Source organism: Watersipora subatra, chromosome 7, assembly GCF_963576615.1.
Source record: "Watersipora subatra chromosome 7, tzWatSuba1.1, whole genome shotgun sequence".
Taxonomy (NCBI): Eukaryota; Metazoa; Bryozoa; class Gymnolaemata; order Cheilostomatida; family Watersiporidae; genus Watersipora; species Watersipora subatra.
The window spans coordinates 8,189,975-8,262,063 of NC_088714.1; the positions used below are offsets into that span (position 1 = coordinate 8,189,975).

The following is a 72,089-nucleotide window of genomic DNA, read 5'->3' on the forward strand; positions in this document are numbered from 1 at the left end:
GGAATGATCCAATCATGCAGAAATTTCAACAAAACCTATTGAAATATAGTAATTTGATTATAATATACTGAATTATTTATAAAAACTTTCTAAATCCTATTACTAAAACTCCAACTTGCCAAAGTTAGATATCAGCATGATATTGTATGCAGGTACTTGTGAGCAGTTTCTAAATGAGCGGTTGTTATACCTACAAGTCAACACATGCAAAACTGTGACTATAAACATTGGCAGTAAAAGCTATGATGAAAATAAAAATTTCTTACAGGATCAATGATTACCCACTTCAGCTTTAATAAATAACCTATTTATTGACCAGAAGGTTTTCAATCATAAATTCATTATTAAGTACCCAGTTGTACAGGTTATAAGAGGTTATAGAGCTTATAGGGTTATAGTTTTAGACCAAACCTAAATAAAAATAGTTGCACAAAAAACTTACTTAAAAAAATTGTGGTCCACGATTCTTCTGATCGATTCAAAGGTAGGTAATTTGCATAGAATATTAAAATTAATTATATCTACCTATAGACTTTTGTCACCACTTAAAAACTGCCTATCGTAACAGAGAGGTATGTATGTGAATTTTTAAAATATCTATTTGACAACCTGTGTGTGCTCAGGTAAAAGTTTTATCATTTCAATAAATGCATTCACAAACTCATAATACATGCTACCTAAATACTACGTTCAGCTAATTTCTGAACACAATTTCAGAATAAAAACATTCAAATAGCCAAATAACTTGACTGATATCACTAGCATTACACATATTTTTACCATATCTCGGTTAATCAATGATAGTATGCCCACAAGTTCTATTTTGGCTTGAAAATCCTGACCGTAATTCAAATTATAGCATTATTTTATTGTTCTATACTCTCCAGTGTATAAACTATTGTGTAGTATTTTATGTTGAATCATACTCTGCAAGAGTTTGGCCATGGTACAGAGTTTGTACAAAGAAAATAATATATTTTCTTACGTAGCTTTATATGTTACTGCAATGCTTGCGTAAAATTTTGTTTATGATATGTATTGGTCGTTATTAGTAGACTCGCTAGTTTTATTACATGATTTTTTATTTTAAAATGCATAAAATGTTTAAAAGTCTTTGGTACATATTGAATATATTTATACCAGTATAATGTTTCAATATGAAAAGCAACACAACAATTCCGAATAAATATTTTCAGACTCGCTTTTTAAGGACACAGTTTTGAAAAGATCAAGGCGAGATTCCTTCAATTTTAAAAATGTTCCTCTCCATAGATTATCTTTGAACCAACAATGATAGTTTATGCATCTTTACATTGCAGCCAATAGTAAACTTTTTTTGCTGTTGGTAGGAAAGTAGAAACAATTATAACCAGAATTTGACTATCTCTAGTCCTGTCATCAGCCTTAAGCAGCAGCACCCAGCAGACCACATGGTTAAATTTTAAACTGCCTGATAGATTTGTGATATATTCAAAGGAGACGCGGAACTTCCTCGCTGATTGCTTATTCAAATACCTTTACGCGTGATGTTTTATTGTAATCCACAGCTGCCTGACTGCTATTTAATATTTGTTCACCAGTCTTTGAAATACCTCCAATATTTAAGTGCAATTTCTAAAGCTAAATTGAGTCCATTATGTAGTTCCATTAAATGCCATAATTGCACTCAATTTCTGGATAGGCTCTCACAAAGTCTTGACACAACTAACTTTATTCATCACCGGCAAGGGGCTGAATTCACTATTTGTATGCTATCCCTTGTAGCAATGATGTAATCAGCTGTTGTTGTAGGAGACCTAAAATAGCTGATCCTATCACAATTGTAGTATGGAATTATGTACTAGCTGGTCTAAATACCAGAATGTAGTAAACAAAACACACTAAATAAAACTAAAGCTCAGATCCTGAAAAAGGTTATGGTTTTTAGGTTCGCTGAGCCAAAGTGTTCACTTACCTACTTAGATAATAAAAGCTAAATCCCCTAGCTAAGGATTGATCCAATCATGCAGAAATCTCAACATTAACATATTAGAATATATTATTTTGATTATTGTATACGGAATTATTTGTAAAACAGTTCAAAATCCTGTAACAAAAACTCCAACTTGCCAAAGTTAGATATCAACATGACATTGTATGCAGGTACTTGTGAGCAGTTTTTAAATGAGCTCTTGCTATACCTGCAAGTTTAAATATACAAGGCTGCGACTATAAAAATCAGGCAGTGAAATCTATGCTAAAAGTACACATTTTTTACAGGGTTAATCATTATCTACTTCAGCTTTATTAAATAACCTATTTAATGACCGAAAGGTTTTCAATCATGAGTTCATTATTAAGTACCCAGTTATACAAGCTATAAGAGGTTTAGAAAATTAATACTTATAGGATTATAGTGATAGACCAGACCTATATAAAAATTGTTGCACAAAAATTACTCAATTTTGTAGCCAACGATTCTTTTGAACGATTCCAAGGGATGTAATGTACATAGAAAATTACCCTGAAGAAACACTTAATCCTCTCCTAGTGTTTCTCTGTATTTTTTAAAACATTTAAAATGAGTTAGCAAGACCCCTTTCATAAGGTACTATTTTTCTGATTTACAGTCTAGTGCCTTTGCTGCCTGTAACCAGTTACACTGTCGGTAGCCGTCATAAGTCTGAATACTGCTGAGTATAGTTTTTTGTTTCTATGTTGTTGCATTGAACTTGATTTACCTTTTGAGTTGAGCTATTCGAACTACATTTTCATATAATTTGGCAGGCTTCAAAAAGCAAATCACTGGTAACATCTGCTGATATATTTGCCTCTCAACACAATTTGCTGATGCCAAATAATGTGTATTAAAATTGCTTACCATAGTGGCAAGTCTCCATATCTACATGATGATGTGTAGGAACTATTATAGAAAAATTGAAGTGAAGTTTTTGATACTGAGTATCTCATAAGATTCATATATGGTAAGTGCATATTTACCAACACTGACCAGTGCCTGCTTATGAACATAATGTAAAAGCCAACAAAAAAGTTCTTGTTGTGCAAAGTATTAAGAGTAGATATTTAAAATAGACAAAATGGTTGAGTCGATTTTGGCTGACCTTCAACGTTGAGCTGGATAATATAAATCATACTAATTAAATACGTTTGTTCTTTAAGTTGTGTTACTTTCATTATTGAGCCTTTTGGGAATCTTGTAATTAATTATTTCGTCGAAACTAAGACTTTTTACAAAAAGTATGTGTAATTACTAAATTTTATATTATCATACATCATATACATGTAGTTGTTCATTATGCAATCATCTTATATTTAACTGGTGCTTTTTTTTCATATTATATCTTTTTATTATTGTTTTCTTTTTCTTACAGTGTGCGAGATTGAAAGTGGCTCCAATCATAATTCTAATTGGTTTTCTAATTGAGAGTGAATTAATGGATATAAAGTTAAATAAAGTTTCTTAAAATGTTGTTGAGCAAATTAATGAAATCCATAATTGTAGTGAAAATTACTTCGTTGAAAAAATAGCTCAATTTGTTTGCAACTCAGATGATAAGGTTTTAAATATTAAGTACAAGCAAAATGTGTGAAACAATGGAATTTTTTTTCGATATCCATTACATATTCACTTAGCGTTTAAATATCGGTTAGCGGCAACAAAGAGATGCCTCCTTCTTCCAACGTCTGATATGAAAGTTGTGGTGCTGATTAGCATCTTTGTGCAGCACCTTCGGAGCTGTGTTCAATAAGTCATGAAAGGGTTAATGTAAAATGAAAACTGTTAGCGGACGTTAGAGTTTAAATTAGGACAATAAACTGACTATCTTTCATTTATTTATAAAACAAAATACATTAAATTCAAGATATCTCTGAGAATACCCCACTAATAAAGCAGTCATAAGTATTTAACACTCATTTAGGTGCAAATTAAAAATGGTACAATTGATTTCTCTACCTTAGAATCTGCCAATCTAATGGTTGCTAGAGACTGTTGCATAGTTTCCAGTAAAGGTATCTTAGTGAACATTAAAGCTTCCCCTACTTCAATAACAGTGTAATGAGATGGTTTGGCTGGATATACAAATATAGTTTCCTGTAGTTATCAACCCTTCTCTCATCTATTGAATGAGTGTTGGCACTTTAATGTTAACTTTTTAGTTTCATGGAAAGAGCAGCTATGAACATGAGAGTTACAGCGTTGTTGAATTTTCCAGAATATCTAAACAAGCAATATATGGGTCATTATCTAAAATTAAAAGAAAAACTTTGTCTATTCCTCATAAAACTTTGGCTAGAAATTTTTTTTTATTCACAGTTTTTGAACAACACAATGGCAGAATGGGCTGCAAACGATAGTTAAAAAATTGATAAAATGATCATCATATGACTTGTCTAGCTATAAAAATGATAGTTACTGCGTTGTTGAATTTCCCAAAAAAAAACTAGACAAGCAAGATATGGGCAACAGAAGCAACCATTGATGAATACTGAAGTTCCAAAGTTAAATGACCTTAAAATAATTATGGAATATCAGGAGTAATGAGTCAGCAAGGTTTTGATTTTTTACCTTGATTTTATTTACATTCATAATTGTGAAACTTTAAATTAGGTAAATGACCATAATATGGCATTATATTAAAACAGTCAAACAGGATTAAATTAAAGTAATTTTATCTAATCAAATATGGCAAAGGTTTGCCGTATATTTTCATGGAAAAGAAATTTGAATATAATCATAAAACTTGCTAAAATTGATCTTGTACTTTGGTGTTCGCCAAATAATGCCTTTGTAGTAACACAATGTGGTATATAGCCCATATAGTATGGACTTTCAATATAACGATGGTAATTCATAGCAGAGTCGATTGGATTTTCATTGTAAATGGTATATATAGAATACAACGACCTACTAACGACTTACTTGTCAAAAAAGACACAAAAAAAGCGCTTACGAGATTCTTTATGATGGAGTATGAACAGATGTGCACAACAAACCATATGCTGAGCTAATCTTTTTTTTGAGTGAGTGAGCTATGAGGCAGCTAGCTTGCAAGCGAAGACATTTTTGAACAGGTTTTGTATTGAGAGTGAAAAGACGTTACACCAGTTTTATGTTAAAGAAAAACTAACTTTCTTTTTACTTTTACTAATGTTGGTAAAAGTAAAACGAACAAAAAACACGCTGAACAATCAGCTTATAAATGTTGAATTGTAACAGTGCAGCTTTTACAAACTTGTTCAGCCATGATATTTACATCTAGCTGTTCCAAATTTCCAGCTCATTCGTCATCTTTTTATTCTGATACTGATATAATGTTTTCAGTCTGATACTGATATAATGTTTTCAGTCTGATACTGATATAATGTTTTCAGTTTGATACTGATACAATGTTTTCATTCTGATACTGATATAATGTTTTTATTCTGATACTGATATAATGTTTTTATTCTGATACTGATATAATGTTTTCATTCTGATACTGATATAATTTTCTTGTTCTGATACTGATATAATGTTTTTATTCTGATACTGATATAATTTTCTTGTTCTGATACTGATATAATGTTTTTATTCTGATACTGATATAATTTTCTTGTTCTGATACTGATATAATGTTTTTATTCTGATACTGATATAATGTTTTCATTCTGATACTGATATAATGTTCTTGTTCTGATACTGATATACTTTTTTTCGGAGATAACTAGTTTAACTAGTTTCCGTATAGTGAAAATTCGAATCGCAAAAAGTAATAATTATCTTAGTATAAAATCAGGTAGTTTAATTTTTTTATTTTTTCATCTAATGATATTTTGCATCCACAAATATCTACATACATACATCATAGTTGAGTTTTAAACTGGCTGATAGATCTGTGATATACTAAAAAGAGATACAAAACTACATCTTCGATTGTTCATTCAAATATCCTCGAGCTCAGGGTTGTTCTTGTTTTTTTGGAAATGCAGCACACCAGATGTCCTTACTGTGTCCGTGCACTAGAGCAATAAACCTCATATTTAAACTCAAACTACCAAGCAGACTCTGGTGCCATGAGGTATACGTAATACTAAAAATGACAGGTTTCAGATGTCACCAGGCAAACATATTACTGCCAATATTCTAATCCTGTCAACAAGCTTATTTGCAGAATCAACAATACTGGCTTAGGCAATGAATGAGATTAGGCAAATATTGGATGATAGCAATAAAATTTGATGGTTGTTTTATATGCATTATCTGCTGTTCAGAAAGGCCTAGTGGTTGATCTCAGATTATTACACTCTGCAATGGTCTGCTAGAACTGCTTCTAGATCCAACCACTCTTTTGAACAATATATTTAGGGTATTTACTAGATGCTTGACATAGCTCTTGTTCAAGGACAGCTAATCTTCAAATCTTGCCTTAGTAACAAAAATTTTTGTTAAACAAACTCTTGATGAATGAAATCGAAAAATAACCATATGCTGAAACTTGCTTCAGAGAGTAATTGCGTAATTGTGGTCACCCATGTTTTAATATATTAGATGTATTTGAATCATTTAGTCATGACATTTAGAGCAAGAGCAATTGTGTTTGGATGCCCTGCCTAAATTAACTGACAATATATATGTGATTTAAACCATTGATCTACTGATCATACAGTATGATAAATCAATTACAAACACATCTGCAATCTGTAAGAACTGCCTACAAAAGACTTATCATATTGAAGAGGGTAAAAATAGCTGATTAAACAAAAAGTTACATTTAAAAAAGATGAGACATACTACCTTCTTTATTGCACTCTTGGAAATATATAACTTAGGCAAGCAGATTAGTGCGTTAGTCGCTGCAATTAAGTGAATGGTAATAAAAAGCTTTAATACAAGCCGTCAGGTTTTTAGTTTTTTGCATTCAAGATGCTAGCAACTACTGCGTCACAGCTTTTTGAAATTTAGAGAAAATTTGAGGTGCAGTTTTTTATAATGAATATTTCTGGTGGTCGAAACTGACTATTGCATGCTCATGAACACCATAAAAACATTGGAAAGGTTGTGGCTGTGCATAGTAGGATTCTTTTAAAAAATTGTCACCAGCGTTTGCCTACAGCGCACGCATGAGGTAAAACTAATTCGACAATACTAATAGACAAACAACATAGAGCAGGAGCAATTGAGTTTGGCTGCCCTGCCTAATTTCGCCGACAATGTATATGTGATTTAAACCAATGATCTACTGATCATGCAGTATGATAAATCAATTACAAACACATCTGCAATCTGCCAGAACTGCATACAAAAGACCTATCATATTAAACATAAAAAAGAGGATAAAAAAGCAAAAAGTTACATTTAAAATAGATCAGACATACTGCCTTTTTTATTGCACTCTTGGAAATATACGAAGTAAGCAAGCAGATTAGTATGTTAGTTGTTGCAACTAGATAAATGGTAAAAAAGGTTTAATACAAGCTGTCAGGTTATGAGTTTAATGCTTCCAAGATGCAAACAACTGCCGCATCAAAGCTTTTTGAACTTGAGAGAAAATTTGAGGTGCAGCTTTTATATTGGATATTTGTGGCGGTCAAAACTGACTGTTGCAGGCTCATGAAAACCATGAAAAAACAATAGAAAGGTTTTTGCTGTGGGTAGTGAGATTATTTTAAGAAAATTCTGAGCAGTGTTTGCCTACAATGCAGACATAAGGTAGAGCTAATTATAGCTGACAAACCACATTGAACTCAATGATGAAAATATTACTTTTCCAACACATTTGTTTATTGAATTGTGTTATGGTCCTCATTGACCACATTTGATACTCCAACAACTAATTATGATAGAAAAATGACAGCTGCTCAAAAACGTCATGCTATTTTTGTGTTACACACTTTTGATGATGAAACAACTCTCAGGAACAAAGTTGCTCCTACAAAAAGCCTAGAGGTTTTGCTCAGAATACATTAAAGCATGTACACCATATATAATAGTTGATTTTATTTCCAAGGCCTAATCATTATAATGATATTTTCTTTTCTGGCTTGTGAGTTTAAAAGGGGTTTATATCTTAAAGAACATTTTATATTTTAAAAATTATTTTAAGCAATTAGAACAAACATGTCATTTATGGTAATGAAGATAAAAGATTGACATGTTTTGCAAAGCCAATCTAGCTTTCATATACTTTGATCCTTATGGCAAGCAACGTATATCTCCTAATAATGAATGTAATCAGTACACAAATCGTCAAATTATAGGTTCAAAAAATTTATTGTTTATATAGAGGGGTGCAACAAATAACCCCTAACAAACAAAATCAAAGAAGCATCTTGTTGCATTTTCTTAGGTCTGAAAATATTTTTAACAGGGGCATCATAACACTTGGGCGCAAATCTAAAGTAACTAGCCTGTTCATACCCTATGCAGTATATGAGGTTTTAGACCATTACGCCTTGCATGGCTCGGTGGTCGAGTGCCTCGATTATGAAATTGTGGTAGCAATCTCAGGGAGTTCAAATAAATCACATTAAGGAATTTCAATTATAGATTTAATAGCTATGGATGGACGTACACCATGATGACTACACAGATACAGAAGACAAATTTTGAGAAATATGTATATATACAGATTACTATTGTTGAAAAGCTATTATAATAAATTACTCTAAAAGAAACTAAACACATACACAATGCTTTTTAGACACTTTATAGTTATAGTGATTTGGGTCATTTGTGTCTTTAAATTGAATCAGAACCAATTCTGATAATGTTGAGTTTAGATTGAGTGCTTCGAGATTATGTATGAATTTGTATTATGGCTACAATTTGCAAGCTTCAGTAAACATTATACAATACTTTCAGTTAATATCAAAATCTTGCCTGCATTTAAATTGCTTGTGAAAATAGTTATTGCGTATGAAAGTCTGTATACCTTTTCATAACAAAACTATTTTTGTATTGCCAAAATATAACAGTTTTTCGGAAAAAAACTGTTTTTTGAGAGCATTCATTTATTCGGCAATGGAGAAAAAGATTTTGGAAAGACAGAAAATATAAAATTGGAAGCCCAAAAAAGCGCAGATGCGAGTAAATTAGAAAGCAGCAACTAAATATTCATTGGTAGTGGCAGCCTAAATTGTATCTATGTCAAATACATATATTAAGTTTCCTCTGTTTTCATTTAACCAAGGTTTATAAACTTTGCATTTATAACTTTGTGTATTTAATTTTAGCATTTAATAGATATAGATTTTTATTTACATTTTTTATTTTCAGCTTTAGAGATCATTACTTGAAAATGGCACGATTCTCATCGTAACTGGAATAATTTTGAGGAATAGAGGCTCATGGCTCAGTTTATTTTGACCTAAAAACTCAGGTTTTGATAAAAAGTCTTGCAAACATATCAATAGGTCTAATGTTTCTTTATAAAATGTTGTTAAAGTATATTGATGAAATCAAAACATGTACTCAGAAACAGCAATTTGCAAAAATACTGATAGTTCAAATTATTTGAAATTCCAAATACATGAATTTCAAATGTTAACTGCAAGCAAAATATATTACTAAGCCAAAAAATTTGTTCAGATTTCTGATGAATTTTAATTTATTGCTCAAATATAAAATGAATAAATACAAGACAAGTCTTGCCATTTTTAATTATGTCCGATATACAAGAAATGGTGCTAAACAACATCATTTTCAGCACTTTCAGAGCTTCTTACAATCAGTCAGGAAAAGGTTGATGTTAAAATGAAATCTGTTGGTAGATGTTGAAGCTCGATATTTATTCAATAAATTGAACACGTCTAATTTACTTATAAATCGTAGACTACAGGCCCGTATACCCCGGGCGGCTGGGCAGCTGAGCTGCCCCAACCTTTTAGTGATTTTTGGTGGCTAAGTACTAAAACTGGCAGTCTAAGCTGATTTACTTGGAATTCACTGGCAACATCTAATTCACTGGCAATTAGCGTTCTTTACGTGATCTTTACTGAGCGTTCGCAGTGATTTCGCCAAATGAGTGGTCTTGGGAAACTTTTTTAAGACTTGAAAACTGAAATTTATTGCTTATAGGGGGGGGGTGTGAAGAAGACTCAAAACTTGCATTTTCTTTATCGTATATAACTTAATCAACCTAGAATCAAAACATTGATGATGAGCACTATGGAGCAGGCTCGTCTAAATAATCTCCTAATAATATGCATATGTTTATAAAGATGGTGAACTAAATACAGAATTAGTTGTGAATTGTTTCTGCCAGAAACACATTGACAGAACAGTAGCTATTAAAAAGCAATAAAAAGTAATAGCTTTTGTTACGTCAATGGCCCATACAGAAATCTGTAGTGTGGTGAACTTTATATCGTTCGTAGAATAACAAAAAGTTTTGCTTAGCCTGAACCATAAACAATATGTTTAAGTAGATTTTGATGCTTAGAATTGATTGCATTCGTGCATAGTTTGAGGTTGGTTGATGCCTAAACTTTATTGAAGGTAAATGTTAAATGTTATTAATGTTAAATGTTAACTTTCAACTAGGGAATAAAGGCCTGATAAAATAAGGGAATTGGAATTACATCTTGATCTGTATATCTTTAAAAATATCAAAGTAGCACTGCAAAAGATATACTGTATATAGTACTATTTTGATTGAAAACTAAAAATAGTGGATTTGTCAGTATTACTATAGACTTCTCTAGTCTAAGGGTTCTCATAGACAGTGTCATAGTCTTCAGTTTTGACTTCTTGTTGTACATTAGAAGACCCGACATCAATTACAGAGTAATGAGATGGCTTGGCTGGAGATAGGTTCATGTAGTCATCAGCCCGTCTCTCATCTAATGAAGGAGTGTTGATGCTTTGAGGCTTGCATTTCAGTTTCATGAAAAGAAAAACACCTGCTGCTCCAAAAGCAATTCCTGCGAGTCCAGCTCCAAGGCCTGACGCTATTGAAGTTACTGTAGAAAGTAGACAAGGTGGTTTAGAAATGTTAATAATATAGAAATTGAATTGTAACAATGTGAAATCTCGAAATTTTTTTGACACTATTATTTCAGTTGATGAAACCATAACTTTACAAGTAAACTTTTTATCTGCTCTGTTATGTCACATTAAAGAAAACTTTTATTGTTCATTGAAAAACTTTGGCATGATAAAAAGGTGTTATTGACACTTTTTAAACAGTACAAAAACATAATGTGTTTCAGGGAATGTTCGGAGAATTGATGAATTTTCTCTCAAATGAGATGGCTAGCTATGAACACAACAGTTACCTTGATATAGGCTATTACATAATGGCTAAACAGCAAATATTTAGTGTAACAGCAGCAAAATTAGGTTCATATTAAAGCTCTGAAAAAAATGACTTTAAATTAGTTATGGAATATCAAAAGTTATGAGTCAGCGGTGTTTCCATTTTTTCAATTTTACTCACATTCATACTGGTGTTTTTAAATTAGTTAAAGCATTGTCAATTATCATCATATTAGAAAACTTGAAGGTAAATGAATTAAATGAAGTTAATCTATATAAATATTGCAAAGAACTGCCATATTTTTCATTTAAAAATGCTCAATCATGCTTTTGTAACAACAGCTTTTGGTACCTAGCTCATTTAGTATAGACTTTCAATATAACCATGGAAAAACATAGCACATGCACTTAAGGATCTAGTTAAAATCGTATGTAAAGAATAAAATGACTCACTGGAAGAGCAAGCCGGCGGCTCTGTCTGAAATCCAGTTTTACATTGAGGTGCTTTTGTCGAAATTTGAGGCTGAGAAAAAGTAGTTAGTTTCTTGTCTAAAAAATAAATATTATTATACTAGTCCCATAGACTGGTCTGCTAGTCTACTCATAGTCTACTAGTATTACTAATAGTACTAGTAGCAAATAATAGTCCATTAGTCTACATAAATACAACTACTTTTGATTGTCCTAAATCTTCTGCTTTGGCATATATGCTCTCAATTCGATTAACATAAATCAGATACCATAAGTTTCTATACCATGAAAAACCTACCAAGAAAAGTTATGTGCATATATCTTGTTAGATATGTCTCTCAAAATTGTCCAAAAAATTGTGCAAAGAAAACATTTTTCCGTGTGACTGCAAAGCATTGGAAAGAAAACTGCCAGTTTCCTTTCCTGATTCACATCATTTAAAAACACCTGTTGCAAGGCAACACCATAAATAAATACTTGTGAAGTAAATATGAATACATTAGATCAATAAGGTGAGCTTCTAACTATGTGCTGGCCAGTTTTCTCTAGTTCAGACTTTCTCAGTCCTGGCTATACATTACTACATTACATGCTCTCCAAGGCTTGAGCTCCTTCAGGTAAAACATATTCAATTAACAACGTGTCAAACTGTTCATTAGGACGGGTTTTGAACAAGGCATCACTACATGTCCTATTGTTGGGGTAAGGTTGGTTTGGGGCCTTATGGCCACTAGTACTCCTCCCTATTGTTGTTGCTTTTTGGCGTTTCTTAGTACTGCAGCAATTGGCTAGAGTAGAGCCTGTGGGCGTGTCCCGGGCCTCAATAGCCCTAGTATTGTAAGATTTGTTATTGATGTCTTCCTGGAGCCGACCTGTTAGCTGCAGCTCAGAGCCTGCTTGGTAAGTTGCTGAATGAGCAGCGTAAGCTGACTGAAGTTGGGTATTGGACCACTGCATTTCCTTTTTCCGGCCTACTCAGTGCACTTGAGGTCCCCTGACTAATGGCTCTCTAGCTTAACCAGGAATAAATCCAGTCCTGCTCAGTCTGCATCAGTCAACACAGGGGTTGAGACTGCTAACTGGAGTCGCTGTAGCTTTGCATCATATATGGTCCTGCAGAACAGATCATAGGCACTGTTTGCCCTATAAGGGGAGGACCAGTTCCTGTAAGTCACACAGACTAGCATACTAGGAACTTTACATGGCAGACACCTTACTAGATAGTAGTGACAACAGTTGCTTTACAGTGTTCACCTTACCCCGAGCCTGCTTAGGAGAGAGGCCGAAACAGTCCCATAATGCATAACATATGGGTTTCATGCGGTCGGTTTGTCTGCACTTTTCTGCCTCTTTTTGCCGAGCTCTCGGAGATGGAGCAAACTGGCACATTTGATCTAGTAGTTTGCAAATGTCACATTCAGGAATTGGCTAATGAAGTGGTCGACGTTTTCTGCACCAGGATATTGGTGTGATTTAATTTAGTGACCTAGGAGCAAGATGGTCAGTGCTTGTGTGCTTGCAGCTAGAATTTATCTTACGACTGCCTATTCAAGAGCTGGCCAATTGCTTGGGAGCGGTGCTGCCCTCAGGCAGTTACAGCTCGTCATGATCAAGAATATCTTGCCTCAGGGTACCTTGTCTTCATTGCTATATTTTTACTATTATCAAGATGGCTTCTGCTAGAACATCCATCACTGGTTTGCCACTTTTTGGTGAGCCAGAATTTGCGGTTCTCCCATTGCCACCGGTAAAAAGGAAACTGTCAGTTTCCTTAGCTGCTTCACAAGAATTAAAGCCATGTAGTGCAAATAATTAAAATAAATATATATATTTCAATTATATATGAATAGGCGCACGCGTGTGTGTGTGTGCGCGTGCACTTTTGTGTGTGTGTGTGTTTATAATATGACAACTTGAAAGAGACTGGCAGCATTCTGTTTACGGTAGATTCTCCTTTCCTTTTTCAAAGGTATGTTTTCTAGCTTGGCTCCGTCTATTGATCTTATTAATCCTTCAATAGCGTCGACTGTTTTTTGTATGCCAAGTTGGCTAATCTTTTACTGAGTCACTTGCTGTGCCGGGACTTGACTGTAGCCTTGGGTTTGGGGTTTACTAGGCAGCAGGTTCAAGGCTTGGTGCTTTGCCAGTACAGTATAAACAAACACTACCTTATTTTCCAAGGTTATGACCATTACGGAAAAAGTATTGCTGAGAACTAATACAGAGTCACTGATGCCTCAGTTTGATATTTTCCATAGTTGCAAAAAATTTTTGCTAGGATATGTATGTAAATTGGCAGTGTGTAGCTCTAACAAGCATGATACCTAGAGTCATGTGTTATACAGTGTAATTGCATTGCACACATTTATTACTACACACTACACAGTATACATCGATACAACAGTTGTCTAATTTACAGTAAGCATTGATTGTGCAATGGAAATTTTAACTACTACATATTGTGCAGTGCCTAATGGGGTGATAGGGTAACTAGTGCAAACTCTGCAAAGGAAAATTTCTATTGCACTATACTGACATGCACAACGTGTTTCTGTGAAAAATCCTTAAAGGATCAGATATTGACTTGGACTCAGCCACAACACATTTGCATGATATAAATGCTGCTGCAACATGATCACAAGTGGGAAAAGAATTTGATCGCAATGAGTGAGTTGAAATGGTAGATATTAGAATATATACTGGGCTAAACTTATAATATCATGGTAATAATTTACAATGACGACAATTTCCTTGAAATGACCAAACTTACTACTTTAAAATGATGTTGCAGTTAGAGCACATGTTTGTGAGCTTGCAAAAAGTAGTAGCTAAAGAGTTTGTACAATAAAACTAAGTGTTACTTAGAAAACAAGTATAGTTGGTTGATCTACAGCACCAACTTTATACTTGATAACAATTGCAGTACAAAGGCAGTTTCGAGTTTTGAAGAAGGCGTATTCACAGCTTGCCTGATTTTCTGGTGTTCAGATGTGTCACAGAATAATATGGAAGCGGATCGCAATGGAAAAATTGTATTTGGAGCAAATGGGTCTGTAGTATCGTGCCGTAAAGTTATTGTATAATGTGCTACAATGATCCAGTGCAGTACTAATGCCTCAGAAACTTGTAAGTTTCTCTTTACGAGCTTATTTTCTATAAAAAATGTTTCGATAGTTTCCTGCTTGGTCAACAATTGTAAGAAAACCGCAGCCCAAAGCTTTGCAAAATACGCATTCACAGCTTTTGTCAAATTCTGTGTTTCAGATAAAAAATTCCAAGCAGATTGCAGTGGGAAATTTGCAGTAAGAGCAAATTAGAAAGCAACAATGTGCCGTAAAATTACTGCATAATGCAACAAATTGATGCAGTGCAGCACTGATGTGTCAAAAACTTTTAGGATATAAACTATGAGCTAATTTTATATAAAAATTCTTTGAGAGTTTTTTGCTGAGTCAACTCTGCATAAAAACGCAAACTTTTATTCTTAAATCACCATAACTGTGTTCATTTAGCTTTACGCTGCTAATGCACATTTTTTGTTTTGGTTGTTTTAATACAAGAGGGTATGTTTGAACTGCCATAACATACTTACATGGAATTTTTGTGTAGTTTTGGGTCCAAAAAATCAACTCTGTGTTATCACTCAGCTTTAGATAGATTGTAAAGTTGTACAGAGCTCCTTGTTGTAATGAGAGATTAAACTCGAGCAGCAAGTCAGGCTTTATTGCTCTGTAACTGCTATTATATCCTGAAGTAGTTACTCTGATCTCTTTTGCACATATGTCACTTTCCTGTATTACACATGTAAATCAAGGATACTAGATCAGCAGATAAGAAGACTTATGACTGGTAGAGCCGTACCAAAAATTACTTGAGTAGTAAAAACTAGTAATTGATCATGTGATCTAAATTAGCTAACCTGAAAAATGTGATAAAATGTGAGAGTCACATTCAGCCTATCATCCTCATTAGAGAGAATTGATTCTGCAATATTAACTTGATCTGTCTTGTTTCTACCTGCAAGTAAGAAGTAATTAGATACAAATATTGAAAAGTTTATATTTGGTCGTTATTATCTGGTATAAAAGTCTATAACACTTGAAAATTTATACTAAAAGCTAGTTCTGTGAGCTTTAACCAAATACCTATGTAACTAGAAAGTTAGGATAAATTTTACAAAAACTTGCTTTAGTCTAAAGCAGGACGTTTACACGTATACCAATCACTCAAAGGGATTCTATGTTAACATTTTTTAGAAGACTTTTGTAAATACGTGATAAGATAGTTACAGCAAATTTACATAGTTATCACAAGATTGTATAAAAACGAAATTTTAGCTAATATTTTCATTTTAACGCTTTCAATGTTTGAGATGTGGTAAGGCAAAGCTGTAGTCAGCAAGTCAGTCTTAGTTGATGTTCTAAAATACGCACCTGTACAAAACTCAGCACTTACAGTCAGGTTACCCTCAGGCAGCTCAACACCATTAAAGTTTCTAACTATTTGTAGAGCGGCGTAGTATAGCTGCGTTACATCTGGTAGACTAAGTAGAATATCTGCAGCGTTTACAGGAGCCAGACCATCATAACAGTCAACTGGTTTAGTCATCTGAGCATCTGTTGAGCATGTGACTTTGTAGCCAGCAATCACACTACTTTCTTCAGCAGTAGGAAGGGCAGGTAGCTGTAACCACTTCTGACCAAGAGTGAGAGAAAAGCTATGATGAAGAGTTGGTGCACCGCTCGGTGATATGTATGCTGAAGCAAGAACAAAACGTTCAAGTGAACACCAAAGTTCATTTTGCAATGATGTAAATTGAAACTTGTTTTCTCCATTATTTTGGGTTTTTACCAATATTTTTCTGCTTGGAACTCAATTTAAAATTAGCAGTAGGCCCGACAACTACCAGAAGTTATTTAATTTCAAGTCTTATAGCCGCATGTGGGTAATTAAAATGCTGGTTTTTAGTACTGAAACAGAGTTTTTAAACCAAATATTTTGGAAGCTGATGGAAGGCAAATGGAATATGCAGGTGAAAAGTGAATACATTTGGCAGTTAGGTATAAAAGTTTACCCAGACTAACAAATACACATACATGCATGAAAGCACACCAACACACTAGCTTGCGCGCATACATAGAGTATGGCAAAGGCAAAAGGCAATGACAACGTAATATTTAGTAATGCAGCGAGGAATTTGGTTGTCTGTACATGAAATTTATTTAAGTGTTATAGCAATCGCTGAATTGTGTATGTTTATAAGTTATAACATAGGGACAGATCATTTTTCATTGAAAGATAGCTCAAAGGATGTCAAACCTAATAATAAAATTAACCTGACTCGTGCAAACACTGCTACCTGAATACACATAGACAGTTGCAATATATATATATATATATATATATATATTATATTATATATTACTAATATATATATATTATATATATAATCCTATATATATAAACCTAAATATATATAATCTTATGTATGTATTCATATATACACACATATGCATATATATATTTCTCAAAGCGTGTCTGTGGCGTCGTGTATCCTATATCTGTCGGTTTTCCGGCTATAGATCTTAAAATCTTGATGTGCTGCATTCAGATGGATTTGCACTCACAACGATTTTTGCATCAATGAGTGTTTTATCTGGATGCTCTACCACCGAGCTAGAACGCCATAGTGATCAGACATGTTTTCATATAAAATATACAGTACAGGCGGACTAATTATTTTAGCTTTAGGTTTTCCACCAAAGATTTTGAGATTTGTTTGCCTCAAAGCTTGAAAATAAATTCGGTTCTTGACTAAACTGGAGCATGCGTATTGCAATTAGCAATGCTTCGGAAGCGCTTGAAAATGGATTAGCATTTTACGCTTCATAAATTTTTAACAAAAAGAGAGAAACCATTTAGGATGACGCCTCCTCTACCGAGGAATTTCACTAGGCAGATAACCGTTCCAGTCAAGTTACTCGAAATTGTTTCGGAGGATGAGTCTCTTTTAAAGAGGTAAAGCAAACATTGCTGTTTTTATTTTTTTTTGCTTTTATTTTTGAGGCACTTTTTTGAGGCACATTTTTGAGGTATTTAGCTGTTGCATTATTGCTGTTTCATTATCTATCTTTGTAATCTTTTGTAGTGTATTTTAAACTTTAATGCTTTGGATGTTTTAAAAGCCAAACGCACAAAATGTTTACTTTAGCTTTCTTACTCCATCATCATAAATATAAAATATTTGATTAAAATCAAACACAATCTATATATACACTTTTTTATTTATATTATACAGAATACCGTACAGCTTTTGGTGTAACATGATGAAAAAAATACTTTACCAAAGTATATCTCCAAATTTACCCCAGTTTTTTTTCATCTTGGAACAGATTAAAATTTTCATAAGTTTATTTTAATGGGAAAAATTGTTACGGATCTTGAAGAACTCGGTTAGCAACGCTAAAACAGTTCCACTAGAATAGGTTAAACTGCACGTTATTAAAAGCTAAATGTTGCAAAAAGTTATGAACTTTTAAATATACAGTGGTTTGAAAGCCTTTCCTCATGATATGAAGTTTGAAAGTTGCAGCTGTTTGAAAAAGTTTGAAAACCTTTACAGTCATTTTTATTTACTCTCTTAATTTATTTCAATTACGCAAAACACTTTTCTCATGATATATAGTTTGCAGGTTAGAGTGGCAAATGTTGTTATATGTTAAATACAAATCAATTTTCTGTCCAAAGACTTTTTTATTACCCGGGCAAAGCCGGGTAGCACAACTAGTATATATATATATATAGACTTTTTAGCACAGCCGCGTCTGATGAGTGCATCGCACGAAACAAATTTGTAGCTCATTTACTAAAAGTTTACTTTGTTCTTAATGTTTTTTCCAAATATTTTATACTCCAGTAATTATCTTTTGGGTTTTTAGTGTGGAGTTTTCTTTTTATATGCTTTTGCACTTGCTTTTAGCTATTTTATATATACATATATATATTATATATATTATAAAAAAATATATATATATGTATATATATATATGTATATATATACATGTATATTTATATATATATGCATATATATACATATATATATATAAACATATAAACATATAAACATATATATATATATATATATATATATATATATATATATCAATATGGGTACCAGTTTAAGAGTGGCACCAAGATAAACCACCTCTTCTACATGGATGACATCAAGCTGTACGCTAACAAAGAAAGGGACATTGATTCGCTCATACACCTCACTCAGGTATACAGCAAGGACATCGGAATGACCTTCAGTATTGAGAAATGTGGAAGGCTAATTCTTAAGAAAGGCCATTCTATGCTCACAGATTGCCTAAGAATGCCAAATGGTACCATCGAAGATATAGAAGAAGGGTACAAGTACTTGGGGATTATGCAAAGCAACATCAATCACGAAGCCGAGGTACGTCACAAAGCCATTTCCGAATACAAGAAATGCCTTCGGCAGGTCTTACGGAGCCAGCTCAATGCCAAGAACCAAATCATGGCAATAAATACCTACGCACTGCCAGTAATAAGATATCCAGCAGGCATAATAAAGTGGACTGAGGAAGCCATCAAAGAAACAGATATAGCAACTCGTAAACTGCTGACCATGCATGGAGCACTCCACCCAAAATCTGATACTATTAGATTGTATCTTGATAGGAAAGATGGCGGTAGGGGACTCAAAAGTGTACAGCAGACAGTGAAAGAGGAGGAGCAAAGCATCAAAGCATATGCAGCCTCCATGGCCATCTCAGATAATTTGCTAGCTGAATTTCAATCGGCTGCTCTCACAACGGACCTATGCCCTGATGATGAGGAAATTGACTGGCATACGAAACCTCTTCATGGTGCTTACCACCAACAAATATCTAAGGTTGGCGATCTTCACCAGACATATATGTGGCTGAACAAAGGAAACCTAACGGCCAATACAGAGTCGCTAATCATGGCAGCCCAGGAGCAAGTGCTCCCAACAAGGCAACTCCAAACGAAAATCTATCACACTAGAGACGATCCTAGATGCAGACTGTGCAAAGATGCACCTGAGACCATCCAACACATCATCAGTGGATGCAGACAGCTAGCAGGGAACGCATACACTGAGCGGCATAATCATGTCGCAGGTATTGTGTATAGAAGTCTATGTGATGAGTATGGCCTTAATAAACCACAACACTGGTGGGAAGCTCCTGGTAAGGTCAATGAAAATGACCGCGCTAAGATCCTCTGGGACTTCTACATCCAAACTGACAAGCATGTCCTAGCAAACCAACCAGATATAGTGGTGGTAGACAAGGAGAACAAGAGGGCTACTATAATAGATATAGCAGTACCCAATGACTACAATATAGCCAGCAAAGAAAAAGAAAAGGTAGAAAAATATCTCCCTCTTGGAGAAGAAATTGAAAAATGCTGGAATGTAAGAACAACCGTAATCCCAGTAGTGATTGGGGCACTGGGCGCAATAACACCGGCGCATAAAATGTGGCTTGCCCAAATACCAACAACAATCAACTCAGGTGAGTTGCAGAAAAGTGCGCTATTGGGAACAGCTAAGATCTTGAGACGAGTGCTCAAACTCCCAGGTCTCTGGTAGGAGACCCGAGTTAGAGCAGAATTTACCACCCATACGGGGTATCCGGGGTGAGGAAACAATTTATTTTTTTATATATATATATATATATATATATATATACACGTATATATATATATACACGTATATATATATATATATATATATATATACACGTATATATATATATATACATAAAATTTATTCATCTAAAACCTTAGATAAAAAACAACTTCATTACTATTAGTTTCATGTCTGTTATGCAGACAATCATCAGATGATGATTGTCTGATGATGATCAGATCTGATGATTGTCTGCGTAACAGACATGAAACTAATAGTAATGAAGTTGTTTTTTATCTAAGGTTTTACATGAATAAATTTTATATTTGAGCTCTGATCACTCATTGAGCACTATTTGGATGCTTTAACACACTACATTGGAATATATATATCTATATATATATATAAATATAGTCAAATTAGATTGAATAGGAGGCCACTTTGGAAAATATATCCACGATATAGGGCTTTCGGATAATAGGAGGCTTCTGATAGGAGGCTTCGCTAGAAACATGCTTAAACAACTCTACTCGTCATGCTGATCGCATACGTATCTATTTTGCATTTTGCATAAATTTTGCCGGAGAGTTCAACATTTTGAAAAGTTTTGCAGGTTAGGAGGCTCTGTAGTTTGAAATGGAGGACCTCCCATTAGCGTAAAATTTGAAAATTTTTATACAAAATTCTGAGTTGTCTTCTCTTTTGCAAGAGAAGTTATCTTCTCATTAAATTCAGGGCCTCCTATTATGTTTTTATATCTTGAATTAGATAGTCCTAGTTCCAAGCTCTACTTCTTTTCTTTTTATATAAATTTAGCTAACTATGATATTTAGTTTGGTTCTTTTTACTTGTAATGAACCTTTATTGCATCATTTAATTTTCTATCAATTGGTTAAAAAGGCGAACTAATCCCTGAAACCCCATTTCAGGGATTTTGTCAACAGAAACTAAGAAAACCGATTTGCAGGCACATCTGTGTGTGCTTTGATCTAAAGTTTATCATACATATTATTCATAAAATTGAAAACTTATGCTTTCCCTTAATAGCTTGTTAGTGGGCATGCATGGCGAAAACAAGCACTTTGTCCATTTAAAAAAAGTTGTAATAAGTTGCAATAAAAGCTAGGATGGTATTGACATCAAGTAATTGGTATTGAAACCATCCTAGTTGTCAAATAGAAAACTTTTAAAACGTATATTAATTAAAACAGTGCATACATTCATGCTGCCAAATATGCCTGGTAGAGTCAGAGACACCCAATTTTTAAAACATAAATGTCAAACATGGGAGATTTGCATACCTGTGGCCACATTTATTACTTATACAATTCGATTTAGTCAAGTCATTGCTACTGAGGCAAAACTGGGAAATATAGCATATGTGGGGCCCTTTGGATTATAAAAGGTTTCAGATAAGAGCTTTCAATGAAACCATGCAGTAACATTGAACACACTGTGCAGATTGCATGCATGTATATCTAACTCGCATTTATCAACATTGGTCAGCATATTTCTTTAAAAGAAGCCCAAACTTACTCAAAAGGAAAAAAATTGACTCTTTAAGCAACCCCGTCAAGGAGTTGAGTTTACAGAAAAGGAAAGCTCAATATAAGTACGTCAAACAAATTGCTCAAGTGAGTGCAACGGTGACAAATAAAATATTCTTAAAACACAATGAGTTTGTATAAATCTAAAAGTCTTTAGTGCAAATGGAGCAACCTATCAAAAGCAGGCCAAACAGCTGTTACATTACCAAAAGATTAAAAATCAAAGCATTCACAAGAATACCATAAAACATTTATCAACAAAAGTGGAATATTTTATTTCTGTCAATTAAAGCTGTAGAGCTTCAAAACACTGAGCTCTATAATTGTCTTGCAAATTGTGTGACCATCTCCTGGCACCTCGAGTATAATGTGTGAAGTTGTGGTAGCTGTAACTAATGGCTCTGCACAACGTTTAAAATATGAATTTAGCTAGAGATCTTAGAAGCAATTCGCAAGAGAACTTTGCTGACTGTAGACACGCCCAGCTACAGAAAGAACTTTAAGGTTGGATGTCATTCCAGTCACTGGATGCCTTTTTGGAAATTGAACATCAACTTGTTGTTTGAAGGTTAGGCAATCTAGACCACTTTGCCTCCACTGGTAAATATGCTGCTCTACCTGCAAAGAAACCATTTATTAACCTGTTAGTATAGTTAAAAATTAGGAGAATGTTGAACACTACTCATTTTACAGACTTTCCCAAGATATCAAACCAGCTTTAAAACAATACTGACTAAAAAGTGTGCTCCATCATGTTGTTTTAGAACGCTTAGGAGATTGGCCAGAAACTTGAAGAGTAGGCTTTGGCAGCTAGCTATATTGGTGGCTGTACTAAATGTAGGTCACACAGAAGATGCTTTCCTACTGAAACTCTGCATAATTATGTTTGCCCTAAAGAGATTGCAGTTCTCACTATGTTGATGTTTTGCCTAAAAAAAAATTAACCTAGTAAGCCTTAAAAAATTATTGTTTCGATGTTGTTAACACAAGTTAACTCAATAAAAGTAAAAAACAACAAACATTATCATTAATGCTTTCTTTTAAGCTAAAGCTTTTTTGTCAAACTATTAGGTAAGAATGGTATCTTTTAAATATAAAATGTAATGAATAGTTGGGTTAAGAAAAGCTTTATTCTACAAACTAATAATTACAGTGTTTCTATTCCTCTTATTTCTAAGCAAAATGCACCAAAATCTACAAAATTTTACACATTCAGCCTGTACTGTGATGAGAACCGTGTCTGTCCATATAAAGCCAGCGTTGGATAATGGAAAAATATTGCATCCCGCTGGATTTGAACTTGCAACATTTACCTTGCTAGACTGACACTACAAAAACTATGCTAATTAACCTTGTAATAATTTGCAATATTTGAATGCATAATTATTGCAACTGATAATCTTTTACAGCACTCTACACTGCCAGGGTATTTCTTGGTACAAGCCAAGTTGATTCAAAACTTCTTAAGCTGAGTAAAATTCCTAACTGTCTACACGGTCAATTTTTTCCATGCACAGATTGACTATGAATTGTATAAAAGTCCCTTTTCATTCAGTTATCCTTTAACACTGTAAGGTTTATGTGTATGAATATGCCTTTCACTGCAATGCATACGTGTACAAATTAAGCATAAGGTTACTGCCAGGTTACTCTGCAAAGCAGAGTTGTCCTCTCGTGCACTCCAAACAAATCCTAAATATTTAGGATTATACATTAATCATTAATTATATAGACATTATTGAAATTCTTTAAATAGTTTAGAAGTTTCTATTAAAACAGAGTTTCAGCTTTTGTTTACACCATTTAGTCTCTGCTTATATGATAAAGCTACTCTTTGCCATTAGCATGTCTGTGCAAATGCGCTCGTTTATAACAGTTCATCTTCGTAGACTATTTGAGATGACCAAAATAAATTCTAGCTCAGCAAAAAATTTAACTCTGATGCTCATATCAACTGATTTGACAATTAAAAAACATTCAGTTTTGAAGGTAGTAAACATGAATTTGGAGATCAAACAGAAGGTGAGGTGAATAAAAGCCACAAGAGACAGACTGCTACTTGTTGCAGCTAGCTAACAAAGTAAAATCAGTGTCTGTATGACTTATCATTTATCCATCGTCGGGAAGAGCTTGGGAGCAAGATAGATTTTGATGAGACTAGATATCATGACATTCAGCTTGGTATACAGACGGTCCCCAACCTACGAACGAGTTACGTTCCGAACAATTGTTTGTACAGTGAATTTGTTCGTAAGTTGCTTCAGTGCTATATTTTGTATTATAACTTATGCTTAAGGCCTACATGTATATAAGTATATTGAAGGTTTATATTAGTATGTTTGAGGCTCGTATAAGTAACCTGTAAATTGGTTTGTACTGAAAAAAACTTTTTAATAAAATGGAGAGAATACTGTGGTGGACGCCGGGCCATGAAACAGCATTTCTTATTGATCGTATGTGTTGTCCTTTTTTATTATATCATTGTTTCACTCGTTATGCTATTGTTATATCTGATATCATGGTATAACACTATCATTTATCGTCACTTTTATTGTTGTCATACCAACTCGCTAGCGGTCCTATTTATTCACCTTGTTAGCCGGTGTTCTCACTGTTTGCCGTTAGGACGGAACAGTTGATATTACTAAATATAACGGAGCGCTCTCATTTATTTGAGCAGAGCAGATAGATGTACGCTCCTCGAATAGTGAAATTACCTTCGCTAATAAAAAAGCTGAATGGGACTACACACACTCTCTTCTTTTTATTTATTAGTCTAGATCGTGCCAAGTAAAGGTCGGCAAACTCCTTTACAATACATACAGGAAAAATAAAAAAAGTTCTTTGCGCACTGGAGATACGTTCACGCACTTATGCACTGCAACGAACTGGGCAGAGGAAGGTGGATGCTGGGTGATGCTTCTATGTAGCGCCTCTTTCTGCCGCTAATAAGTCGGTAATACCGTCGGTATAATCGATGAATATACGCGCAGACCTGTTCGTATGTACCGTTGTTTGTAACTCGAATGTTCGTAAGTAGGAAACCGTCTGTATTAACACTCCAAAGCTTTCACTGATAGATCCCCTTCAAATATTTCTGATTTCTTGCGAGGCGAATCATTTTACATATTTTTGACAAAAATGACAATCTCTAATGACAAACTAGTTTAACAATGTATTGGTATCTATAATAGCGAACCCTATGCATCTTATCATTGCTCAAGTTTGGCAAGAATGTAAGCGATATTTTTAAGGACAACTATGAAAATTTTGTTAATAATTTTGGGAACTTTCACCAACTTGACACTTTACCCTATATGGCATTACTTATGTTGGTCAAACAAAAGCTTTACATAAATTCTTTACATTGAGAGGAATTTGCGTTATAATAGGTATAGGCCTACATGTACATTATAGCAAAATTTGCTGTACAGCTATTCCAACCAGATAAAAATCTGACCTATGCCCATACTACAAAAAATTCATAATTTGAGTTAAAATACTTGGATTTAAGTTAGAATATGACCTAAAAGTCAATGAAAGGAACTTAAGTTTACTTTTCACATAGGAAACAAATACATTATGCTTATGAAACAATGCAAGTGTTTTGGCCTTAAAGTTTGGCTTATTTATGTATAAACTTAAAAACATTACTTTTTATTTTGTGGGTTTTCACTGTCCACAAAAGACCCTGGTCCCCGTTTATCCCGAAAATTGAATGGTTACTGCAGAAAACAGCTATGACAGGCCGAACAGGATTTGGAACAAAAGGTACATTTCTCACAAACAGAGATTGTAAATGGTACAAAAATGAAAGTTAAGCAATACGAGTGTCATTCAGAGTTAAAAAAAGCTATAGCTTGTTGCATACTATTAGATACATCGTCCAAATACATATTATTAAAATTTTCGGACTAGCACAAAATTTTTCATCTCAATATTTGTAAAATACATTTAAAAAAATATTGTTTTTCACCAAGGTTCATTCTATGTCACTCAATATTTTGGTGTTTTGACACCCTAATTTACCTTCACTCAGTTCCTTTGTCCGCTCTCCTCTGACCAGAAACCTCCCCAAATATGTAAGCTTTTGTAACCTTGAATCGCCAATTCTTTAGATAACTTGTCTAGCACCAGAGTCGGTGCAGAACATGTTATAGCAACACCCTGCAATTAGTAATAACAAAATAGAAATATCACATTTTTTGAATGAATGATTTTCCGATTTAAATTAAACTCTTTTCATAGCTAATCAATTGAAAGCTCATTGCTTGCTGCAAAAAAAGGAAAAAACTGAGAAAGCAGAAGTGCATCTGATATTTTAGCTTATGACTCTCAATCCCAGCTTTGATATTTGTCACCATTGTGATTTGTAGGCAATAGAAGAACGCGAGTTAAGCAATGTAAAAACTTATTCATATCCTATTAAAAAAAAGACTTCAAATATTGAAGTGGTATTTCAAAAGCAATTACTCATTCGTAAAATTCATAGTCAGTAGTCTGACCCTGATCTGGACTTGGCTTTTAGATATTATTGCAAAGTAAAGTTTAGAGCTGGTCACCATAGGTTTTAACTGTGAGTTTCAGTTTCTATCCCAGACACTATGCTTACATATAGTCTGTACAAGTGCTATTGTCAGTGGACAGGCAACCAGAATGCAAGAACATGACAACTATAAACATGCAAGGGTGAATAGGAGCTGTATACACCAATAATCCAATTTGTAAAACGGAAAAACTAGTAAATGACATTCAACTAAATTGTTGTTGATGACAGCTCTGCACAAGCTTCAGCTAAACATTCACAGATAATAATTACATAAGAAAATACACAAACTAAAAAGCAATAATACTTAGTCAATACTAAGAATGATTACGAAGTTTAAGAATATTAATCAAAATTACGTACAGTGGCACTCGCATACCGTTGTTGCTTGAAAGGTATGTTTCCAAAAGAAAATCTTGTCATTTTTCTAAAAGATTACTAATGCTTAAAGGTTGACATGCAACAAAATTCACGCTACAGTTATTTGGTATCAAAAGATTCATATGTGTTACTCTGTTGTGTTGCATGTGCAATATATGTAGAAATGTGATAACATGCTCTTAAAAGCTCAAAAGCGAAAAGTTAATCGCCGCCATCACGAAATTGCCGAAGATTAGAATCCCGTTCCAAAAATGGGTCAAATGGAACGTAGCTCGACAAGATGGCTTCTGTTTACACTTTCATGCAACCTCATTCATTCAAATATTTTCACAATTACGCTTCACGCATTCAATGAAACGATGTCTATTGTCCTTAAGCATCTGTTTCCTCATCACTGTATTGATGTCACTTTGAGCACTGATATCTCAAAACCTACCGTAAAAAATGGTTTAATTTTTAACCTTAGCTCGAAGGAATGCATATCATCATCTGATAAGCATGACAAACCTGTTGGTCACCTATGATAGTCAAAAAATGCTGCGAAAATTATGCGCGCTGTTTGGCAAGAAGCATGGGTCACATGATCAGATTGCAACTAGACGATTAGATCAACCCAAAACAAAATTGTAAACTAGCGAGCATCTATATTTGGTAAGAGCTCTTTGGCGAAACCCAAAGTTTATGTCATAAACTAGTGCTACAAAAAGTTTTATATTGAGCCTTTTACGGAACTTACAATTCATGTGAGAAGATCACGTGTCAAAACAATAACCAAATCATTTTACTATGTCAGAGAAATGAATTGATTCCAATCTACGGCGGTTTCGGGATCGCGGAGATTAACTGTTTCTTTTTTAGCTTTTAAGAGCTTGTAATCACAGTTCTCCATATTTTGCACCCACAACACAGCAGAGTAAGCCATGGTGAATCTTTTGATACCAAATAACCGTAATGAAATTTTGTTGCAAGTCAACCTTCAACAAGCAAAATGATAACAAGCTCCAGTACCATGCATTGACAACTTGGGCAGCTAAGTCGTACATGCAAATTAGATGAGTATTTTATGGTATTTTGGAAAGGCCAATAATTAACCAATATTTGAGTTTTCATCAAATTAAAGTACATTTAATGGGCCATTTTAGCAGCGCAAAGAAAGCACATTTCTGATGACCATTTGCACTAATTTAGGGCAGGTAGTAGGAGTGAAACAAATTGGTTCGACTTATTTTAGTCAAAAATGGATACAAGTATTAGCCAAATGAAAGTTTGTTACGGAAAGTTCTATCATAAGAACATAATTTGAAATAAATTATATAATAAACTTCTTGCAGTTGCTTCATTTTGTCCTGCAAACACATTAAAATCTGTAATAGAAAACAAGACACCTATACAAAATCAAAACTGGTAGTTAATTTCTGTTAGTGATGACATATTTTTTATTGTAGTTCTACAATAGCACTATAAGTTCCAAACAGTGCATTAACTATTAATATGTGTCATGATCACAGAATTCATGGTAAGTCGGGATTACAAGATTTAGCAAACAAAATTTTGATTCTAGCCTAATTACAGCAGATTATATGGTCAAAAAACTGAAGCACGTTTACCATTAGTGCAAAAACATAGATCCAAGAAAACTGGTATTAAAGTTTTAGAAACGAAAACCAATGTAAAGTTTTGTTTACATCTCAAAACGACATAGCAACCAATATCAAGATATTGTGATATTTATCTAGATTTCTGTACTTGGATCCAAAAAACTGCTGAATTTAAAAATCTAAACAGATTGTAGCTGGTTGTCAAAGAAATAGCTGTATATTTATAAGAAAGTGTATTACTTATTTTTGCAGATATTAAAAACAGCTTGATTGTATCGCGATATTGGGCACACCCAAATCATCAACCAAATCTTTAGAAAATTAACAACAGTAACATATTGCACACCATCGGTCACTATATACTTCGACCTTGCAAACTCGAATAATTATTCTCATAACTAAATCTGATTATAATTTCATAAAAATTGAATAATTATTCTTATTATTAAATATTGTAGTAATCTTGTAAGAATCGTTAGGAAAATATCACCACAACTCCCTTTACTTTCACTGCTTTTGACATCAGTTAGAATACCAAAGTACTCATTACAAGTGTCCAAAATGTCAAAGTTACCTTTAAATTCGGCAAAAAAGAAACAATTATTTTTAGCGGACACCATTTTTCAGTACTTCTTGTTTAGCATAGCAACGGTTTTAAGTTTTTTTTCGATGGTAAAATACTTTTATTGGCTAAACTGACTTCAGATTCAGAAAGATCACTCTTTCATTGGTCCAGACCTACAGGTTACAAAATTTGTTACCAATATTATAAGTTCAGTTGGTGCAACTTCAAAGTCGAATAACTCAACTTCGTGATTTGCGACTTAACCATGGTTTCTGTGACCGCAACCCATATGATCTACCTGCTGATAACTTCAACTCCTTTACTAACAAATGGATCTCTCTACCGCGACATAAGTGTTTCGTGAAATTAATTTCGAAAAGAGTGTATAAATGGTTATAACTTTACACCCCAATTGTTTATTAACAATATTTGTATAGCAGGTTTGTCAGCATAAGTTTTTAAGTTAGTTCATGCCCCCAAAAATATTACAAACGAGTTGTCGAGTGAGAGGGACCATTTTTCGTTCATTTTGAAATTACTGTGAGGTAAGCACAAAACTCTAGTCGGATGATTTATGAATATTATTAGTTTACATGTTAATTAATCTGATGAACATAATTACTCTCATTAGTACTATTGCTCAATAAAGTTGCTCAGTCTATAGATCTGAAGTTAGTAACCATTTATGGCTATATTGCTTCTGAAATTACTGGTCATCAGTAAGAAGATTTCATAAAACAAGTTTTTGCAAAGCAAAACTATGCTCAGGTTGTAAACGCATTCTTATTTGCTCAACATATGCAAATAATAGCTTTTTTCAATCAGGTATAGATGTAATAAGATAATTTACTAATTAATCAGTAATCGGAAACAATTTGTACAAAAGCTTGCTAAAGCCGCATCATGCAGCACTTGGCCATACGGAAACACATTGCCAAACGAGCTGTACTATTGGTAGTTTAAGAATTCACACTGAAACAGCTTCAACATAAAATTAAGACATAAGAAATCAGTGCAAAAACTGCTTCGTATTACATTTACTTCATGCCTTGTTGTAATTGAGCATCATACTGCGTGCACAATTAGGAAAAATGGCTGCAAGATCAAAATTTACCAAGTCTTTAATTTGTTAATGAAGCCGTGATAAAAAACAATTTAGACAATTTATGCAGAACTTAAATGCAACTGCATTTCATCAGCATTTTTATAAGCAGGCTTAGTGTAAAAAAAACAGAGTAAGAGCCATACTACAAGTTCATGAAGTTTTGAACAAATTGTTACTTTACCCTTCAATATGTTGTAAAATGCTAAGACAAGGTTAAAAGATTATTGACACTGTTGGAAGAGAGAACGTTTCAAATGCCTCTAGATTTCATAAAAACAGCTAAAAATGATGGCCAGGGTTTTTGAGGACACTTTTATTTGTATGAAAGATTGGTAGATAGAACATTATTACACAAACAGACAATTCCAGAATTAAAGCGCAAACACTGTGGCCATGAAGGGTAAATAAAAATTGTTTCAAAGTAAAAGCCAAAAGGTTATTGTGCCTGGTAGTGGTATCATCATTACCATATCATTTTTCTATTGAATAACGTAATACACTTTTTATTAGAATAGAACATACATTGGTACATTAATTTGTCCTACATGTGATGGCTCTTATTAAAGACCTAATTTTCACCAATAAAAGGTGCCCTCAGATTAAGATGACCTTATTTATGAACCACACCGCCTATCAGAGTTTTTTAACATACACATTAATCAGCAGAAGGTTTTACGCCTAATGTTACCGACAAAAAATCTAAAAAGTGTGTTGCAGTATGAGCTTGGTCAGATTCTCATCCTCTTTTGCTGATACAATAGGTAGCAATCAGTAGTCCATTTTCCAAAGGTTTATTTATTGCCCATTTCTAAAACCTTGGTAGCTGTAAAGGTCTAACACAGCTGTTTATTGCAATAATAAACTGTAAAAACAAAAATAATAATTCTCAAAAAACTTTGGTCGCTGTTGGCTGTTAACATGTTTTCTATTAGTTAGATGCAGGATGGCGATTGGTTTTTTCCTATTAGGTACACATATGACCGGCTAACTAACTGCCTACTCACTAATAAGAAATGTTTTGTACAAAGATTTTTTAGCGCATTGCTCTTGGTTATAAGCGTACATTGTGCTGAGCTGCACTGCGCAGCCTGTTGTACGCACTCAGTTAATGGACTAGACCAAAATCTGATTGTGTTTTAGACTTTTTCCATTCGGAAAACCCAGGCTACACTCATTAAGAAATACATTCAATCTTTAAAAAATGGTTAATATTTTAATACTTTGATATTGTATTTGTACAATTTAAATATCAATTGTACATGCCACTCCGTACATGGTTATTTTGCTTCATAACTACAGTTTTACTGTTTTTGCGGATTGTCAGTGCTATAGTATTTTAGTGTAGCCAACTACCCAATAAAATGACTGCAGTCTCCAGAGCTCACTTTAGTCATCAAAGCCCAATTCAATTATCAGAAGATTAGGATTACAAAAAGTAGAGGAATCATCAACTTACCCTTCAGTTTTTCAAAACACTTGTAGGCCAATATGATTAGTTCTGTGAGAACATGATTAAAGAACAATAGTTCTGCGTGGTGAGCTCATCTTCGTTCTCCAGATTAAACAACTTCTACAAAAGAACAAAGATTTTAACATTGTATAAAAAAATAAGTTGATGAGGACTTTATGCACAGAGTCTCTGACCACCTTCAATTTGGTATTGGAAAAAATGTTGAAAGTGAGCTACCGTTAAACCTATATTTGAATGCACCTTGATTTGATTGGCACCGCTATTTGGGACCACATCAGGAGATTGCTTTGAAAATCGAGCGCCATCTTTTTAATGAACGCCAACTCTATTTGAGGAGGTAACTTACCTTATCAGTACATGTATAGGTTTAGGTATATTCGCCTTTTGTGAAAATATAGCAAGGAGCTTTTAAGGTCCAAACACACTAGGCGATTTTATTGCAAGCGTCATGAGGGCGAAGATATCGCTGGTGCGTGCATAAACACACTTGAGCGATTTACTAGCAAATGATATAATGGGCACGCTCACAAACTGCCAATAAAAATCCGTATCATTAGTTTTTTCGGAGTTGTTGATAAATTTAGGCCAGTCAAAATGTCGTCGCCTAGGCTACAACATAAACAACCTCCACATTTGTTATTAAACCTATCTCCCTTTCAGAGAGTGTACACTGCCTACACTACAAGAAGACAAAAGAAAAACGATTCTTGTATTTTTAGCTGTACTTTTTTTACAATTTTTTATACATATTTTATTTTGTAGTGGTTTTTCATATTTAATATATTAAATATTTACCATTCTCAAAATGGTCAACCGGCGCAACGATTGACTCCGGTGTTGGTTTTCAACTCGGATTTTTTTTAATTTTGTTATGATGGACAGAACTGGGAGTGCTATTATTAAATTCATGAACATTTGAGTGTTTGTTCTGAAGATGTTTCATAACAAAATAGAAAATTGGAGCTGATGTACGTTATTGAACATCGGTAAGAAATAATTACCCGCCGTAAAATTACATTCTGGTAAGAACTAACCAATCGAAATGCATCTCGTTAGCAATAAAGTTGTGTAGAGAAATTCTAGCTTTATCGCTCTGCATGAACACGCTGAGTGAATTTTAACGCAGATTAGCTCTAACGCAATATCGCTCTAAATATCGCCTAATTTGTTTTCACCTTAAGAGAATGCTTCAGCGATAACACTTGTTCTATTGAGTCAAATATGCTACAAAGCAAAAAATTACTCTGAATTTGTTGTCGGGGTTTTATAAAAACACCATTATCAGCTTTTTAAATGTCTTAACCGCCAGTACATCAGCAGTCATAATTAAACATTGTCCCAAAAACAAGCGGCCTCAAACTGCCTAAAATATCGTACTAATCAAACATTCCATGTTAAAGAATGGAGAAAGCATAATATTATTATGCTTTATTAGTTATCTTGAGGTGTTGACTGATGTTCTAAAAAAGGAATCAAGGAGATTGACCCCCCTAGAAGCTGAGATATAGACAGCCAAACACAGGTCTACCTAATAAAGAATCAGAGGAAAACCCTTCGAAAATCCCGAAAACTGTGACGTATAAAATCGACTTAATGGTCATGAGCCGGAGTTGCGCACCCTTACCGCCGTTATGTATAAGGATTGTTTTGGCTACGAGATGTGAAACGCTTCTCGCGATAGTAAATAATTTACATACTAGCTCTGGTTTCTCAGGAAAATCATCCAAACATTGTGTGGTAAAGGCATTTGCCCACAACCCCTCGCCATGATTTTTTACAGCAGAAGAGCAGATTTTGACTATTGAGCTTCAAATTTTAACTCGATCTCCACGGATATGCTCCGAAGATCATCTGTTCAACGAACGGCACGTGTATAGTCTATATGCGATATCCGCGATTGCAGTTTGTTTAGAATAAGAAATAGGAATGGGACTTTTTGTTCCTTCATCATTTTTCTACTGCGTATCTACTGCAGCATTCAGTTGATTTTCATGATTATCGTCACTATTAACAGACTGGAAGTTCACTACAGCCATAATCTTAAAAAGACTAACTTGACCGTGCTGCTCTTGCTATAAGAAAAGAAAACGATAACTTTTGCTTTGATTTTTCTATTGATCTATTATCTTATCTATGATTATTTTTTATGATTTATATAATATTCATAATGCATATTATACAAAATAATAATATAACTGCGTATAGAATAAATGATGTAACTAATATAATTTGTAGAAAATTCCAAATGATAACCGAGATTGATGATTGATTATATTTATTAGCTATAGCTATAGTTAAAAAATCTGAACAACGCTAAAGATGAGTCTGGATATGGAAGCTAAGTAGGAGAACAACAAAACTGAGCTGAACTAGCAAGATAGCGAAATGTTGCGAAATAATAGATGCGTGTAATTATTTTATGCTAAAACTAATCTACACGTCAGAGGGACTGGTTCGGAATTCTAGGAGCGATGATTGTTAGGCCCAATTTGATTGTTCTATACTTCCAGGGATTAAACCAATTAAAACGCCGTGATTGTTATAGGAGAGCGCATTAGTTGGCTTAATTGACCAATGGCACACAAGTCGATTTCATACGTCATATATTGATGATTACCAAAACACTTTTGTTTTTTGTAGACCTGTATTTGGCTGGCTATATCTCAGCTTCTGGTTGGTCAATCTCCTTAATTCTTTTTTTAGAACATCAGTCAACACCTCAAGATGAATAATAAAGCATAATAATATTATGTTTTCTCTATTCTTTAAGTGGAAAGAAAATGGGATAAACTACAGCATTGAAATTAAAGCACTCTCACACTCACTTCATGAACAGTTCTGTCAAAATCTTTACTGATAACTCAGCTTGCACTTTTATACCATTAAGTGCCAGAGTCACATCTAGAAGCAATAGGTCGGCTTTGCGCTAGAGGACAAGCAAGGCTAAAAGTGATAAAAATTAGATAATACACAATAAACTTTCAAGTTCAATTAGTGATGAGGGAGCAAAAGTATCCTACATGGGAGCTATTGCACACTTTAAACATGATATTTGTACCTCACAAACTCACATGGTCTTTTAGAGTAAAGTAGATGCTCCTATAACGTATACCTCCTATAGCATAAATTCTAGAAAAAGTCGGGCAATTTTGTGAAGTTTTTGCTTCGTACCGCGTAAAAATCTCCATAGAACTTAAAGTGTATCATCGGGCGAGTTCTAAAATTTGATTTGAGTGTTAGTCTGTCTCGCCACACCTGCGAGAAAAGAAAGCGACATACAGCGGTGTCAGAAAGTATTTGTCCACCTCAAACCTCACTGCCCATTTTAGGTAAATTTGTTGTAGTAGTCATGTAGAGGGATTGAACCCTGACAAACCATGCATCATTTAAAAGTAAATTAACATTAGATCTTGTTGACACCATCAGTGATAAAATTACGGTTAATCAGGGATCAATAATCATTTTTAGGCCAATCAATGTGAATCAGTGCTTATTAACTCATTTTCAAACGCAATATGACATTATTAATTTTCAAGTGGAATATTATCACAACAATAGAGATCATGTTGGACAGCATGTGCAGCAAAGGTTTACAGTTTTGCTTGTTAAAAGAGGAACAGCTAGAGATCCCAGAATTCATACCAGCGTCAACATCAACCATGGATAAGAAATGTGTCAACGACCTCATCATTCGCCTGCATACGATGGGCAATCTGAGCAATAGAAAAATAGCAAAGAAGCTTAGAGTATTTCAATCTAAAGAAAATTAAGTGGTAAAGAAATGAATGCAGCATCAAACCACCAAAGATCTACCACGATCAAGGCGTTTGAAAAAACCAGCTGTCCAACATTATTGCTGGTTTCAGATTATGAACACTCTAGCGCTCGTGAGGCTTGTTCACAGCATGCCTAAGGCTGCAGAATGGTTATAGTCTGCAAAGGCTACCAGATAAAATATTAAAATGCAAAACAACACCAATGGCTTTTTTCTGGGCCCATAACAGTACAAGACCGTTATTTTCAATTTAGAAAATAATTAAAGAAGAGATAATAACGAAATTTGCGATGACATATTTTCTGGTATGCAGTGTGAATTAGTAGGCAGCGGTTGATACAATAGAAGATATTTGGCAATTTTAAAATCTAGTTATTTCTATTTTTCAGCTCATTAGGATTGTTTTGATACAGGGTTTTATGTATGCGGTGCAAAATATTTCCAAATTATGATGAATTTATTGCAGTGCTACACTTACTTAAACAGGTAGACAAAGATTTTTTCCCAACACTGTACATAAAGCATTATACATATAATACATACAATTTCCATAACATTCTGACTCTTGTGATAATTTGTCTGAAGTGACAACGGAACAGAAAATAGGTACATATAGCAGTGCAATTGTTGATAAATACTTTAAGGCTATTGGTCGGTGCATCTGAATGTCACGAGTTGGAGTTGCAATCTTGAGCTCTTAAGAACGAATAGATGACGAAAAGATACTATCGCTTTTTTATAGTGAAACTATTTTTTCTTAGTCAATTGTTGTAAGTCGCTGTCGCGTCAAACTATGCGCTCTTCATCAAATTATTGTCAAATTACCACAATCATGGTCTATTAAACCAATGAGGTTGATCATGAAACGTTGTCGATGAAAACCAATAATACAGTTAAGGCACCGCCAATACATTCAAAAGAATGTAAGTCGGATTCTGAAATGGTTTAGACAATTTACATGTATGTTAACATTCTTACAATGAAAAATCCTTATCATGTAAACGTTCCTAGAACTGATCATCTCATTTTAGCAGCGCCTACTGTACAGTCATGTCTGATATGAGAGCAAAATGCATTCTGGGACAAAAGCTCGCAAGTTAATTTTCTTAAAGTCCTATCTCAAAAATGTTTTTTATATAAATTAACTAAAGATAAATTATCGTGTTGCCATCCTCTAAAAAACTACCAATAAGAGATATTACAATGAAAAAATACATGATTTTATCTATTCATGCTCTATACCCATGCCCCCAAGGCTACAAATACCTATGTAAAGGTTATGGTCTGCATTAAAATGTAGCAGTATTATGCACAACATAATTTTGAGTAGTGGCAGTATGCAGCAGTCCATACAGTAGCATACCGTATGGAGTTCTTACCTTTCAGAGAATCATAGCACTAATGATTGTGAGAGAGAGACCTGATGCAACACGCTTGGTACGCTACACTTTTGTGGCATCGCATAAAAAAACTTAAAGTATAAATTTAATATAACTGAATTCAGCTTAATAAAAAATTCTTGAAAAAAATGTTCTGATCTTATATTAGAGCTAATTCTATTTTTTCTTCATTTTAATTTTTAAATCATCTCTTCCTGGCTGGAAACTTCTCGATTTGCTTATACTCTCATTTCCAGCCAAACTTTTTAAAACAAATCTGAAGCAGACCTGACGGGAAAACCAAGTGATGTAGTTTCCGTAACTGGCCTTTCGCATCTTTGGGCATTTAGTGATACATCAAAAACCACCTTGCAAGCTCGCATCTCTAATTTTCTAGAATTTCAAGGCGAAAGTGGGTAGTGAGATAGTGAACGGTACAGAATTTGTGTAAACATAAATTGCTTGAATTCGTAAATCTATTCATTGGTTATTGTTATATATATATATAACAATATATTTATTTTGAAGGTTTGGGGTAGACTGACACAATCTTCTGAAGAATCAATTGATTTCCTATAGCCGGTTTGGGTATTGACTCGGTTTGGGTATTGACTCGTGTTCGCTTCAAATTCTGTATCATTTACGATTTTGCTACCCATGAAAGTTTATTATAAGTTATGACTAATGTGTTGAGAGTATATGGGAGGTCATTAAGTACAAAGCCCATCAAGTCAAGTAGTCAATGATGACTTACCAGCTGTTCACAATTAGGTTGGGTACGTGTCTAATGACAGGGAAGAAGCGTTCAACTGACATTTATGATCTACTCATCGCCAAAATCTTCCGGAAGACAATGCAAGGAAGAGGACCTTGATGACCGCCCAGGCCTATATAGATGAAAGAACCGTGAGTCACCACCGGTTTGTATGTCAATGAATTTGATATAGAAATACATAAAGTGCTGGTCAAATGAAAAGCAATACACGAGATGTTATGGATGAATAGCTATGCAAATGGCTTTGTACTAACCCTTGGTATGAAATATTACCCAAGCCTGTGTCATTAGACAGCAACCACATTTGCTAGTTAAAGCTCTAATTTTCAAATAAATTAGACAATGCTATGTAAATACATGTAAGATAATATCATAGTTGTTAAATATAAATACTAACTTGTAAAAATCCATGATACGAAACCGAGTTTTAACCCGTTGATCCTTGCTCGATCTAATCAATGCGTGTCAGTAAACCTAGACAATATGTCCAGCAATCCGAAGTTATTAATTTTTTACCAAATATATCTAAACGTGCTAACAATGCAATGATATTTGGTGAAACAGCAGTACAAAAAGTCGGACAACCTACAGCAGATGTCATCAAACAGAAAAAAACAGTATGTCACCATTATTCGGGCTAAAGCTATAAAAGTTCGCACGATTTTAAACACTCATTAAACATTTACAGATAATATTCATCCATAGCACGCTCATCATCTTTTCATGACTCAAAATATACTGGAAATTTATATTTATTATCATAAAATTCCACATTTGTATCACAGTCATTTATGACCTACCAACGAATGAGTCATATTGATTGTTTCGCGATATCATTCTAATAAAATGTGTTATTATAATGAAAGAAGTAGATAAAAGATAAGTGAAAAATGTTAAAAATGGAAGTGAAATTTAGAATCTAACATCCTGCGCAAGAATTAATTTTATTAGTTTTTGCTGTTGCTTAAAAACATATTTTGTAAACAGAACCATATGGAAGCCTGTATTCCGCCATTAACGTTTCTGCCACAGCCTACGAAATTCCGTAATACCAGCTGTGAGGGTTCAGAGGGCTAACATTGATGAGATACTGCATTATTTACTGTTTTGGTTAGTATTGTTCCTTATACCTAAATTGTAAAAACAAATGAAAAATAATTTTCTTTTGTTTTGCAGGTACAACTACAAAAACATTGACAACAAGCGTGATAATCTCAAATCAGAAGATTGGAGACTAAAATTATAAAAACACTACACCATTCTACGTCATTTTAATTGAACAAGTTGAACTGACTGAAACATGCTACATCTCCGGTGTTTTTTTTGTAAAACCTAACCTAATACATGACACCAGCATAGTCAGTGTGATATTTAAATGCAACTATAATTATCTCCCAAGTTGCATTAGTCCATAGCAAGCATAGTTGCTGAATATTGCACATATTTCAAGTGGAGTAAACCCAGCACTTATACATTCTGCTCAAAGAGTTCTTGTGCCAAATCTCAAACTCAGCAGTCAAAATTCTAGCCAACAAGATAAAAATACTCAAACTTTTAAATATCAAGATTTGAGAGAATATAATTCCCGAATTTCCAGTGAGTATAATACTACTTTTTACTAACAAAAGTCAACCAAAATACCATGAGAACAGTAATACACAGTGTGGGTAAGGTTAGTCGGCTAGGCTATTAAGAACTAGATGAAATCATATTTGTTATAGACAGGGTTAAGCTTTATAAGAGGGTCAGTATGGTGTAATCTCAAGAGTTCAAAACTTTCAAGTTAGAAACATTGGAAAACATTGAAATCAATCTTCAGAGGCTAAGCATGACACTAAACCACAAAAATGTTCATTTTAATGTCATGACCAGAGCTATATTGATTGCTAATTATGATTTTTGTTATGTGGGCCTACAGAAAAAGCTATCTTAAATAGTACTCCACCCTTTCCTATTATAATTAGTTAAAACAATATGATTTTTAAATTTCTTGTTGGCATGAGTAACAGTAACAAAATAACAAGAAAAGAGGGCGTTCAGCTAAAAACTAAGACACAGTTGTTATCAAAATTATAGACCATATAATTAAACCCTGAAAATAAAATTGAAAAAGGAGTCGCACTGTTTTATCTTGTCAGTACATACCTGCAACCAAAAGCAAGTCAGGCATCATAGCATCATTACGAAACACGATTGCAGAATCTACGGAAAAAAAGACAATTGATGGTGAGCATGCATTCATGTTGACCGAGATAAGTTAGTCAGTACATCACAAGTTAGACAAAGACACACGAGTAACGCATGTAAACAAGTGCCAGCGAGGTGTTGACAGTGGCTGATGGGATTAGCCATTTCTCTGAACTAAACAATCACCAGCCATGCTATTACATAATGCCATACACTCAGCTATACACAAATGGATGTTTAAATAATGCTAGCTACTGGATTATGACCTTCAGTTCTTGAACTGGGTAATGTCTGGCTCTGAAAGCTAAAGCTTGCAAGATACAAAAGGTGTCCCACAGCAAATTGGAGAACTATCAAGCAAATTTAGTCATTGATTTTGCTAATGCTGCACACAAATTTGTTGCTAACTAGCATATTAATGTGTATACAGAGAGCTTAATTATTTTGCATGTATCTGTATCATGGTTCAAAAGCTAAGCTTGCTGAAAAATTATTTAGTAATTCATATCTACCAAAGCATTATGAATTATAGCAACTCTCGACTACTGCCAATCGCTTGACATTTCTACAGTTTCTTCGGCTTTTATGACTACAGAGGTTTTCTTGGTTTGCGATTAGGTCATCTGGAGTGTTCTTGTCCCTGCATACACATATATCTTTTTTGATCACTCAAACCTTATCTCTATCTCTTCTTCGAGTACATAGAACAATTTTAGTATTGTTCAATATATATACTTAAATTGTAATTTCACAGGTGAAAATAACTTTTTATCATTTTGCAGGTAGAACTACAAAAACATTGGCGACAAGCGTCAGAATCTCAAATAAGAAGAATGGAGACTAAAATTATAAAAACACTACACGACTTCATGTCATATTCAATTGTACTAGTAGAACTGACTGAAACATGCTATATCTATGGTGTTTTATGTGTACAACCTAAATTATTACAAGACACCAGCTTAGTCATCATGATATTGAAATGCAATTATAATTATTTCCATAGTTGCATTAGTTCGTAGCAAGCCTGGTTGTTGAATATCACACATCTTTCAGTCCCAGTAAACCCAGCATTAATCCATTCTGTTCAAATAATTCAAGCGCCAAATCTCACACGCAGCAGTCTAAATTCTAGCCAACAAGATAAAAATACTCAAACTTTCTAATTACAAGATTTGAGAGAAGATAACCCCATGAATTTTCAGTGAGTTTCACTGCTAGTGCCAAACCCTAATTTGTACTAACAAAAATCAGCCACAATACAATCAGGACAGTACTACACAGTGTGGGTATGGTTAGTCGGCTAGGCTATTAAGAACTAGATGAAATCATATTTGTTATAGACAGGGTTAAGCTTTATAAGAGGATCAGTATGGTGTAATCTCAAGAGTTCAAAACTTTCAAGTTAGACTTATTGGAAAACATTGAAATCAATCTTCAGAGGCTAAGCATGACACTAAACCACAAAAATGTTAATTTTAATGTCATGACCAGAGCTATATTGATTGGTAATTATGATTTTTGTAATGTGGGTCTACAGAAAAACGCTATCTTAAATAGTACTCCACCCTTTCCTATTATAATTAGTTAAAACAATATGATTTTTAAATTTCTTGTTGGCATGAGTAACAGTAACAAAATAACAAAAAAAGAGGGCGTTCAGCTAAAGACTAAGTCACAGTTGTTATCAAAATTATAGACCATATAATTAAACCCTGAAAATAAAATTGAAAAAAGAGTCACACTGTTTTATCTTGTCAGTACATACCTGCAACCAAAAGCAAGTCAGGCATCATAGCATCATTACGAAACACGATTGCAGAATCTACGGAAAAAAAGACAATTGATGGTGACCATGCATTCATGTTGACCAAGATAAGTTAGACAGTACATCACAAGTTAGACAAAGACACACGAGTAACGCATGTAAACAAGTGCCAGCGAGGTGTTGACAGTGGCTGATGGGATTAGCCATTTCTCTGAACTAAACAATCACCAGCCACGCTATTACATAATGCCATACACTCAGCTATACACAAATGGATGTTTAAATAATGCTAGCTACTAGATTATGACCTTCAGTTCTTGAACTGGGTAATGTCTGGCTCTGAAAGCTAAAGCTCACAAGAGACAAAAAGTGTCCTGCAGCACACTGGAAAACTATAAAGCAAATTTTAGCCATTGATTTTGCTAATGCTACACACAAATTTGTTGCTAACTAGCATATTAATGTGTATACAGAGAGCTTAATTATTTTGCATGTATCTGTATCATGGTTGATTAGCCAATCAAAAAAATGTTCAAAAGCTAAGCTTATGGCAAAATAGTCATTTTCTCTTAAGTAATATCTGCAACTGGGAATATTAATAATATCATTCAATAATATAAACATCCATGGTAAAAGATTTTTCTCATGTCATGCGTATCTAATATCCTTCACAAAGCCTTGTTAGCAAAGCTGATGCTACATGTAGTTCTAGCATTATACAATGTTGCTCATTTTACATCCATTTTTCGTCCTAAATTTCTATACTGAAAAATTAACTACTGCTAACTTTTGCCTTGCAATGGAAGCTTTGATAAGCATATGGTACGGAAATAATTTTTGTATGAATATTACAATATAAATTATATACCATTTCACTATTCAGTTCTTAAACATCCTTCTGTAAACCATATTATTGAAACAGTTGCTGTACATTTTTGAATCCCTTGAAATCTTTAAAAAGTTGAAAAACTTATCATTCGCGACCTTGAAGCTTTAATGTAAAGCATGCATCTAGCAACCAGTTAGCAAGACAACATTTTTCTGTAATCCATATCTACGGAAACATTACCAAGGATAGCGACTCTCAATTCTTACAAATCACTTGACATTTCTACAGTTATCTTCAGCTTTTAAAACTACATATGTTGTCTTGGCCTGCGCGGTCAGGTGGGTTTTTGTACCTGCATATTTTTTGCTCCCTATAACTTTATATCTAAGCATTCATAACATCCTTTCTCTTCTTTGATTTTCTGCTTTTCAGTTGTTATACGACTAACACATATATAAAGTCAGAATGACTGCGTTAAAAACATGAATATGAAATAAATGTTAGGCTACAATCATTCAGGCTTCTAATAAAAGTCCTAATTTTTTGTTACTTTGGATGAGTGACAACCATAAATTCTTTAGTTCAATGTAATCTCCAAAGTACATGGTAAGCCAGAGCTAAAGCATAAGCACACATACCTGCTACCTCTACTATCTGTCCTATGTCTTAAATAGAGTTTTAGCCTATCCTTGTTCGTCTAAATCAGAAACTAAAGCTAAAAGCCTGACTGTAACGAGATGGAATGGGTTAGATTTACAGCCTTACTTAGGCCTGGTTCGAACCAATATGGCATCTAAGACACGTGTGACAGAGTACCTGTTATGCAAGCGATCGCTCATGGACTACAAGCTCAGAGTGCGCGACTATTATGTCCTACAGAAAGAAATGTCGTCATTTGCGCAATTAAATTAATTTGATGCCCATACGCAGCTACACAATTTGTTTGCTTTCCTGCTGTTGGATACATAATGAGTCGAGATTACGCAGCTGTCCCCAGGTCTGAGCCCGGCCTCACCTTAGCATGCGCAGACAAAGGAGTGCCACACTGATAATTTCAAAATACGATAAACTTCACTACAGGATTTGTAAATTTTTGATGCTTTTAATTTATACGCTACCACGTGCACAATAATATATATATATATATATATATATATATATATATACAATATATCATTATATTTTTAAAACAATAACTGCAAGAGACTTGCCAAATCATTAGTTCAAAAGGCAATGATGAAAGCGGGGAAGAATTTGAGCACAAATTTAAAAAACAATATTTGCATAGTGCATAAAATGCTTTAGAAAAAAATTCATTTGAAGCATATAGGTGCCTTTTAATGCTTTTTAAATGCTTTCTGGAAGGCTCACCTATCTGGTATGTCTATGAAATTTATTTTAAGACTGCAGGGCTTTCTGCAATGCTTTAAAACAGTATACCTTTCACAAGCTATCGGCATGCTTAATCCATCATGGCTAACTGATTGTTAATGACAGTAGTTTAAAAACACTGCTACATTAGGCGGCAGTAAAAACTTTTGTTAAATCTTTTCTTTTTCAGTTTAATATATTTGATATCTGAGTGAATACAAGATCTTTAAAATTTATTGAAAGCCTTTTACTAAAAGCATTGGAGTAAGTAAGAACGTCAAAGTTCAGAGTGACAGTTAAATGGCATTGCCTTAATTAGTGTGTCTCTATCAAAGCCGGGCACTGCTACACTTTTGCTGTGTCATTTGCTGTTAATTTCTCTCATCCTTTGTCCAGCTGGAGACACTCCATAGGTATTACGTAATTACTCTCGCATTGAGGGTCTGCTGCGCCAAATTGGACATTCACTGATCCCCATAGCTCGTTGCTCTGGCAGTGATTATTTCTAATCACAATTATTCTAAACATAGATGTTTGGATTCATTAAATTGAAAAACATTTAAAATCCCTAATTGGAAATTATGCAACTCCTATTAAAACATACATGATAATAATTGAAAACTACCTTATGATGGAACAATCTTCTGCCAACACAATCTGTTTGAACTATTATAGCAATAACAAGTAACAGTTATTAGCGGAGAACATTGGCTAAGAGAACATTTCAGGGGTTGATGTAGATCTGGCCATCCATAGGAGCTTATTTGAGAATTGAACAATGAACCACAGTTTGAATGCCAGGAGTTCTAATTGAACAGGCAACGGCTGTCTAAAAAGATAATGAAACTTATGAAAGGTTGGGAAGTTAAAAAGGAGCCTAACTTAATCATTCTCCAAGTTTGTGATGACAGCTCACACCTAGAAAACAGAAGAACATTGTTTGGTTTAATCCAAACTTGTAAATACTAATGATTGGATCCGATAAGCGCCCCTAGCCCACATAGGTTGCTGTTTTTTTAGGTTTGGCTAACAGCTGAAGCCAAATAAGTAACTAATGTATTATTATTGTACCAGAAAATTTGGCCAATATCTTATTATTAGGTTATATAACATCTATAATAGATGTTATATATATCTACTATAGATGTTATATAACTCAATTATAAGATATTGGCCAAATTTTATGGCAAAAATTTCATTAAGAGTTGAAAAACATGTTTTCTTGAGTTGTTTGTGATAGATAGCCAAGCTACTTAATTGCAACGCAAATAAATGGCATTTTGTGCATTTCAAAAGCACAGTAGCAAGAGCTAATGCTTTCACTTCTACATATACAGTTAGGTAGTTGGTATAATGAATCAATTCGGGAGTGGCTACCGGTTTCTGTCTAGATTGCGTAATAGCAAATGTGCTGAGGTTCTACCGTTCTGCTATGTCATACTCTGAACGTTTGCTGAGCCCTATAGTTTGTTGTTGATCTGTATTTCATTTTCATAACAATAATTTTATGAGCCTATGAATCTGGAATATTTGATATAAAAAAATTTCATAAAAGGCTTTTATAAATAGACTTGGAAACAATATTTCAGTTTGTTTTTATAACTTTTTTGTGTATTGATAAAGCGATGTAAAGTACAATCACTACAAAGCTAAAACAATCCTCCTCAATATTTCTTACTCTTACAAAAATATTACTTTCACTACCATCAGAGTCAGTGCTGCTATTTTTTGTCGGTTTAATGAGAAAAAAAGTAAATCTGAATTAGCTATAATATCATCAACATAAGTAATTATCTGCTGTCTAATGTAAGTTATGTATCTTGGTCTACTAAAATTCACTAAATGCCTCTCATCTTCAGCTCTGTTGTGATACTCTCCTTTACTGTTAAAGCATACGTAGCTCACTGACTCCAGCAAAACAATGCTACTAGCATAACTCATCAACGACAAAAACAGATACAAAAACCACAGCATAATTGCTTTATAATAGCATACCATAACATACCTTAGGCAAGACTAACTAATGACGAAAAACATCATGAATATTTTAACAGATGATTGAATGTGAGCCAGTGCTAAAACTAATATTAATGACATATTTAATGACAGACTTAATCCTACTCTGCTTATGATAGGTAATCTAATTCACATGTATCTCGGAAGGTTCTTACATAAAACTTACACAATAATGTTGGTTTTTTCGGTTGGAAATGTCCAAACAAAAATTTAAAATTACCTTGTGATTCAATGCTAATTTTATACAACAGATTTTGGACAACATTGTCAATACCATAAAAGTCCTAAATATCATTGGTTATGTTGTCAACGGATAATAAAATCAGGCTACTACGCAATTACTGGGAAGTTCGCGAAAATGCGCAGTCGACCATATATTTCACATAAATGAGCATAAGGCAGTGAAAGCGTATACAACACTGTATATTGTTAGTCATATGTATATTTAGTGATCGAATCTTAGGAAAACCAGAAACATGAGTGTACCAGGACCTTTGAAATTGAAATTGAAAATTGGAAATTGAAATCCATTGAAAACTACCAACTAAAAATGTATAATGGTAAAAATTAGATTTAAAAAAAACAAAACACCAAAGGTAATATCAATTAGCTACCTATAGGAAGTGCGACTTTGGCTTTTCCAATCGTTGAAAGAATATACAGTAGGCCTACATTACGAGCTCCTGCAGCATAAATAATCTTTTCCAGTGAAGTTTACAATATATTGATAGTACAATATAAGAACAGTAAAATACATGTGAATTGCACAACCCATTCAAAGACCTTTCCAAACTGACCTTTCGGGCATACAAAGAGGAAAAACTTGACGTAATTTTTTTTTTAAATTGTGGGGTGTACTGTAACTGCAGTAATATTAGGGTGCATTGACAACTTTTCTCTGTTTTTGATCAACCTCATTTGTTTTTTACCATTTTTCAGTACTTCCACAATAACTTGGGGAGCGTACATCTTTGACGTTCATTTTCAACGATTTACTAATTTTTCTAAACAGCAATGTATAATCTGCAAAGGAAAACTAATAACAAATATTTTATGTCTACAAGGAAACAAAACAACAAAATATTTTACAAAAGCTGTTCTGCCTGCTCATCACCTATCTGTATTCAGAGGTCAAGGTTAGGAAAAAATAGAACTAGTGATGATACTCCCACTCGTTACATCCACATTGGTGGACTTACGCTGTAACACCTGCGCCAATCAATCGCCTTTATAATTATGAACATTGCACAATTACCCTATTCTCTGTTTTGTCGGTACATCTGGCAATCTGTCACAACCAACTAGATTGCTACAAAAATTATATACATAATATGTATAATGCTATATTCACATAGTCTTCTCTCTTACATGTGAAGCAATCAATATAAACTAACGTTTAAATCAAAGTTGAGAACTTACTCGACTTAGCATGTAATATGGAATTGTTTTGGTAGTCGGAAGCAAAAACTTTACAGAAATGTATTTCGTCTAGACTTTAGTTCTAAGAGGTATAGGCCTACGTTATAGGAGCGTTTACTGTATATGGTAAGATATGGGGTTTACTATAAGATAAGCGTTTACTATATATGGTAAGAGTGATGGGAGTGATAAGAATGGCTTAGCCTTGTGGTTGGTCACTCTTGTTAGTAGACTTGCGGTCTGAATGTCATGAGTCCAATATACTGCAAGGCGATTTTCTCATTGCTAAAGCTTTATCGCTATAATTTTGTGAATGAATGACAGACAGACTAACATTGAGATTCATGTATATATATGTCTGGATTTAACCCTGCATTTATTTATTCTAGCTTGTTCAAACTGCCATTGTGTTATCTTAAAAATTCTAGCAGCAAGGCCAAACGGCTAACATAAATAATACACAAGCTAGGGCCCAGACAGTTCTATTTTTCAAACAGCTTTCTGTAAACTGCATCATCTGATTTGCTCTAAGGTCAGCATATAGCATGCATGCATATACCGTAACAAAAATAGGTATTTTAAATGTTTTATGTTTGAATGTACATGTTGGTTCTAGTAAGTGTTACAGAGCAGGCTTTATTATTCACATGTGTGTTCTACCACTCTTTAACTAGCTCTGCCTTACAAATCTGGCCCTTCAGGCTGAGAGCCACATAATGCGTATATAACGAGTATGTGATAATATTGCAAAATACTAGATAAGCAGCTGTAATAACATTGGCCTTGCTTTGACTGCAGCAGCCGTAAATAACATCTCTGTCACATCTAGAAATACTGTGACGATTAATCACTATGTTTCCATGGTGCGCAGTACTGCGAAGCAGCCCCCCTCCGAAGTCGGGAGGATTGTACGTTTCCATGCTGCGCAGTGGTTTTCAGAATTTCAGCAAATTAGACAGAGAAGAGAAATTGTATAAATCGAATCACCTGATGGAGAAATAGATTCGATCACGGATACCGAACGTCATAAACGGTCTTTTTATGATTCTGTCGTCATTATACTTTTATTTACAATACACATTCACAAGGTTTTACAAACCTTGACACACTTTTTACAAAGTATGTTAAGTATATTTTTAATAAGTATTTTCAAGTAATATATTATTTATACGTTAATTTAGGACTTGCCACCTATTTTTCGAAATGTTTTGGCATCGATAACAAAGTCCAGGAATGTAATCACCTCATCATCCTCGTGAATGCAGACCATAATTAAATTTAAGTGAAAGAAAATCAGAAGAATAAAAAAAACAAGATTAGCAGGACAACCTTTGTACTAGTTTATGGCCTTCGAAGAATCCCTATCCACGGCATGAGAGCTATGCGCAGCCACTGCGCAGTCGCTGTTTCTTTGCTGTGAATTTGCACTGGCTTTGCACTGATCAGTGCGCAGTGATTTCAGTGGGAAGACGCCGTTTCCATGATTCGGAGATAGCGCAACTCCGAAGCACTGCGCACCATGGAAACATAGTGAATGTTAGTCTTGCTTCATAAATAAGTGTATTTATAGCCCCGCAGGATAAACCCGGCAATCAGCTGAAACTTGACCACTCCGACCCATATTTCTCAGTCCATTGGTCACCTGCACCTAAATTAGGCAGGGCTAAGAATAAAGGGAGTAACAGACAGAAATTTGTGCCTGTCCCAGCAACTATAGGCAATGAATTGGTACACCACAATTAGCTCTAAAGGTTAGCTCTGAGGTTGATTAGGTAACATTGTTTTATGGACTGGCTTGATGATCTGGCCAAATACAGAGCTGAATGCAAGCTGATGATACTAATTATTCTTGGCTTCACTCACATTTTCATTGCTACATCATCCAATATGACTAATGTTGAAGTATAATCAAAATAACTATATTATAGCATTTGTAGACTCCTCCCCTCCTGATACATGGAGTTTTTAAAGAAGGTGCAAACCAACGGTGAAGGCCTCAACATCGCTTCAAAATCTTATAAATCGCACCGTCAAATACTTCAAAACCACTTCTGTCTCTTAAATAACCTATCTAAGAACTGTGGTAACTGAAGGCCAAAACTTCATGCTGGTTGCTTTCATGACACCAAGGCCAACCTTGCGGGTTCTCAAAAAGGGCACCTGGCTCCATAGATGTTAATTAATATTGAGGTCAAGCCTTTTTACTTGTGGCTGCTACTTGCCAACAGACAGCGTGTGTAATAAGAAAATTGTGATAATAATTGAATTTTTGCATCTAGTTGCATTTTTTCAACAATTCATCTCAACAACTATTAGACATGGTCATGATAAAAAACACTCTAAAATAATTTGAGTTATGACATACTAAACTTTGAAGTATAAAGAATTTATTGTATTATAAACATTTCCAAGTTTTCCTAATATTTTTCAGATATATGGTAAAAGTGAGAATCTTTTTGTCCCCTTGTTAATATATGTTTGTGTGAATCCCTGTTGCTATCTTCGTTCAAATGTCATTCATGGACAAATTAAAAGTATGTTGGAAACTCATTAAATAAAAATGAGACTGTAAAAATCAACCATTTCAGTTAAGCACACATGTTTTGGCTTTATTTTAAAAATTGGAGTTTTGCAAAAATATATTTGGCATATAATTTACCAAGTTTAACTAAAAAAACCTCATAGTCTCAGATTTTGATGATTTTTTTAATATGTTGTTGACCATATTGAAAAGCGCTTATATCCCAAATTTTGATATTCTAGGGTCATTGGTTCAGGTGCTAAGAAGATTTCAACATTGACCATTTGTAGCCCGAGTTTGAGGGCATAGCACATCTACATGTAGCTGAATTTAGACTCATATGATCTGAAGAATATACAAGTTAATTATCTAGATTTTTGTGTCTACACAAAGTTTCTATATTTACACAAACAAATATGTTTGAAATTTTTTGGATAAATAATGGGGGAGATAGATGACTTAAACCAAAAAGGAACGAAAATGCTATTTTAGCGACTATTCAAAAACAATTATCCCTCCTATCATATAATTTGCCTTTGTTTCTGTTATTATTTCTGAATTTCTCCATGCCTCAGCTATCCAAAACTAGTCTCATCTTCTCTGTAGATGTATCAGGTCAGCGTCTGGAAGCCATACAAGAATAAGGTCTTTGTCGAATTACTGCAAAAGGAAAGGTCAAGGTCAACCTGCGGTTTCAACAGTCACACATTTTTCTCATGTTTTACACCAATTAGCATATGCAGATTTCATTAAAACTATCAAAAGTTTGTGTTTCAGCCTGTAAAATGCTGAAAATTGAGTTACAAATGCCCTCCAAACTCCTTTAAAACTTGCCTCAATCAAATGAGGTTATCCCCCCTTGTCAAGCTTTAACTTGGCTGATTATTAAAATATTATCCTATCAAGTTCAAATATGCCGTGTAATTTTGATTTGTGATTGTGGTAGTAATGAGCCTAAAATATTTTCTTAACTTACATTCCTCAATGTTATCAATTGTTGTAGCTTCAAATGCATATGCTTTGCCTGAGTTGGTGGTAGATGGCGGCGCCACAGCTAATAGAACATGCTCTTGTGGTACCCAGCAGATGTCATCTTGCTGTGGCCATGTGAAATTGTTTGTTGAGCCTTTGCACATGAATCTCACATTAACACAAACGTTCTCTCGATCATAGCCAATTGCCATCCTCATATACCATCGACCATCATATATACAGGCCAGATATTGTCCAGGTTGAGGTGTTAAGGTATTGCTGGTAACATGTGAGTCATCAGTCTTCCCAACTTTGTATTCTTGTAGCGTACATTTTTCATCAACCAGTGGTGAAAGTTTGCAAACTTCAATGACTGTTCTACTGAGCGGCTTGAAACAGTGCTGGTTCTGAAAACCAATGACTCGTTGTGCTGCCTTGAACCTTGGTTTTTAATTGGCTGCTTGTTCTGCGACTTCTTCAGTGAGTACATAAAACACCTCCACCCCAGCAATGTTTTCTCTAGCATACTTGCACAGTGGTTTAGCACTGAGCAGTCTTTCTTTTCCTGACTTGACTAACTGCTTGGAGTGACGGGTGGCCAGTCTCTTGACCACCCCGCGAATCCCATCTCACGGACCTTTTTCATGTGAGATGGCAAAGAAGCTCCAAGATGCTGTAAGATTGAAATCAAGCTCATGGTAACATAAGTTGGCAAAGTTCTTGTAATTCTTGTATTGGGCGCCAGATCCATCGCTGAAATAATTCACATGAGTCACTTGATGTAGGTTTTTTTAATGAATCTGATGAGCGTTCTCTGGAATGTATGTATACAATCTAAAATGCGTTATCTGGATTGTACGCTTTGGATTGTAATCTAAAAGTGCTGCAAAAATTGTTTGCGAAGTATTGGGTCACATAATCAGATTACGACTTGCCGATTAGACCAAACCAAAAGAAAACGGTAAAGTAGCAAGCATCTATATTTGATACGGTGTCTTCGGTAAAACCCGAAGTGTTTGTCATAAACCAGTTCTACGATAAGTTTTATATTGAGCTTTTTATTGGCCTTTCAATTCACATGAGAACATCACGTGACAAAACAATAACCAAATATCATGTCTACGTCCAAGAAATAAAGAGATTCGAATCTACGGCAGCTTTTCGTTTTTGAGCTTTTAAGAGCTTGTAATTACATTTTCACACATTTGGCACCTACACCACAACAGAGTAAGACATGGTGAATCTTTTGATACCAAATAACTGTAATGTGAATTTTGTTGCAGGTCAACCTTTAAGTCAGGAAAAGAAAGACTGCTCAGTACTGAGCAACTGTACAAGTATGCTAGGGAAAACATTGCTGGGGTGGAGGTGTTTTATGTACCCACTGATGAAGCCGCAGATTAAGCAGCGATTTTGGAACCAAGGTTCAAATCAACATAACGAGTCATTGGTTTGTAGGAAACAGCACTGGTTCAAGCCACTCAGTAGGAAAGCCATTGAAGTTTGAAAACTTTCACCACTTGTTGAAAAAAATGTATGCTACAAAGATATAAAGTTGAGAAGACTGATGACTCACATGTTACCAGCAATACCTTAACACCTCAACCTGGACAATATCTGGCCTGTATATATGATGGTCGGTAGTATATGGGGATGGCAATTGGCTATGATCAAGAGAACAATGATGTTAATGTGAGATTCATGTGCAAAGGCTCAACAAACAATTTCACACGATCAAAGCGAGAAGACATCTGCTGGGTACCACAAGAGCGGTTTTTTATTAGCAGTGGTGCCACCACCTGCGACCAACTCAGGCAAAACATATGCATTAGAAGCTACAACAATTGATAACATTTAGGAATATATGTTAATAAAATAATTCAAGCTTCATTACTATCACAATCACAAACCAAAAGAAAACAGAAAATTTGATAATGAATGGATAATAATCAGCCAAGTTAAAGCTTGACAAGCGGGATCATCTCATTTAATTAAGGCGATTTAAAAAGGTGTCTGGAGGCCATTTGAAACTCAATTTTAAGCGGTTTACAGTATGAAACACAAACTTTAGAAGGTTTTAATAAAATCTGCACATGTGAATTGGTGTAAACATGAGAAAAATGTGTGACTTTGTTGAAACCACAAGTTGACCTGGACCTCTACTATTGCAGTATTTCGACTAAGACGTTAATCTTGCAGGCTTATGGCTTCTATACGCAGACCCGATGCATCTACAGAGAAGACGAGACTAGTGTTGGATAGCTGAGGCTTGGGGAAATTCAGAAATAATAACAGAAACAAAGGCAAATTATATGTTAGGAGCAATAATTGTTTTTGAATAGTCGCTAAAAAAGCATTTTTGGTCATTTTCGGTCAGAGTTATCACCCACATTATTCTTCTGAAAATTTTCATTCGTTTACTTGTGTAAATATACAAATTGTGTGTAAACACAAAAGAATCTATACCTCTCACTGGTATATTCTTGAATTTATAAGGATCTAAAGTCAGCTAAATATGCTATGCCCTCAAACTCGGGCGAAAAATGGTTCAAGTTCCCCAAGTTTCATGATCAGATAACGACTAGATGATTAGACCAAGCCGAAACAAAACTGTAAAGTAGCGAGCATCTATATTTGATATGGGTTTCTCGATAAAACCCGAAATGTTTGTCATAAACTAATGCTACGAGAACTTTTCTATTGAGCCTTGTATTGGCCTTCAATTTCACGTGAGAACATCAGTTGTCAAAACAATAACAAAAAATGCTGGACTAGCCTACGTCAGTAAAATAAATTGATTCCAACCGGCGGCGATTAACTGTTCGATTTAGAGCTTTTAAAAGCTTGCAATTACATTTACACATATTTTGCACCAACAACACAGCAGAGTAAGACATGGTCAATCTTTTGATACTATACACCTGTAATGTGAATTTATTTTGTGCAAGTCAACCTTTACAGCTTTTGATTAAAAGCTCTTAAATTAAAAATTAGATTAAAATTCTTGTTATATATGTTGGATGAAATGTGGTGTACTCTTGCATGTGTGACACAATAGTTATGATATAGTTAACTAAAAAATTCACAGACGTCTAAAACCATCACTTTTTGTGAGATTTACAATGTAGCTCTCTGTTTCAAAGTTCAATGTATTACACGAGCTAATTATATTTATCAAAGCGTTTTCATAAAAAGATTAAAATGTTGATATCATCGAAAATGTTGCAACTCTTACTCACTATTTATTGAGTAGGACGTACAACTAATATTGATGTCATTATTTGGCAAATACTTCCTATAAACCTTTTAGAACCAATATTTTGAAATTGTCCATTGCATAAAGTTTTAAAAATCGTTATATAATCGTTGTATTTTCCTTCTTTTGACTTTCTGCATGTTGTTTTATGTGATTTGGCTGCAGGGATGTTTCAAAATTAAAATTGAGAATTTTTGATTGCATTGATAAAGTTCAGAAGAAAATGTTTACTCCAAAAAGATGTCAATCGTTGCACTTCCTGTTCTTTATCCAGTGATGTCATCGGCTATTGCAGCCAAGTTGCGGTGTTATGCATATTTATTGACGTACATATTATTTGTGTTTGCTTATGAGTGTTTAGATGCAAATTAGAATGTAAGCCTATCCTTAGATACACCGCTATAGCCAGTTTCAAATATTATAAAGATAGTTTGATTAGAATTAGTCCCACTGGTTTCCTTTAAATACTGTATGAACACGTGAGTATTCATTGATAACGTGATAGTATGTCTATTTTTGTAAACAACTAGCATGACTATGGATGTAATTTTTGGAGAGGTCTGAGCACTTTTTTTTGTGTGAGCATTGTAACTGGAATTGAGTTTTGCTAATTTTAATCTTAAAACATCCTGTCTGTCAGAACACCAAAAACAACCAACAAAATTTCAAATGATGGAAAAACTTCAATACTTTTTGACCAACTATTTTTGAATTTGACAGGAAAAGAGGCCGCTATTACATCGAAGCAAATGAACTATGTATTAAAATTGAGACTAAAATGTCACAAGCATCTTAATTACTGTTTAAACCGTATAATGATTGCTGACATTTCCAGAAGCACAGCAAGCGTTATATTAAAGTGTAACAGACAGCAAGGAGAACCACACGTTTTTAAAAAGCTTGTGAAAAATCATGGCAGCTTTGACTATCAATCATCAGTGGCCTCTAAGCACAAGTTGTCTTATCCTGCATATATGCACAGCTACAAGCAAGGTGCCTGGATGATTGTATTGGTAGTTCATTAGTACAGCCTTTTCATTAGCCTGTTCTCCATCAAATACAAACTCCAAGCAGTTCTACTTGTAAATGTATGAGAGTGTAAACTGATCAGTTCTTTTAAATATTTTTTACAAATGTTTGTTTGCATCTCCTTGCTGATTTTCTACGCATAGTACAAGATTGCTGGGACTGTTCTTGATCAGTGTGAAAACCTAATTTTCTCAGCTGTCGCTATCCTTGTGCTTTTCCTCTAGCTGTCTCTGGCAGTGATGTTTCATGAACAGGCTGAATTCTAAAAACTTTACCTCGGGAAATTATCAAAGCAGCAATTTATTTGTAAAAAATAATTTTTTCGTTGCAACTTTTCAATATTTACCCAGTATGAAACCTTACCTATTACGCAACGTTTTTCCCAAACCTCCAACCATGGCTTAGAGCAGAAGGAGGCCCAGAATTCTTATTACAGAAAAACTGGTACCCTGTCAGTCTGGCAAGCTGAATTTGTAAAATTATTACACATAGGCTATGGGCCGAGCAGGCAAAACAGTTCTAGAAATGATGTTCCTTTGGCACCCCATTTTGGTGGCATTTTCTGCAGTGATTTAGACTATTTTTGGTATGGAGAGGTCAAAACTGAAGAGTTGCCGCAGCTGCCATTCCCACTTCTATGATAAATTTGATAAAAAGAATATATTAGGATTTATCTCCCCTGTAAATTAAATTATTTCCATAGAAGCGTCAGATTTGCAACTTTTTATCATAATTATTTTGCTGTAATTTAGGATGTCATTGGTGAAGTCGAAATTTGTCTTCTATTTATTTTTGAACATTCCATATCGCACTATTGTTACACCCACATGTAAACTATATACATGTATATATGAATATGTACATACATGTATGTAAATAATTGTATGGTTTAATAGCTTTATTTTACAAAAACTATTCAAAACACTATAATTATGTTTTATAACCTGACACAGATTAGTTATGTTTTATTACCTGACACAGATGAATAATAGAAAATAATAAGATACAAGATAATTGCATTCACTGTTTGAGCTTTGACATGATTTGTGTAGCTCACATACATGACTTTCAAAAATTTAACTTAATAAACATTGACTAGTCACTGTCTAGAAAGCTGGAAAACACTTTTAAAGAGCCTGAATGGTCTGTTTCAAATAGTGTACGCTTCAAGTTGTCTGCAATCGCTACTAGATTCACAGAACATATGCCATCAGAGACAAATAACAGCAAAATTGAGCTTGTTATGAGAAAACACTGTGAGGTGAGTGAGTATTTCAGAAGTCGACCTTCAGCAGGTAATGAAAGGACTCTGAGAATCATTTAAGTTTCAAAGCGACTTTATTCTCTCTGTGAAACCTACACACGCAGACTCTATGGCCAAGGAGATAGCACCCAGGAAAATGGTACAGACTTCAACTGACTAACAGACCGGCTGTTTTTGTCTAGGTCTAAACCAGTCAGTCCCTCCCTTCAATCGCTGAAAACCATGTGCATTGTGTCAATTATGTAGCAGCTATACATACATGTATATGGAAAGGGTCAACAACACAACTTGCCAAAGCACAATTTCCTTCTTTACATCGGTGGATACTGGGTAAGGAAAATGATGAGTATGCAGTAAAGTGTCATACCAGAATTATCGCCCCACCTGAAATTCTACAAGCTGTTCTATGGGAGTGTCAAAATCCAGGTTCCGAGGGAACTGATGTGCTAGTATCATGGCAGAGCTGCCTTACACAGAGCTTACACATGCATGCACTGAAACAAAACTGTAGCAGGAGTAGCAGAAGATGCCGATAGTGAAGAAAATGATTAAGAACTAAACATATTGAACAAATAGTTAGGATATGCGATATTTTGAAATATCCCAGCTCGTTTTGTAAGACTGCTGATATTAGCTGTTAATAATACCACTAATAATAATGCTAATAATAATCACCAATTATTATATTCTATGATTCATCAGTTTCAGGTTATAAAACATAATTAAAGAGGTTTTGAATTTTTTGTGTAAAATAAAGCTAATAAACCATACAACTATACACACATTTACATTGACATATACGTATATAGATGTATATAGTTTACATGTGGTTGTAACAATCGTAAGATATAGAAAGTTAGAAAGTAGATAGAAGATGAATTTTGACTTCACCAATGACATCCTAAATTGCAGCAAAATAAATATTATAAAAAGTTGCAAATCTGATGGTTCTGTGGAAAGAATCTTATTTACAGGGGTGATAAATCCTAAAATAAAATTTTATCAAATTTCTTTCAGAATTGGGAATGACAGCTGTGGCAACTGTTCAGTTTTGAATTATCCATACCAAAATTATTCTGAATCACTGCAGAAATTGCCACTGAAAGGGGGTGCCAACGAAGATGCAAGAATAAACTGCCTTGACCCACTGCCCAACATAGCTGCAAGGTGGTTAAGCTGAGCCGTTTTTAGTGTTAGTTGTTAGTGTGCACAGCTGTTCAGCCAAAGATTTGAGTTCAACTTCCCATGCAATGTTTTTCCTAACCTCTATATCTAGCTTTAGTCATATGGACAGACACTGCTATTATTTATATTATTAGTGTCATTCTATAAACTGTCTTCACAACCGGGTGGCTGGTAGGAGGTGAGCCAAGGCCTTAGCCTGATGATTTTGACTTTAACGAGTCATTTTACTGAATAGTCGTCCTTAAAATCTGACCAGCTCCTAGCAGCACTGTTTTCTGAGTTGTTTGAAAGACTGTTGAGCACTGACCTCAATGAGATATGACACAAGCTGGCTGAATAATGTATCAATCACTCCAATCGCTACATACATTATATTACTTTCGGTTGAAAATTCTACAGCCTTCGATGCTCAAATCTTGCACTTTGTACATCTCCTTTATATATTTCCTTCTTCTTTTTACTCTGGCATTACATATGATGGTTATACAACTAATCTGACAATCTGTTGTTTATTTTTTGATCAGTACTAAACCTTTCACTTTGTCATTCTCAGACACTGGCTCTACCCTATGGTTATACTATTATGCTGTGTGTGGTATGTTATGCTTCTTACATATACTCCAGTAATCTGCTGAGGCCACTTGATCAAGTCAGAAGTTGTATTCAGTTTGTGCAATCTTTGAGCATTTGTTTACAATATGGCTGTTTCACCCTTTGTCTTACACAACCTGCACTTAGTTACCATTCCTGTAATTGGTTTGCAGTGCTTAGTCTTGCGCTGCTGTTATTAGACACCCTGCCTCTTTCTTAAGGCCTCTTTTTGTCATCCACTTTTGTGTCCCCTACTGTCTGATTGCTTGTTTTCATTTGTTATAGTTCATTCATCAGTCTTGGTGTTCATTATCTAGCATAGCACCTTCTAGTTTTTTTTTCTAAAATCTATCTTACATGTCTTATTCATTGTTAGTTATCAGTTTATTTAAAATATGTATATGTATGTAATATGTATTTTTTCAGACTGCGGCTTTCATACTTTACAATTATCATTGTATTGTTATTACTAGTACCCATGGCAGTCCGCTGTACTTTGAGGGATGGTCATGCATGTTGATAAAGTGCAGAGAATAATTACATCCACAATTATTCTACCCTTAAAGAAGACAGCTCATTATTGCATGTGTTAGGGTAGTCGACTCTTAAGCTGTATGCCACCAGTAGCCAAACCAATAAAAATAGTTTTTTTAATCTCTGCCCCTAGCTTCAGAGGCACAGACAAAATTGTTGCGTACTATAGAAATTATTGACTACTGTCTGCTCTGTTTGATGTTTGCCTATTAAAACCGGTAAAAAAGGAAAGCCTGAACCTGTTCTTCATTAGATGAAGTAATTCGCTTAACCACTCTCCGCTTGGTGAGGTAGCATTTTATTGACAAACAGCAACGCTTTATTCAATACAAATATACAAATATAAAGTGCTAGTAGAAGCAAAAAAATGTTCTTTGTAACTATTGATGCATTGTTGTAATGATAGCCAATGAACTAAGATAAAATAACTGAATTTTTGCTGCCTTCATCAGAAAACTAGCTGCAAGCGATTCTTACAGTATGTTTGTAATAATGTAGCCAGAACAGTGTAAGCTTTTTAATTAGTGGCTTGCCTAATGGCCTGTTCATGGTTTTCCAAACACTTGTTATGAAGTCAATTAACACTTTGATGCCGTATAGGCCGTGGGCCAAAACAGTTTATCTTGCGTTTCCATTGGCACCGTTTTTCAGTGGAAATTTCTGCAGTGAATTAGACTAATTATTGTATAGATAATTCAAAGCTGAAGAAGTGCCGTAGCTGTCATTTCCACTTCTATGAGAGATCTGGCAAAAATGACATTTTAGGATTTATCTCCCCTGTAAATACGATTTCCTCCATAGAAGCATCAAATTTGCTAATTTTATCTAAATTATTTTGCAGTGATTTAGAATACCAGGGGAGAAGTCAAAATTAACATTCTATCTATTGTTGAACATTCCATATCCTACGATTGTTACATGCGCACTAAAACTATATACATGTACATATGTATATGTACATGGATATATAACTGTATAGTTTAATAGCGTCATTTTACAATACGAAATAAAACATTATAAGAATATTTTGTTTTATAAACTGACACTGATGAATCATAGAAAATAATAAAAACACATTGTTAATACTTTGTATGTGTTTGAATAATAATGTCTCTACTTTTGTAGAATATATCTTTTAAATTTATTTGGTATTATATCGTTTTTGTAATTAAGTATCAATATGTTGTTGATTTCTTAACATTAATATCAAGAGATGATTTTTTTAGCGTAGTTCTGCATGATCATACTATGTTTGCATAAATTTGTTGCTGTTTGCTATTTATTTTTAGCTCTGTTGTGAAGTGATAAAATACAAACTATTTTAATTGGTTTTAATGCATTTACAACTTTTTGGATAAAAATGTTAGGTAAACCAGCTGTTTTAGTACCTACCATTCAGTCCCTTCTTGCCATGACAATAACCAGTCAGCCAACATCCACATTTACAAACTATATTTGTTGTACAATAAATAAAATGCTATGAGTTTTTTATATTGAGGAAAAGTAGCCAATTTACACATAAGTTCAAAAGATAGACCACAATCATCGAAATCAAACCATCAGTTTTAAAGGTTTATATTCAAAAAATAACTTCTTGCTAATTCAATTCATAATTGGTTTGTTTATTATTCACATCACATAACACTTTGATTTCATGCCTGATAAAAACCTGCCTATAAAAGCTCAGCTGGCAGCCATCAGTTGTGCATTTTATTTTAAAATTTGGGGTAAGGAGACTTAACTCTTAAGTGTGTACAAATTTTACCTATGAATTCATTAATTTTGGACACATATCCTTGAGGAGACAACTCCAAGTTCAAAACTACCTCTAACGAATTTAAAAATATATCCTCGATAGGAGGCAAAAATGTTCCGCCTCCTATTATCAATTTGCTATACACATTTTAGATAATTTTTATATATACGAAGGCCTCTTATTAGGGGGCCTCCCATCCTACATATTTTGAGTATATATATATATATATATATATATATATATATATACATATGTATATATATGTTGAGCTGTTTTAGTAAATTATGCTGCAAGAGTACTAAATTAAGTAGATTTTGCTTATTATATGTTGAAAAACAATAAATGTTTTAACAAAGTTAATATTCAGTGCAAGTTTACATGAAGAGTACCTGAAACATATGCTTTCAATGCTGGACTAGCAAGTCTGTAGGTAATTGTAGATAGTTGTTCGCACCCACGCGTAAAGTATGACAAAAGATGGTAAAAAGTAATATTCAACAATGCAACACCAACATATTCAACAATGTTTTGTTGTCTACACATGAAATTTATTTAAGGGTTATGGCAAGCACTGAACTTTACATGTTTATAAGTTGTAACATAGAGACAGAAGCATTTTATTAAAAGATCGTTCAAAGGATGTTAAACCTAATATTAAATTTTACTTGATTCAAGCAAACAGTGTTAACTGAAGAAAGGGTTAAATTATATATATCATTTGTTGAACTCTTTTAGTAAATTATAGTGCAAGCAATACTAAATTTACCAAATTTGGCTGATCATATGTTTAAAAAGATAATAACTTTTGCTATAAAGATTAATTTTCAGCAGAAATTTCCATAAAAAAACCTCAAACATTTTTTACACTTTTTACTTTATACTAAAATTTTATTTTTAGCCATAAAATATTAACCATATTAGGCTGATCGTATGTTCAGAAAAAAATAACTTAAAAAAATTAGCATTTAGTACAAGTTTGTATGAAGAGAAACTTACCTGAAACATAGGCTTTCAAGGCTGGACTAGCAACTCTGTAGCCAACACTGTTCACTCCCTCTCTGTAAGTTTTTGTTTCATTGATGTTGACACCAGAGTAACCAGGTGCTGATATAGTAGTTTGACCTTCAGATGGGTTAACTGATACTCTGCTGTATCCACATCCAGTCTCTTGATCTCCGTCCTCTGTATGTATAGAGAGAAGGTATCCTTGCTCTACTTTAATGACTTCATTCTGAATAAACTGAAACCTCACGCCAGGCTCTGTGCTATCTTCTGGTTTAAGAAGAGTTCTTGAAATGAGTGTGTAGTTATCTCCACCTTCATATCTCCAGACAGCAGCATATGATGTACATGACTGAACCTTCATGTAGTACTGCCAGGCTACCAGATACCCACTAACTGGTATTTTTACTTCAGTGAATATGTGTAAGTAGTTTCCAATAGTTCCTTTATCTTCTATCTCTGCAACTGATGCTGCATTGGATGACTCTGTAGTTACATATATTATGCTGTAATACATGCAATGTATATGAAATAATTTATACAAATTTTCAGTCTAGAAAGTTTTCTAATGCACAAAATCTAACTTATTAGTTTTAAACAGAACATTCCATTGAAGCAGCAACTCGTTAAAACTTACCAATTGGTTCAATTGTTGAATTGTTAAAAGATTGTTAACAAATAGTTGAAAAAAAATTTGTTGAGGTGATTTATGCATGAGCAGCATTTCTGGTCATGTTGCAGCCGAGTTGAGGAGTATTTTAATGTGAAAAGACTATGTTATTGTATATTCAACATACACATTACTCTATGAAGCTTTAACAGACAATCAAAGAGATTCAGTTTTATCATATGAATGTTAAAACTACAGAATCACTGGTATAAGTTAACAGTAGCAATACAATAAACATTGTCAGTAATCGAGCTTTTAATACACTTTATATCATAACATGGCAGTCGTCATTGTTGTGTTGTATTGCGACTGCCATTTTTAAAATAATAAGTAATAGGTATTTATTGAAAGTGGTGAATAAATCTTCTCAACTGTAATTTCTAAACTAATTATGTTTGAGTCGGTTTAAATAAACAACGCACTAAAAATATTTTGTTTTTGTTTGCTTACTAGCCACAAAGTAGCCAATACATTATGAGGACAAGCAACGTTCTTAGGAGGTTTTTAGGGTTTTTGAGGTAAAGAGTAAATTAGGTCACTGGTCATTACAACACAGCTTATAATGTAGTAAATTTTAGGATATTCAAATTAATACATTATCAGCTCAAATATTGGTGTGGTTACTACTTACAACAATTTTGTCTGTAAAACCAACTGCTAGCTACACTCTAATATGACAGCAAAATCTCAAAAAATATGACTACATATTTATCAATAACAGGCAAGATCAAAGTTGACAAATCGTATATTGACACTAATAATTACAATGCTTAACTCCCACTTTCTGCTATTTATATAGGTATTTACTGTAAGGTTTCGAAGCTTGAATTTTATTAATTTCGATTAATAACTATTGTAAGTAGTGTAACTGCACAATCGCAACACAGAACCAATCAGCGGTTGGTAATGGTAGCAATCGGTAATAGACGTGCAAAAATAAATAAGATACATCTATCAACCGGCTGGTGAAATGTAATTAAAATTGTTATTGTTTTACAGCTTCACAGCAATGTTCAAGCTGCTAATAATTGGTCCACTATAGCATGTTTATATTACTTATTAACTATATTGATACACCTTTTCAAGTACAACCCTAAACTGTACATATGAAACTAACCACATCAACACGAGCACAAAGCTAAACAGTCTTAAACAAAAATGTGAGTGGCTTAAAGTGACAATACAGATTTATTATACCGAATAACTCACAGTAAGTTGCAACCTTTTTTTAGGAAATACACTGTAAGGCGAGTGCTACTCAAAGCTTCTAGCGGACAAAAGATCTATGTGCAGTCATGTCTAATATTTACCACAAGCACTCTTAAAGTAACAAAGATTTTTATAAATCCATAATATTCTGTACTTATTAGTCTTCCTTCAAGCTATATTATTTTCACCTTACTTGAATGTAAAACAGAAAAGTACTTTAGTAAGCAGATTTATAGACCTCCTTAAATATTTTAGCATCGCTTGAAAACCGCTCATTATAGCAAAGAAGTGTGTAAATTTCACCACAAAACTTGCAAAAATATACAAACCCAAAATTTTTTTTGTCGGTTAACATACTGCCGGTGTTTACTAGAAGTATCCATCATTAAATCATCAACTTTCTGAGACTTACGATTGCAGTTCTTTAGTATCGATGATTTTTCATACAAACATTAATGCAATAACACATGTGTATTTGTTTTGTTAATTTATAAGTTTTCATGTTGTAATGTTGTATTGTTTTCATGTTGTATTATTTTTTACAGATCAAACTAGTAAAATATATTTAAAATAACCTGTTTTCAAGCTTTATAGCAAATTATATATTGTTTTTTTAATAAATACATACCCTGGTACCAGATTGGTCTGTTAAAATACTGCCAGTTAGAGTTGGTAGTAGAATTCACTAGTTCATCATCTGTTAGACTTCAGAGTGCATCTGTTGTTATTCACATTCTTGTTAATAGCATTACAAGCATCACCACCACTTGGGTCTCTCAGACATCCAATCATACACTCTTCCAGATTACTCACTGGTTCATAACTGACTGAAGTGCCTTCAATTATTTGGTTGCCTCTTTCAGCTTTCCATGGCAGCCAGATACCTAAAATTTACCATAATTTGCTTCAATTAATATTTCCAAGCAAGCATAGTAGCAGTCAAAACTGTTTCAACATGAATATATTTGGGATAACTTTAAATTGTTTGTTGTACTTCTTTTTGTGCCAAATTATGTTTTAATTGTGATTTGAACGACATGTTTTAAGCCACCATATTTCAGCTTATTTCAAAGCATTGTGTGCATCCGTATTAGGTATAACAATTTTTTTAAGATAGCATTCAAAACGGTTAAACCATTACAATTGATTTTATTATAGTTGGCCACTGAAATGAGCTTGTGAATGTATAATTTATATGGTATTTTCTCCAGGATACTAGTAACATATATTAGTTTCAGCAGCTTTTTAATAATGGCTTTGCAAAATATCAATACTGCATCTGTCAAAGTTTCTTTGATTTTATGAGCAAGACAAAAGTAAAAATTAAAAGACGTTTATAAAAAAGTATAAAAACCTATCCACCTATTATTCAAAGCAATACTTCACTATCTTTTTCTAAAACAAACTCTTAAAGAGTCAATGAATCAGGTCATCAGTTCTCTAACAATCTAACCTATATTAGTTACAAAGTTCTTTTTTAATCCTTTAAAATAATTTCTATGCATCTCACCATCAAAAACTCTGCAACTGAAAACGAAACCAAGCTAGCCATCTACAGAGTTTTTAGTTTACTTTATTATGATGAAATTTTAAGTTCAGCAAATTAGCAAGAAGTTAACTGTAGTCATCATGTATCTGGATAAACATGATCAATCAGTTTAGTTACTGTAACCAATGAATTGTAGCTTTAACCTTTATTACCAGAAAAATAATCATCAATAAATGCACAAAGTTCATACAGACATTCACTAAATTGACTATCTAAACATTGTATAATAACATGTCTATGAGTTACTATGAATAAGTTTTCAACAACCATTAAAACAAAGGAAGTAAAGGAGAGGCTGTTTATTGAAGAAACCAAAAGGTTCTTTGAACGCTACTAAATAACTTACAGCGTCCTAGAATACTGTTTCCATACTTATCGTAATATAACTCAAACCTTTGAAGGTCAGCAACAAAACATGGGATTAGCCAGAATGGGTCATAAAGACAAATTTCAGACCAAGATCAGATTTATTCAGGTTTAAGAAGCTTACCTGCACATGCCGGTCTGATGAAGTACTGCCAGGTCAGGTCATTTATTACATTAGCTGTATCATTATTCTCAGTCAGAAGCTGACACTCTCCATCTTTGTAGTTTACGGCGGCGCATATAAACCTTGTCTGACTCATACAATGACTTTTACACTGCTCAGTACTGTCTATACCAGTAAGTGTAGTTGGATCTCCAGGTATGTATTGTTTTAGTTTTCCAGGGCCACCAGTCCAATCACAGGAGTTTGCAAAAACTCTTCCTGAAGCAAAACAGATTTTCTGTGAGAATCCTAACAAAAATCCTTAGCATTTCTGATCTTATGGTTAAGTATTTAAAAATCCCATAATAAAAAATTGTAACAAAATGTTTGCACCATATACCATAGAATATTGCTGATGCCTGTCTGACTCATTATGCTGATCATTTGAAATTGTGTTAAATAAATCTTTAATTTATTTCATGAATGAACTTTTTACAACAACACTAGAAAAAACTGTTAATACAAATGTATCTTCTGTCAAAAGTACAGTGTTTTTTGCAGTTTATTGCGCTTGATGAAAAACAATTAACCATGTTTAGTCTTGGCATCGAGAAGCAAATTATTAACTAACCTTGTATTACAAAATCAGTGAGTATAAGCACGGTTATACTCAAGCATGTGTAAATAGTTCCTTTTACCTGTCACCAAGGGACCCATAGCAATGCTTATTTGATTCATATTGAAGGAAAATAAACAGGTACACACAATAAACTACAAGCTGAGATGATGTTTTCCTCATGAGTGTGTTAACATGCTGCCATTTAAGGAAAGTAAGCTAATAATTTAAATTCACTCACAGGAGTGATTTAGTTTGTGTCTAAAAATCTGTTGGAACCAGTATGTGTTGATTGTGCAGAGGTTTTACACCGGTGTACCATTAGTAGTAATTAGATGTTACACCTTGGTATTACATTAGCAGTACACTGCTGCTACACTAGACTGCAGTACAGTAGTGTTACATTGTTGTTACATTGTTGTTACATTAGTGGTGTTACACCCTGGTATTAATAGAAGGTTTGCAATAGTGTTAATTCATCGCTACCACTCAGTACCGATGTCTTTCATTGGTACCACTTTCGGTGGCCTAGTACTACGCTAGGTTTTACATTGGTGTTACACCGGCACGTCATGCAACGTTGTGATGCGGACAAGCACAAAGTTGGGTTTTAATTTTCGAGTTGTTACAGAGTGGTTTGTTAATGTTTGGCTCAGCCTTTTGATTTATTCTTAGCCCTTCATAATCAGTAGCTAAATAAATCAACAAGCTTCTATCACTCTTATTTTGATGCAAGATTTTTATAGAGTAAACTGGTTTGACAAGCTTTCATACGTAGTAAAATGCATGTAACTTGTAAAAGAGGACGACTGTCATAGAAAACTAGAAGTTTTGTGCTCTTTCACCTTATAGTAAATAAAATTTTGTGTATACAAACACCTACCTGATGATATGGATATAGCAATAATCATCATTAGTATTTCACTTCTCCTAATCATTTCTTCAAACTTTGCTAGTGATATCCAGTAGACAGGGTGGTCAAGTTGAAAACTGGCCAAGGTATGTGTGTTCCATTGAAGGTAGACACGAAACTTCCTCCTTCGTTGCTCATTCAAATACCTTTAAGCTAATTTTTTTTTGTGAATCAGCACTGCTGGACTGCTCGACTGCTATTTAAATTTAATTTACTAACCTTTTCAATATGTGCAGTGATTATGCACATTTCCTAAAGCTGAATTGAGTCTATTATGCTGTCCCGATCAATGCCATTATTGCCCTCAACTGCTCAGTTGGCTCTCACAAAATCTTTATATAACTTGTTTTTTTCAATATAGGTGTGAGCCTCATCCACTAGTTCATTGTTATTTCTCATGGCAAAGAGCATAGAATAGGATCAGCTAAGCATTGAATGATAGCAATCACTATTAATAGCTGTTTTATGTACATTATCTACAAGTTCAAAACAACCTGACAGTTGATCTCTGACTATTACAATATGCAACAGCCTACTAAAGATGCTTCTAGTTCCAGCCGCTCATCAAAACACCCTACCTGTTGTCTTTACTAGATGCTTTGTTTAGCTCTCGTTCAATGATAGCTGCTCTTCTAATAATTTTTGATAACACAATTAATGTCAATTTAAATATTGATAACTGAGATTGTCATCCAAAAATAATCACGTGCCAGAATCTGTTGTCGAGAGTGACTGAGTGTTGCGTTGTTACCTTTGATAAAATGAATTTATTTGGAGATTTAGTCATAAGATTTAGCACAGGAGCAATTGTGTTTGGATGCTGTTTCTTATGTCATCAATGGTCTATGGATGATTAAGGCCAATGATCTTGCGATCATAAAGTATGATAAACCAATTACAAAATATATCTACAACTAGCTTGAGCGATGTACATAACAACTACCTGAGATAAAATGCTGCAAAGTAAAGAAATAACTTATTATACAACAGTTCACACTAAAATAGGTTAACTTTCCAATCTACTCACGAATTCCATGTGCACCAGGTGGTTCAATCAAGTTAATTTAGGTCTAGACTTTTACATCAAAATATACATAAGGCGCGCTACTTTTCATTCCGTTCTTGGACATTTATGACGTGAACATGTGAAGTAGTACATCAGTTGTTGCAATCAAGTCAATAGAGAACATAGTGCTGATACAAGCCAACAGGTTTTTAGTTTTACGCTTCCAAACTGCTCTGGACTACCATGTTAATGTTGTTTTAACTTGAGAGAATATATGAAACATGGTTTTATAAAGAATGTTTGCAATAAATAAAACATGTAGTTCAATATGTACTCCAAAAATACCAAGTTTTTCAAAAAAGTTTTTTTTGGTAGCCTTGACTGGTGCTACGGTACATACATTGATTTTACGTTAGAAAAAAGGAAAGGTGAAATTTGGAAGTCTAGAAAACGTGGATGTGAGTAAATGTAAAAGCAGAAGTTAATTATCAAAAGCTAGTGACAGCCAAAAACCTGTTGATACAAAACAAATTCATTAACAATCTTCGGTTTTAATTTTTAACGGACTTTATAAAACTTGCTGGTTAATGTAGCTAGATTTTATGCATCCTCCTTTAATGTTTGTTAGATATATGCAGATAATAATTTAACTCATTAATTTGGCATCTTTTGAGGACAGTGCTTGATAATGGCAAGACCTTTGTCTAAACTGGGATTGCAACAATAGTAATAACCACAATAGAATTGCAACAAAACTGTTGCCAAAATAATAATGAATCTACTGAAGTTATGTAAAATGGTGTTAAATATTTGGTTAAAATAAAAAATTCTAATCAAAATCGGCAAGTCACAAAGAACTAATACCTCAAAGTACTTACAATCCAGCATGTGGGATTTGCGAATGCTAAATAAGAGCTAAATTTATTTACGAGTAAATATTTTTTTAGGTTTGAACGCTTGTTTGATTAGATTCATATGCAAATTGAATAAAAGTAAGGCATAAAAACTTTTTTCCAGCGATTTACAAGATGTAAACTTTATTGCTAAAAGGCATCGTGTTGCGGCAATTTCATAGCTGTTTACAATCAGTCATAAATGGGTTAATGTCAAAAATGACATATGTTTGTAAAGGTTGCAGTTTAAATTGGACCAATGAATTGCACATATCTAATTTAATTAAAAATCAAAGATTAGATAAATTTGAATTACATTTTGGTTGGTATATATCTGAGGATTTCCAAATAACACAGCAAAAACATACACTGTATAGCAATTTTTTGGCCTAAAAATCAAAAATAGAAAACTTGTCAGTTTTAACATAGACTAGTAATTTAAGGATTCCAGTGTTGATTTCTTGTAGAACTAAAAGCCCTACATTATATGACAGAAGATGATATGAGTTTGATCAAAAAAAATTTTTTGTAATCATCACCTTTCTCTCACCCATTGGAGGAGCATTGTGGCCTTAATGCTTGTTTTTCAGCGTCATGGAAAGAAAAACATCTGTTGCTCTAAGAACAATTCCTGCGAGTCCAGTTTCGAAACCTAATGTTTTTGATGTCACTGTATAAAATAGGTGAGTTTGCTTGAAACGATTATTAATGCAGAAACTGAATTAATAATCATTAAGAAAGTAGAAACAGTGGTTCATGAAGATGATTAATGCAGAAATTGAATTGTAAAAATGTAATATCTCCAAATCGCTTTGCCGCTACTAGTTGAAGGGACCACAGCAAAAGTTTTGTACAGTTATATTTCTCTGCTGCTCTGCGATGTCAAATTCCAAAAATTTAAATAGTTTACAGTAGAGCTTTGGCTAGATGAAAAATGTTTACTGACAATTTTTGAATAATACAATGCCAGAATGTACTACAAGTGATGGCCAATGAGTTGGACAAATTTACATGGCTTGATCTGCTATGAATAGGATAGTTACTGTATTATTTATTTATTACGCAAAAATTTATCAATGGAAAATTTACGCTAACAGAACCAATATTTCTTCAAAACCCAAAGTTCTGAAGCTAAATTACTTTAAGTTAGCTATGGAATATTAGCAGTAATGAATCAGCAGTGTTTTAATTTCTTATTGCAATTGCATTCTCACTGATTTATATTCTTTTAAATTAACTGAAATGCAATAATGTGTCATAATATTAAAAAGATTAAAGTAAATCAATTTAATTAATTTAATCAAGTTAACTAAGGTAACAGACTTTTGTATGTTTTGATTTAAAAAAAAGTTCATAATATGAATATTTACCTTTGTGTTTGCTCACATTTCTGCATTAATAGCCTTTGATATATAGCTCTTCTAGTAGACCTTTAATATGAAAATGGTAATCATAACGGATTAGATTGTAGATTTAGTTCAGATAATATGTAGAAATTAAAATCACTTACCGTAGAAAACTGGCTGTTTTATTCTACAAACAGTTTTAGTTAAAGTTTCTTCTGCTATCAATTGTGTAAGTTTTGTAATATTGCCTAATTTTCTACAAAACATATTTTGATAGTTTTCAATTGGTTAAAACTGCATGTCAACTCAAATAATTTTTTTTAAATCTCCAGAGTCATGGTAATTTAGTTTTGATATATTAATGCATTTTTGTTTTTGGTTTAAACTTTTTTTAACAACTAAAGGAGTGAGTAAACTACAACAACATACTTACATTTGTTGGACGTGTAGTTTTTGCTTCCAAAAAACAACTCAGTTTTATTGGTCACTTTATCTTAAGATTGATTGAAAAAATGTACATGGTCCCCTGTGTTAATAATACATATAGAGTAAACTCTACTGGTGGGTCAGCATCAATTCCTCTGTAACTGATATAACATATTAAATAAGCTATCTAGATCACTATTGCACATATGTCACTCTCCAATAATAAAATTTAACTCAATACTAATACGCCAGATGATGAAAACACTTATAATAAGTACGCTAAATAAATCAAGATTTAAAAGAGTCGGTACAATAGGCTATTGATAGATCATCTGATCTAAGTTAGTAAATCAGGTAAACAAGATAAAATATGACAGTCCCTTTAAGGCTATACTCTTCATCAGATAGAATAGATTATGTGATAATAACTTGATCTGCCTTATTTTGAAGCAAGTAAAGAGTTGTTATGGTCAAATATTAAAAAGTTTTTAACTGGTCATATAGCTGTATTATCTAGTATAAATTATTACACTACCCATAAAGAAAATTCAAGATCAAAAGTGGTAAGTTCGAATCATAAATCTATGTTAAAATATAGTGCAGCAAAACATTAACAAGTGCACATTAGTCTACAGCAAAATCTTACCCAAGCTTATCACTCAGTTAATGTGAATCTCTGTTATTAGTTTTATTAAGAGTTTTGTTAATATCTTAATACATTCTTAAAAAGGGTGACATGAATAAGACGAAAAATTGTATAAACACCAACTGCTAACTAATATTTCATTTTGACGCTTTCAATCTTTGATCTGTCGTTAGACCAAGCTGTAGTCAGCAAGTTTTAAATTACTGTTGTGAACTGCTCATTTGTACAAAGAGCAGAACTCACAGTCAGTTTACCCTCAGACAGTTAAAGAATGACTACAGTAACTGACTACATGTTGAGCAGCATAATATGGCTGTGTGACATCCCATACACTAAGTAGAAAGGCTCTAAAGTTTACAGGAGCCAGACCATCAAAGCGCTCTACTAGTTAAGCGACATGAGTATTTTTAGCATTAGCCGGCAGTTGGAAAATTTTCTTTGATAGTCGAAAGGAGCTCTAATCCTTTGTGGTCGTGATTGGGAGAAAACCTCTGGTGAAAATTTGTGTGTACAGCTGCGTGACATTTATGCTGACACAAAAATAAAAAATTACAAAATGAATATTTCAATTCATTCTAAAAATGTGAAAGCTGTTGAATTCGGTTAAAAACCAATTCAAATTTAAACTTTGTTGCTTGGTCAACATCTAGTTTTATATAATATTTGCTTGTGTTCAACTTTAAATAAAATAAAGAGAATGCCTGACCATGTTTCAGTGTTTTTCATTTTTTAACTAGCTACCCCACAAGTGGCTTTTTAAAAAGAAATTATCATAAATATGATTAAGTTTTGATACTAATCTTTTGGAACCCTCACAAAAGACAGAGATCACATTTTGTTGAATGTGGAAGGGCGTCGCGTTTGAATCAACTAACACCCACACCCCCACACATACACACTCAAGCACGCTCTTACGCACATTGAGAAGTGATATTTATTAATGCAAATAAGAATTTACTTGTCTGTACCAAAGGTTTACAGACTATGTGCAATCTAAAAGTCTTTATAAGACCTTATTGAGAGTATGTTCAGAAAGCATAACTTATGGGCATTGTCGTCTTATTAACAAACCACTCGAAAGGTATGTGATTCAATCTGATAGCAATTTTTTGTCATG

The 72,089-nt window shown here is 33.8% G+C and overlaps 1 long non-coding RNA gene across 1 annotated transcript; it reads right to left on the reverse strand.

Annotated features, from left to right (window-relative positions):
- Positions 1–21,612: 21,612 nt before the first annotated feature.
- LOC137400114 (uncharacterized) lies at positions 21,613–34,692 on the reverse strand. Its single transcript, XR_010979219.1, has 4 exons — positions 34,426–34,692; positions 31,586–31,699; positions 25,964–26,101; positions 21,613–22,552 (listed from the first exon to the last, which is right to left on the reverse strand). It is a non-coding gene; the product is annotated as an uncharacterized lncRNA (long non-coding RNA).
- Between the last annotated feature and the right edge of the window lie 37,397 nt (positions 34,693–72,089).